This window comes from Mustela nivalis (assembly GCF_964662115.1).
Source record: "Mustela nivalis genome assembly, contig: HAP1_SCAFFOLD_1781, whole genome shotgun sequence".
In the NCBI taxonomy this organism is placed as follows: Eukaryota; Metazoa; Chordata; class Mammalia; order Carnivora; family Mustelidae; genus Mustela; species Mustela nivalis.
The window spans coordinates 5,681-76,741 of record NW_028134883.1 but is presented as its reverse complement, the minus strand read 5'-3'; the positions used below and the strand labels follow the sequence as shown (position 1 = coordinate 76,741).

The following is a 71,061-nucleotide window of genomic DNA, read 5'->3' as shown; positions in this document are numbered from 1 at the left end:
TCTGGACCAACTATGGCTTCCTGATGTGTGCTGGGGCTATTGGAGGCACACTTATCAAGGTATCCTGCCCCAGAGGGTAGGAAAAGAACTATCCAAACAGGCATCATCAGTATAGTACTTTTCAGTAATTCTCCAAGTGTATCTATTCTTTTTTTGTTTTGTTTTAAGATTTTATTTGTTTATTTGACAGACAGAGATCACAAGTAGACAGAGAGGCAGGCAGAGAGAGAGAGAGAGGGAAGCAGGCTCCCTGCTGAGCAGAGAGCCCGATGTGGGACTCGATCCCAGGACCCTGAGATCATGACCTGAGCCGAAGGCAGCGGCTTAGCCCACTGAGCCACCCAGGTGCCCCAAGTGTATCTGTTTTTGATCTTCATTTCAGCCAAGTGTTTGTTGGCTGCCCAGGATCCAGCTATAATTCACATGAATTGCAGGCAAGTCATTTTTGCCCCAGGGGAAATGCAGGCACTCTCCTAGCCCCTACACAAAGAGAAATGGGGAAAGCCTTAAGGCTGTAAAGATTGTCCTTATGGGTGAACAGAGCATATCTTCTCTATCCATCAGTGGCTGTCAGCCTCACAACACCAAATCATTGCTCCCTAGGAGCTGTGTTTCAAATGAGCAGCTCTTGGCTTTCTGGGGCACCGAGGAGCAAGTCTTCAGGCAGTTGGGAGACTAGTGACAGTGTCTCTGGGGTGAGGCATTATGTCAGGCCCAGAGCACCTATGATGTGGTCACCAGCTGCTGCTGGCTCCCTAATCTGCGTATCGATGGAGGTGAGGTCTTCTGCCTGGAATGGGACCGGAACCTCCACCCTTGCTGTGGCCTGGAGCCCGCCAGGAGGCAAACAGTAAGAACCTAAGGCAGCTGGAGTTCCAGGTGCGTTAGGCCATCAGTTGGTCCCTGGTAGCCCAAACCCAGCCAATGCAGGGTGATGACTCTCCACCCTGCTTTTTCACTTGACTTTCTCCTCTAGGCCCTCTTTCTTCTTTCCCGGTTAAGATTCCCCTATCCCCTCTTCCGGAGAAGAAAGTATTGCCATTAACATTTGAAAGCCTCCAAAGGTACTGTATCTTTCTATAAAGTGCCTGGAAAGGGAATGCAGGCTGGTCGTCACCAGAGAAGAGGAACAGATTGGCTGCACTATCAAATAAACTTGTTTCAGGTGTGTGGTTGACTTACAGCCTGGGCAGTTTATAATGGCAGATGTGTTCACCTGCTGGTCCTGCCTAAAGTTTCCTTAGTGCTGCTTTTGTCATCCCTAAAGGGGATTTTCATATACATTTATGGCTGTACACACACACACACACACACACACATATACCCCTATGGTGTTCAAATAATAATAAACCAATCCTGTTTGAATAGTAATAATCTGTATTAATTTCCTATGGCTGCTGTAACAGATTGTCACAATCTTGGTGGTTTACAACACAAATTTATCACCTTGTAGTTCTGGAAGTCAGAAGTCCAAAATCAGCCTCAGTGCACTAAAGTCAATGTGTAGGCAGGGCTATGCTCCTTCTGAAGGCTCTGGGGAGACAGTTTGTTCCTTGCCTTTTGCAGCTTTTGGAAGCCACCTGTATTTCTTGGCTTGTGGCCCCGTTCTCCATCCTCAAAACCAGCTGCAGAGCATCTTCTCTCCTTTCTTTTTCTTTTCTTCTTTCTTTTTTCTTAAGACTTTATTAATTCATTTGACAGACAGAGATTACAAGTAGGTGGAGAGGCAGCCAGAGACAGAGAGAGGGAGAGAGGAGGAAGCAGACTCCCCACTGAGCAAAGAGCCCGATGTGGGGTTTGATCCCAGGACCCTGAGATCATGACCTGAGCTGAAGGCAGAGGCTTATCCCACTGAGCCACCCAGGCACCCCTCTTCTTTCCTTTCTGACCTCTGCTTCTGTTGTCACAACTCTATCCTGTTTCTCTTGAGCTCTGAAGTCCCTTCTATGTCTAACAGTTGATGATTCCATGTTCCTCAACTCAGAGAAAGTGCTTACCACTAGGAGGACAGAGGTGTGCTGAAGTTGCCCAGGGATCCTTCAAGACATGAAGTCATCTCCCAACCATTCTCTGCTGGGCAGTGCATGGACTGCTGAGATCATCCATTCACTCAAAGTTTTATGTGCCCACTGTGTACTGGAAAAAGAGGGAAAAAGATCCCGTCTTTGTCTTCAAGAATTCCAGTGGGATAAAAAGCCAGGCAACTGGACAGTTAATACACAGTAAAAGAGCTGTCATGAGGACGTAAGACCTGGGCATATTGCTGCAAAAGAGGAGCTGCAAGTTGAGTAGAGCGATATGAGTTTGCACTTGAGCTGAGCGGTAAGGGACAAGCATGGTTATAAGACGTTCTAGGAAGTGGGGCCTGCAGAAAAGCACAGGGGTGAAAGCAGTGTGGTGCTGCAGGAGAGCTGCAGGTAGTTCTGCAAGCTGGAGGCCAGAGTAAGGAGGAAGTGTCGGGTGGTGGTTGGGGGGAGGGGCTTCATGCTATGCTAAGGAGGCTGAACTTCCAGTGAGCCAAAAAGAATCATTGATGGAATTAAGCAAGGGGTGACATGATCAGTTTATCTTTTTTTTTTTAAAGATATTATTTATTTATCTATTCATTTTTTTAAAGGTTTTATTTGTCAGAGAGAGAGAGAGAGACAGAGAGCGAGAGCACGCACAAGCGGGGAAGCAGCAGGTAGAAGGAGAAACAGGATCCCCGATAAGAAAGAAGCCTGATGTGGGAGTCTATCCCAGGGCCCTAGGATCATGACCTAAGCTGAAAGTAGATGCTTAGCTGACTGAGCCACCCAGGCATCCCTATTTATTTATTCTGGAGAAAGAGAAAGAGAGTGAGAGAAGGGGCAGAGGGAGAGGGAGAGAGAATCTCAAGCAGACTCTCCTGAGTGAGGCTCCCAGTGAGACTCCCAGTGAGACTCCCAGAGTGAGACTCTGCTGAGTGGGATCTGATCTTATGACCTTGAGATCATGACCTGAGCAACAATCAAGAGTTGAATGCTCAACTAATCAATCAGGCACCCAGGGCCCCCTGTTTAGCCTTTTAAAAAGATAATCCTTGGCTATACTCAACTGATGAATCATTGAACATTATATCAAAAACTAATTGTGTACTATACCTTGGCTAGTTAAACTTAAATAAAAACATTATTTATATAAACCTGAAAAAAAAAAAAGATAATTCTTAGTAGCACAGAGGGATGAATTAGAGGGGGAAGAAAGAGGGCTGGAGAATCAGCTAGGAAATCAGTGGGGAATATCTGAAAGCTGGAGGCTGAACTGTACAGCTGTATGTGCGTGCATGTGTGCGCGCGCGCGCACGCGCTTGTGTGTGTGTGTGTGTGTATGTAGGGATGGAGTGAAGGGTACTTTATCTGTACAGCTGTGTGCATGTGTGTGTGTGTGTGTGTGTGTGTGTGTGTAGGGATGGGGTGGAGGGTACTTTATCAGAATACCTAGAAAGTTCTGCTTTGTTTAGCATCCACCTTCTACTTGTGATTTGCCACTGTAGCTTACTGGATGATGGAGCTGTCCATTTTCTGGGCGGGGTTAAATGAAGGGAGTCTGGAGATACAGTTTCCACAGCTGCCCTGACCTTTCAGGCAGTTTTCTAAAGGCAAGTATCTTCCCTCCCCTCCCAGAGTCCTCTTCTACTGGCTGAAGCTCAGGCGCCCACAGAGGCCGGAGCGGTCAAGAGTGAGAGGCAAACTGTGGACTGGAATTCTGTAGAGCTGGAGGGGGAGCCTCGGCTTCTCCATCTTTGGAAATGTAGCCAGACAATCCCAGCTGTGATTTTGCTTGTGTTTACCCTGTGCCCCTACTACCACTCTCCATTTTTTTTCTCCTTCCCTCACATAATTTTCTGGAAGTGAAAAACCTCACAGATGTCTGTGTGGAGGGTGGGGAGGTGGGTGGGAGGTGGGTGGGGAAGATTTTAGGGTGGACCATGAGTATACCATGAGTTATAACTGAAAGCTCTACTACTTAAAAAGTGTAATTTGAAACAAGGTTTTGAATAGTCTTTTAAAAGGTCTCTTTTAAGATTTACAGGTCACCTTTAGGGGAGGTGATAGGTAATTTGTAAATGCTTTTCAGTATTAATGGTGATAATTACACAGAGAGGAAGCCTTCTCTTTTGGTTGGGGGACATGAGGAGATAGGGCAGAGGTTTAGTTATTTGCTAATTCAGGGGTTGAGAAGGAAGAGAAATGCCTTGTTCCTGAGGTGAGAGGAAAGCTGATCTTAGGGCCCCAAGAATGCTAAGTAACTGGAATCAGTGACCAGTGGAGATGAAGTGAGACTCAAACATTGGATGAGAAGAGTAAAATCACACCTCAGGCCCATCTTCTGCTTGCCCTGCACTCTACCAAGAGATTACCACTGAAAAGATAGTGGTTGGGGTATGTTGAGATCAAGGTAAGCTTTGGGTGAAGTCTCAACTTGGAAAAGTTCTGAACTGGAAAGTCCATCTCCTGTGATCCCATGGTCTTGGAATCTCTTCAGGTCTCAGCTTCTTTCTCTGTAACATGAGAGAGCTTCACTAAAATCAGCAAGTCTGCTTGTAGCTCTAGCACTGCATCACTTCTACTGTGAAAGTGCCATTGTCCTTGCCCACTGTAGACCCTGCAGCATTCTCTGAGGCCTCAGACAAGCTTATGATGATCTGAGCTGGTTCCAGTTCCTGGGTGGAGACTTTCCAGCTAGGTGGCAGGAAAGGAAGAGGGAAGAGAGCCTGTTTCTCCTGTCCCCTGCCATTCTTAACTTTCTGAAACCAAGGAAGGCAGGAGCCTACCCAGAGGTTTGGGTCATGGTGACGGCATGGTCCTGGGCAGAGGAGGGAGTAGAACAAAAGAGCAGAGATTGAACTCATCAAAGACAGAGAAGAAGAGATGTTTCACCAATAGTTTTACCATCATTTGGTGAAAAAGCATCAAAGGTAACCCTCTTACCTCCAGGAAGAAGGACATGTTTTTTTCAGGGAGTTTGAAAATATCCACTAAAACACCCACACCAAGGATTAGCTGGAGATGGCTGGAGAGGAGCATATCTGAGCTATGTGTGTGTGGAGTTCCTGCTCTCTGCTCAATAACTGTAAATGAGATACTAAAGATGCTTTGACACACTAAGACCTAAAATAGGCAGTATTCCTGCTTACAAAGATTAAAAAAAAATCACATACACAAGGCTTATCACAATACCACACACAAAAAAGAATGCTCCAGTATAGGCTCAGGCAGTGGTCCCCATCAGCCCACTCTGTGCTTTAGGGAGGAAGAGGAGTTGGCCTGTTTGGTGGTGGGAAACACTATATGTCACCGGCAGCACCCTGGGCAGGGGGCAGCAGCTGGGTTGGCAGAGACGCATTTCCAGGACTGGTCTACATTTGGACAAGGGAATGGGGAGCATGGCTTTCTCTGAAGAGAAATTTGAGCCAGAATCAGAGAGGACTTCCCAGATTACATCAAGGGGATCTCTAACCTTGCCTGATTACTCTTCCTGTTCATTTTCTTTCTGGTGATAATTATTTATTTGTAGCTTTATTTAATGACTATCTTCCTCTTTAAATAATAAGGTCCACAAGGACAAGGATGACGTGTATTCTTTTTTATTGTGGTAAAAAAAAAAAATCATAAAATGTCCCATCTTCACTATTATAAGCGCGCGTTAAGTATATCTACATTGTTGTGAAATAGATCTCCAGAACCTTTTCATCTGGCAGAACTGAAATTCTATACCCATCAAACAAGAACTCCCCTATTCCTCCCCTTAGCCCCTGGTCACCACTATTCTGCTTTCTGTATGTGTGAGTCTAACTACTTTAGATACCTCATATAAGCAACATCATATAGCCTTTGTCATTTGGTAATTGGCTTATTTCACTTAGCACAATGTCCTCCAGGTTCATCCATGCTAAAGCATGTGACAGGATTTCCTTCCTTTTAACAGACCACATACTGTTTATTCACCCATTGATGGACATTTACTTCGCTCCAACCTCTTCGCTACAGTGAAAAACAGACCTAAGCCTCACCACCGTGGTCTCTCTTGGCTAAAGCCTGATTGTAATTATTCGAAGCCCGGATCCAGAGGCTTGTCCACCTTTGCTATGGGACTGAGACAGAATGAAACATATGGAAAAAACCTAAAACATTACCTGCTTTCAAATCAAGATCTTTTTATTGAAATCCCAATTCTTTCCTTCTTATTTACCTTTTTAATCTACCTCTTCCCTTCATTATAATTTTTAAATTTCTTCTAAAAGAAAAAGGAGGAGAAAAAAGAAGCAAGAATTCAAGTCCCAATGGAGAACGCTTCCCAAAGTCCTGAGTACCTGGGTATGGCAGAAGCCATGGTCTGTGGGTCTCCTTCCCAGCCCAAGTGGCCTAGAGATGACCTTAGGAGGGCTCCTTTCTTATGGACACCTTCCTGGTGCTAGGTGTGACCCTCTCCAGCCAGCTGGACCAGGGCTGCTCTGTGGGCATTGTACTATTTGAGCTGTGAAGCTGATTCCTAGGCCACTTCTCTGACCAGGCACCTCCCATTTCAGCTACAACTGTGGCACCAACAGTCTGATGGCACCTGAGGGTCCTGGCTGTGCTGGAGCTTGTGTACTTGGCCCACCTGTGCTCCAGGATATACTGAAGATACTCCTGGGATATTTGGGGCTGCTGATGGAGGCTTTCTGGGAGGCTGGCTTCTGTCTGGAGACTCTGGCCTCCTCTGGAGTTCTGCTGGAGAAAGAGAGATTAGAGCTGCTCTCCTCATCCCATTCTTTCCTGGACCCAGCTTTAAGACTGTAAAAGATTGCCATCATGACCAATTATCAACTACATTTAAGGCAAGAGCCAGTTAAAAGCCAGTGGAGGATCACTGGGCTTGACTTCTAGTGTCAGCCTTAACATTGACTGGCAGTGGCACCTTCTGCAAATTACTTTCCTCTGGCTAGGTGTTCTCATCTGTAAAATGGTGGGGTGGAAGACAGTCTCCAGCCATCCCTTACAGCTTTAATAACGCAAACTCCGTCACCTGTAGTAACACCACACTTCCTTCCATTTTTATGCGCTCCTTTGAGGGGATCCCAACTTGTATCATTTATGACTTCCTTCCCCACCCAGTCTCATGTCATGGGGGCAGTAGGCTGGAATGAATCCTTTTCCTTTCTTTACAACCCCCAGTGGGTGATGGGATAATCCGGGTGGCCTGCACTGAGGCCAGCTAACGTGAAAGGCCCTGTACTCTGTTTCTACCTCTATTGCAGAGAGTGGCTGGAATGGCAATAGGCAAGGGACAATGTTATTGAGGAGAGAACTCCCAGAGAAGCTCCCACTGCTGTAGAATTTGCTATGGCTTCTGCTTTTTGTGATCCTTTAGCTGATACTCTCCTGGGAGATTATCAGGGAAGTGCCCAGTACAACAGATGACACTGTGGAGGTTTCAAGGTAGGAGAGCTTGCTAATATTGTAGGGCCTTGTACTCTGCCTGCTTTGCTTAGGTTAGGGCCTATGGCAGAACCTACAGAGAGGATTTCCTCACCCAGGTGAACAAGAGACCCCAAACCTGCCCAGGACCCAACAAGACTGGATGTGAGGTGAGGAGCTTCCTTAACCAGACCACCCCAATCTGTTGAAGGGGAAAGGTAAGTAAGCAACTGCTGTCTTGGGCCCTCTTGAAGCAAACAGCAGGCTTCGCCTAAATAAGGCAAGGGTGTGCTGCCCAGTGTTTGTCTCGCTGCTGCGTGCAATGATATGGGCTACACTTAGCCTTCTTGCTTATTTGCTTCCCCTTCAACCTGGGTCCTGAACGATTCACTGCTGAAAGACACTGACTGGTCAATAAGCAAGCAGGCCCAAGGCAGGGCCAGTTACCCTCCAACGGACTGTTTGCACAAACATCTTTGTAGGAAAATGCCTTCGATGGCAACCAAGCAGAACAGACCTATTCCCACAGCACAGACTGCTGCTTCTGTTAAGACAGTACCACCCACAGCTGTAAGGAACATCTGATTTGTCTTGAAAAGAGGGGATTGTTATCATGAACACCAGGGCTGGCTTTGGGAAGCCAGGGCTGGGAATGAGAAGGTGGTTGTGGGACCCACGCTTCTGCCTGGGACACCGGGGAGGAAGGACATGAGCGCTAGGTGTCAGGAACTGCCACATCCCTCTCCTTTATCGTCTCTACTGTGGCTCCCTGTCCCGGTTCCCACAAAGGAAAAAAGTCAGGTTTGGGACTCTTTGTCACTCCTGGGACACCCTTGGAACACCTGCATTTTGACATTACCCCCAGTCTATCTCCCTTGTCTTCCTGAAAAAGTGCTCTTTGGGCCACCTAGAAGTTGTTTTGAGTGTCCCAGCTTAGAGCTGGACAGAGGCTTAAAGGTTTCAAATTCTGAGAGCCTGAAGGAGGACCCTAGAAGGCTGTAAAGCAAAAGAGAAAGGCTTAGAAGGCTTAAACAAGAAGCCAGGAAATCACTTACGATCTGAAGTTGTGTATTCACCATAAATTCAATAGACATTAAGACCTATTCTGTCAGACATGTGCTAAGCACTCAAAGTAAGAAGAGGAGTAGGACATGGTCCAGTGGGGGAGACAGCTATGTAAACCATAACTGCAATCAATACAATGAAAGGAGCACTAACAGAAAAATGCCAAAGCAATGAGAGGAAGTCATTCCATCCTGCTTTCTTATCTCTTTCTTTCTTTCTTTTTTTTTTTTTTTTAAAGATCTTATTTATTTATTTGAGAGAGACAGAGAGAGAGTATGAGCAGAGGGAGGGAGAAGCAGAATCCCCGCTGAGCAGGGACCTCAACCCATGACTTAATCCTAGGACCCTGGGATCATAACCTAAGCCAAGGTCAGACACTTACCTTGACTGAGCCACCCAGGTGCCCCCATCCTGCTTTCATCTACAGGGATATGTGGGGAGGTGGCTCCCATGTGAGCAAAGTGGATTGGTAGCCCTCTACCAGAACTCTTTTTCCTCCTCTACTCCCTCCCCCATTCTTTTCCTTTTCTTCTGTCTCCTTTCCTCCTACCCCACAGCATCCAATGGCACCCAAGAATACTCACTCCTCCCTCTAATACAAACAGTTTTAAATAAGTTGCTGACCCCTGCCTAAAGGAAACAGAACTTTCCAATGGAATTGGGTTATCTAGCTCCTTAGTTCTCTGATGTGAGGAGGGCTCATTATGTTAAACTATTATTTTGGGGATGGAAGTTTTCTTCGTGACCAAAAAGTCAAGTTCAAATCCTAAGATCTGAACCAGTCAGACAAAAACAATCTAATACAGACAAAAGTGCAAAGTATTTGTATGGATATATTTCTTTTGAACTTGAGTTTTTATTTTTGAAAAAATAAGAGTTTGAAACTAATAATAGTTTCAAACAATATAGTCTGAAATCCAGGTACTTACTACCCACATTTTACAGGTGGACACTATCATGCTTGTTTCAGATCTTTTCTTAAAAATATTTAGATTCAACTAAAGATCTACTCACCTTCCTTTGCCTCTCCTCCAGAAGAAATCACTCTCCTGAAGTTGGGTTGTGTCATTCATTCCCATGCATATTGTTATAACTGACATATTTATGTGTTAAAAAAATAAATACTAATAGTTTATATGTTTTGAAACTTTACATAGAAGGTTTAATACTGTACATATATTTTGTTACCCCCCTTTTTTTTTTAACTCAATACGGCCTTGATATATCAGGTTCCATTAAAATCCTATATTTCATTGTAAGAAGAAACTGGTATATTTCTTATTTATTTCTATCATATTCGTTATACTTTCTATTTATCATACGTTTTTAAAATTTCTTTTTTCTATCTCTTTTTCTACCTGCTGTGTGTCAACGCTGTTTCTTTATTCCTCTTTCCTTCTACTACTTTGGAAATGATATGTTCTATTTCAATTTTTGTAGCCTCTATAAAAAATTTTTTTAAAGATTTTATTTATTTATTTCTTTAACAGAGAGATACATAGCGAGAGAAGGAACACAAGCAGGGAGAGTGGGAGAGGGAGAAGCAGGCTTCCCGCAGGGCAGGGAGCCCAATGTGGGGCTCGATATCAGGACCCTGGGATCATGACCTGAGCTGAAGGCAGACGCTTAAGGACTGAGCCACCCAGGTGCCCCGCCTCTATCAAATTTTTAATATGAACAACTGCCTCCAAAATGTCCCTTCTCCTTCCAAACAAAGACCTTAGACTATTTAACTTTGATCTGCTCTAGTCACTTGCCATGTTATCATTGTGTAATGCTGTACTGTCTAATGTGGTAGCCATTAACCACATGTAGCTACTTAAGTCAAAATTAATTAATATTAAATATAACTAAAAATTTTTTTGGTTGCATAGCTACATTTTAAGTGCTTCATAGCCACATGTGGCTAATGGCTACCATATTGGACAGCACAGATAGAACATTCCCATCATTATAGAAAGTAGTACTGGACAGTGCTAGTCATTTACATTTAGTTTTGGCCCTCTCCAAATTAGTTGTTATTAGTAGTAATGACTTTTAGAATCAGTATTTCTTTAGATTTACCTTTGTGTTTACCAATTTCTTTGTTTACCTTTGTTTCTTTCCTTACTTTTGTATTCAATCTCCTTCCTTCTGAAATTATCCTATAGGAGTCTGCTGTGGACTGAATTGTGCTGGCCCCTCCATTCATATGCTAAAGCCCCAACCCCTAATGTGATTATTTGTGGAGATAAGGTCTTTAGGAGATAATTAAGGTTAAATGAAGTCATAGGGTGGGGCCCAAACCCAACAGGACTGGTAGCCTTATTAGAAGTTACTCTGTAGGGATAGATGTTTTTGAGACTTGACCTGCATATACACAGGCAGGCTAAGAAATGTGGTTTGTGAGACTCGTGCTGTGTGAATAACCTTAGGAGCCTATTGTTTGAAATATATTGTCTGGCCTCCAGGTCAGAACTGCCCCTTCTCTTCTGGATACTAAGAGCTACAAATCTTGTCTCAGATCCCCCCGATGCTCCAGACTAGGCTGGCCCCCCAGATTGGCATCCAGGAGGGGAGGCAGATACACAAAGCCAGGTTCCTTGAAAATATAGAAACACGATAACATAGAAATGCAGCTCGCTCCAAACTGCACGTGGGGGAACAAATGTTTAATTTCAAACCCTGTTATTTGCCATATAAATATGGCCCTTACGAGTAAAGATCAGTTGGAAGTCTCACCTGAGGGGAGGATGCTCTGTCCTGGCCTCTCAATCAGGACTCCTGCCTGGCTGTTTGCATGGGGCTTCGCAGGCTAATGAGGCTGGATGCTTGAAGTATCCGATTTGATATAACTTTGCCTTATTCTCATTTCTTGCCTGCTATTACCTTCATCTATGTGTAGATTCCTTTCCTCTTCTGTTTCGACTAGGTTTCTATAATAAGAACAAAGTTTTCTTTCCTTTTTGAAACCAAAACATGGCTGTTGTGAATCTTTTGTTTAGAAAAGAAGAGGAAGACTCTTCTTTCCTTCTCTCTCACAATCGATGGCTCTCTCTCTGCATATGCTCACAGTCAAGGTCGTGTCAGGACTCAGCAAGAAGGTGGATGTCTGCAAACCAGAAAGAGCGCTCTCACCAGAAACTAAACCCTGCCAGACCTCGCTCTGGGACTTCTAGCCTCCAGAACTGTGGAAAAGAAGTTTCTATTGTTTCAGCCATCTAGCCTGTGGTATTTTGTTATGGCAGCCCTAACAGACAAATATAAAGTCTCAAGTGTTATTCTGGAAATCTTTGTTTTGCCCTAACTCTTTAAAAATAGTTTAGCAAGGTACAGGATTCTAGGCTGTCAGTTATTTTCTTTGGGAATTAAAAATATTATTCCATTGTTTTTTAGCCTTTGTTGTTGTAATTGAGAAATTTGTAGCCACCCTAAAATGTTGTTCTTTTTTTGGATTGCTTTTAATATTTCCCCCATATTTCTGGGTTTCATGACAGTGTGTCTAAGGGAAGGTGTGATTTCATATTCCTTGCTTTGGGTTCGTTGTGATTCTTTAATCTGAGAAGTCTTGTCTTTGACCAATTCTGGAAAATGTTTACTTATTATTTATTTTCTTAATTCTTCTCCATCTAGAATTTCCATTACATATATTGAAACTATTCATTCTAGCATTCATTTCCCATAACTCCTCTTTGTATTTTTCATTTCCTCTACTCTGCTGCATTATGGCAATTTTCTCAGCTCCACCTTCTAGTTAACTAATTCTCTTTTCAAATGTGTCTATTCTGCTTTTAACTAGTCCATTAATTTATTCCTTCAACAACTATATTTTGCAATTCTAAGAGTTTGATTTGCTCAAACCCACCTTTCTTTCAGAGTCTTGTGTACTGAGTGTTTCTCTACCTATTTATTTTAAATATATTGGTTTTAGAATCTAATTGAATTTCCCTGGACTTCAGTTGTCTAGATTATGAACTGTGGCTTTAAATTCAATGGCCTCTACAGTGATTTTCACCTCTGAAATTCTAGTGTGTATCCCAATATTCATTTATTTATTTATTTTTAAAAATAAACACTGCAGGCATACTTTGCATTTCCAATCAATGAGGGTGGCATTGGAGCCTGGCAGTGAGTAAAGAATGATTATTTTAGAAGCCACCTTCCCCAGACCTCTAGGGCTCTGAGCCAACATCTGCCATTTTCTCATCTCCCCTTCCTGTATTAGCACAGAGAGAAACAGGTGGCTAACCAGATGAAAATAAGCCAGGAAAAATATCCATCTGGGTTTGGTTTCAGATCAGAGATATTTTTTGGAGGCTCATCAAAGAATCCAGTTGAAAGGCTGTGGAACAGAGGTAAACACTAAACCTCTCAGCTTTTCAGAGATTTTTGGATTGATTGTTGTAGCACTTAAAATATAAAATTAGAGTGTTAATAGTTTCCCTGCACTCTCTGGACTATCAGAGGGCTGGAAGAAGGATAATGAAGGCCTGTATTTCTTTTTATCTAAAGATTACTACAGTTGAGCTAGAAGAACATAAGAAGGTGCTGGACGTGAGCTGTGGGTTATAAGCTGGGTTTGAAGACATGATCTTGACATATTTCTATAAAGGGAAAGTGAGTGATCAATACAACCATCTCTGCAGCTTGTTTCCCAAAGTGCCTCATAAGCATCTTTCGAATTCTGCTCCTATGATGTCAAATATTCATTGAGTAAAGGATGCAGTGAGACTCAGTCTTCCCAAACCCTGCTGTGGATAGGGCCTGTGGGCTCTTCAGCAAATGGCATGGAGTCAGTTAAAAGATATTTAGCTTACTTCAAAGGGCATTGGCTTTCGCCAACATCCTCCCCCACCGACCAGAAGCAATTATGCTGCTTTCATGGTTTATTTCCTTTGCTTAGATTTTTAGAATAAAGTTGATTGAGACATAATTTATGTACAATTTATCAAGGTATAGTTTATATACAATTAGTTATAAAATTTAACAAAATATAATTTTCCTTCCTTTTCCATGTTCTCCTAGACAAAGTTTTGGAACGAAATGTCGAAACTGTATTCCTCTCCTGACTACTGGTGTTTTGAAAGATGTGGTTGCTTCTTAAATTTCTCTTCCTCTGTGTCGTAACTGCAAAACAACCTTTCATTCTAAACAGAGATCTAAATAAAGATCATTAGCAACTAGATGCTTTTTGTAAACCCTTGAGGCATCGTGTGTGTGGCACGTGTGTTTATTCATAATTTTTATGTCTCCCTCCTTCATTCCTACTTCCATCTAAATAGCTTTTTAAAATTTTTAAAAAAGTTCTTATTTATTTATTTGACACACAGAGAGAGATCACAAGTAGGCAGAGAGGCAGGAAGGGGGGGGGGAAGCAGGCTCCCCGCAGAACAGAGAGCCCAATGCGAGGCTCAATCCCAGGATCCTGAGATCATGACCTGAACTGAAGGCAGAGGTTTAACCCACTGAGCCATCCAGGAACTCCCATCTAAATAGCTTTTAGATCTGTCCATTTTTTTCTCTGAAAAGTTTCATTCTCATCCTTTCCTTTTTTTTCCTTCTTTAAACACCCTTTCCATGCCTCATTTCTTTTATCTGATGAAAACAATCTATTCTACATATTCTCTAGCCAGAATAATCTTCCTAAAGCATGTCATACTCTCTCCTTTGCTCAAAGGCTATCAATGGCTTCCTTCTGCCTACTAAATCAAACACAGCCTTACTCTGCAGGTCAGTGTCCTTTACAGGAAGGCCCAGTGCACTCCTACTTCTGGTCCTACTGTGTACTCACTTGCCTTTATATTTTGCTGAGAATGTCATTACTGTCACATCTCCCTGCAAATACTTAGGTTTTTGATTTGAGGATCAACATGTGGGCAATATTTCCTGCAGGATATATTGTGACAGGAAAAAAAAAAGCCTTAGCTTTCTATCATCACTCCCATGCAAATTTATATCTGCCATTTTTAAACTCCTAAGTCACTTTGTACCATGCCTAGAACATGATGCCTTTTTCTCATGGAAATTTATGTTTGTGCCTTATTTTCCTCACTAGATTGTAAACTTTTCATCTTATTCATCTTGGTATCCTCCTAAATACCTTGCATATAATATAACAAAATACTGGTAGTATTTTTTGTAGTATGAATAAATATTCACATTTCAAAGCTCTGTTGGCTGAATAAAAACAAGCACTTAAATGATTTTTGAAACTTCAAAATTATGATCCACAGTTTATTTGAAGGATAAGAGAATAAAAACTAATGACAAATAATATCTAATCTACTGTACCATACAAAATTCACACATAACTGATTAAATGAATGAATAAACAAATGTTTATTTGTACATGTACAGGACATGTACAGACATGTACAGACACTGACCTATTTGTAAACTAGCAGAAGTTATTTATCACATCCAGAGAAAAGTCTCTTTATACTTTAAACAGTAAAATGAATAAAAAAAACTTTAATGCACTAAGGTAAAAATACGATATGCTGTCTTTTTAACTCACGTAAAGTATTTTAGAATATAAAATACCTACTTGTTTAATATTTAAGTAAATTCTACTGAGTCTGATGGGTCAGATTCTGCATGTGGATCTTAACATATTCATTCATTCTTAAATGAGTATTCAATATAGCCATACAGACCTGGGTTCATATCCTGTCTCTATCTATTACCGGTATGTGATTTTCGGATCTTTAAAGTTGTAGTCTTCTCACCTGCAAAACAAGGATTAAACATAACCACATCACAAAGTATTTTGAAGATTAAATGAGATTATATGGTAAAGTGCTAGGCACAGTGACAAATACTACACATTCAATAAATGGTTGCTATTTTTTCAAGTTAAATCATAACTTATTTCAAGAGAGATTTTTGTATTCTAAGGTTGTGCTGTCTAATATGGTAGACATTACTCACATGTGGTAACTGAGTATTTGAAATGTGGCTAGTCTGAACTGTAATATGGGTAAAGATAAAAATCACATTGGATTTTTTCTTTCAGTATAGAGAAATAAAATATCTTATAAATATTTCTTTTATATTAATTACATATTGGACTGATATTTTAGATAAATTGGGTTAAATAAAATGTATTGCCAAATTAATTTTCAGCTCTCAAAAGTGAAAACTGTTTTTGCTTTTTGAAATGTAGGTACTAGGGGCACCTGGGTGGCTCAGTCATTAAGTATCTGCCTTCGGCTCAGGGCATGGTCCCAGGGTTCTGGGATTGAGCCCTGCTGCATGGGTCTCCCTGCTCAGGGGGAAGCCTGTTTCTCCCTCTCTCACTCCCCCTGCTGTTCCCTCTCTCGCTGTATCTCTCTCTGCAAATAAATAAATAAAATCTTTAAAAAAAAGTTAAAAAAAATTAAATGTAGGTATTAGAAAACTACATTATATATGAGTCTTGCATTGTATTTCTGTTGGGCAGCACTGAGATCAAGTCTCTGGTCAAGGACAGAATGAGGTATACAGATGTTCCACTAATATTTGACTGGTTGGTTGATATGGCTAAATTTCTTCATCATTTCATTATATTGACACAATTAAAAGCACAAGAGACTTTTTTTTAAGTGCCCACAAGTCAAAACAAATGTACAGAGTGGTTATTATTAGAGAATCTCATGTGTAAATGAGTTATTTACTCAGTAACTTTTTGGTGATTTTTTCCTGCAGATCTTTAAGGACTGAAGCAAAACTCTTCAAACAGAGCTTTAGTGAAACCTGTGTGGTTAAGAATGGGAATGACCTTTTATTTGTCAATAATACTTTAGTAAAACTGGGGAAAAAAAAACCACCCAAGAAAAGAACGGAGATGACCTTTCCAGGACTAAGAAATCCAATTGCTGAAATTAACTTTGGCAAATGACAATGAATCACAAATTGTCTGCAGGCCAGCTATGTTGACAAATCTAATGGGCAAATCAGGATCACTGATGCCCTCTGGTTCCTGCATTTTCCTGATCCTTATAGCATATCTAACTGGAAGGAGTCTAGGATGCAAAGGATGGGGGTAGATGCTATGACTCTCTCCTGTCAGTATTAGACATGTTGGTTAAATCAAGAGACCATTTGGTCTTCCTCCATAATGGTCCTTAAGCATGGAGCAAATGCCTCTGACGGTTTTCAACATAGGCAGAACTGGAGCCGGATAATACTCTCTGAATGCATTACTCCTTTAGCCAATTGGATTTGTAGCCAACAAGGTATCACTGAAAGAAATGTCTGGATTGGTTCTATTCTAATCTTTTGATGGGAGTGGGAAGGTGGCTTAAATATGATCATTTGAATTGTTCCAGAATGCACCAGGGTGCTTCCTCTCCTTCTCCCCCACATCTGTTGACTCTTCTCTAACCACTAATACCTTCACCACCATCTCACCATCACCACCAGTGGTTAACATTTATTTAGTGCTTACTACATGCCAGGCACTTTTCTCAATATCTTTTCTATCTGAATACTCAAACCTCACTGAATACTCAAACTATTCTTTAAACTACATACCACTCTTAATTTTCAAGATGAGGAAACTGAGGTACAGAGTAAGTAAGTTGCCCATAGTTGCACAACTAATAATTAGAGCAGCCAGAAGAAGAGGGGAGCCTGCTGATCTTGGTGCTTAAGACCACAGACTACGGCATCTGGAGAAGATTCTGTAGTCTAGAGAAAATAAGAAAACAGATTGGCTTGGCCAGGGCAATCCTGGTCCTGTAAGTTATTCCTTAGGCTGCTCCAGAACCTAGAGGTGTAGAGTTTTGACCTCCAATCTTTTGCGGCCTCTGCGTGAGTGCCAAAGGTCTATAATGGCCTATGGCATTTTCCCAAGTGCCTAAAGCTCGTTCTTAATCACAGAGTATTGTTTCAAGTTTTGCAACTCATAGTATTGTTCATTGGTTTGAGGAAAGAAATGTATCATTTAGTGAGAATAAATTATTTTTATTTATACATATAAATATTATGTATATTTATTTCAATATAATATATTTGTTACCTTAAGTGCCTTTGGGTACTTTTTGCTCCCTAAGGACGTGGAAAATGGAATTACCACATATACTTTGCAATCTTTGTTTTCCACCATATTCCTGCATGCTTCTGCTCTCCAGGGAGCCCCCTAGTGTTTTTCTTTAGCCTTGGCGACTAGCTTAGGTCCATGAAGGCATAGGGTGCAGAAAATGGATACAGAGCGAAAGCAAGAATGTGAGCAATAGAAACCACTGATCGACTACTTCATCAGGTTACATGTGCTGCTTCATTCGGAGCAAGAGGTAGAGGAAGGTCATTGGCCAAACTCAGGTAGGGTCTATATAGACTCTATATGAGATGTAACAAATACCCCAACATCGTGTGTATGTGTGTATGCGTTTATTTTATTTTTAAAAAAGATTTTATTTATTTATTTATTTGACAGACAGAGATCACAAGTAGGCAGAGAGGCAGGCAGAGAGAGAGGAGGAAGCAGGATCCCTGCTGAGCAGATAGCCCGATGTGTGGCCTGATCCAAGGACCCTGGGATCATGACCTGAGCAGAAGGCAGAGGCTTTAACCCACTGAGCCACCCAGGCTCCCCTGTGTGTGTAACAACCTGATAGATTTTTCTTTCTGAGTGGTTTGGAGGAGTAGGGAAATAACAAATGAAATCCTTTCTTTGCTCAAAGACTTCATGTCCTAATGAAAGGGAGAAACACCCAATTAAATATCCACATGTCCTTCATGACTGAAGATTATGACATTAAGGTAAATTAAGTCTTTACTGAGAACTAGAACATGATAAGTTTTAAGTGGAATTGTCTTTACACAATTGCCAAACTTGCTATGGGCTCATGGAATATTAGAATGGGATAAATTATTAGGAATTTTCTAATTTCCTCATTTTTCATATGAGGAAACTAAAATGTTAGAGTCAAGGATTCGGTTTTCACATTCCCATATTCCCAAAAGTCCTTTTCCTTTGCAAATGAAATTATTTGCTTAATTTGCTTGTTTGAACTAAGCATCCTGGTTCTTTTAACATGAATTTCAACTTGTTTTCAGAGCTGAGAATGTCAGTACTGCCTTCAATATATTCACAAAATGATAGTTATGGTCAAGGGATAAAGGTACTCTTACATTAATAAGTAATTATCTCTTACTGTATAATTGCAAGCAGGATCCTCATCTAGAATTTTCCGTTTTTATAAAAAAAATTCCTGTTAATATAAACCAAAGCAAGCAGTTGGATGACCACCTTTTTTTCCTTGAGTAAGGATCAATGTATCTACCCACAAAGATGACGCCAAGTATGTAGAAACTATAAACTGTATAATAACTAAAAATACTTACATACAAATACATGGCATATATATTTTGTTTAGGCAGGTTATACTTAGAATACTTATTAGGGCACAGTGAGTCCTGGGGATCTTCGAACATAAACTAATTACAAATTAATTGGCTGAACTTACAGATACAGAATTCGCAGGTGTCTGTCTAGTCCTGTTCAGTAAAATTAAAAACACATGCTGAGGCAATAGGACTGTTCTTGATTGCACTGGGTGGTTACATGGGTATACACATAATAAAAATTCATTGAGCTGTACACTTAGGATTTGTGCATTTTACTGTATATAAATTATACCTCAAGAATAAAACTAAAAAAAAAAAAAAACCAGAAAAGACTAAAAACCTTTTTGCAAAGGTTGCAAACAAGCAATTGGTCTTTTAGTTATTTGTAATTTCAGATTTGCTACATCTTAATTATGACTAATAGAGTGGCCTGAAACTTTTTTGTTTCTTTCTTCTGTTTAATTATCTTTCAATAAACTAAGTTAATTTAAAAGATCTTGTGATCTCCCTTTAAAACGAGAAAGACTTACCTATTTGCAAGTAATATGGTGTAGTGATTATGTGCTGAATTTTGTAGAATAAAACACGAGGCCATCTCAAGGGGGCAGGACACAATACTGAAAATGTTTCTTTGACTTCGCCCTCCTCCGCCGCCTATTTTTACGTGTTACTTCAGGCAGTGGTATTCAGAGAGCATATGGGTCGCTTGACTAAAGAAACTTTTCCAAAGATGCTATTATTCTATTTCCATCCCACAGATCTCAAAATTCACTTTTTTCTCGGAATGCCACTTGAGGGCAGTTTGCTTCAGAAACATACCCAGCACGCCTTATTTTAGTACATTTAAAAAACAGGTTGCTATTATGTTTTTATGTCCCTGCGTAAAAACTCCCATTCTCTGACGTTTAGGCTACTTTTATTACAACCGCCAGACAGTCTTATTTAGAGTAGGTCAAGGAACGGCAGCTTGAAAACAAAAACAAAAACAACCTACAAAACATCCGGTAAAAGGGGGAAGACTACGACTCCCAGAATGCAGCGCGTCCTCCTTCTCTTGCCCGCCTGTCCAATGATCAGACCCCGCGAGCCTCCTCTCGGCCCCATTGGTCAGCTTTCCTGTCAGTGAGGGGAGAAACCGAGGGCTCCGGGTGTCATATTTCCCGCCACCTAGAGGTGCGTCTCGGGAAAGCCGAAGTGGAACAAGTTCTCGATTGGATCTTCGGTCTTCTTGCGTAAGAGGAATCAGCCAATCAGAATGTGAAAATCGTCCCGGAAAACCCCTCCTCTTCCTGACGTAGCCTTTGGTGGCGGGAAAAGTTCGGAAATTTTCGCGCCGGGGCGGGGTCATCGGAAGACCGCCGGCGCGGTTCTGGGGGAAGCGGCTCCCTGGCAGCGAGCATGGCCGGGACAGTGGTACTGGACGACGTAGAGCTGCGAGAGGCGCAGAGAGATTACCTGGATTTCTTGGATGACGAGGTGAGGGAGGCGCGGGGGCGCGAGACTCTGGCGCTTGAAGGTCCTGGGGACGCTGACGGGCCGAGGGAGGCCACGGCGGATGCTGCTCCACGCCGGGCCGGGGTGGGGCGGGGGACTCCCGGGAGGTCCGTCGGGCCTCCCGACTCTTGCGGCGGGGCCGGCGCCCTCCGGAGTCTTCCGTCCAGGGTCGCGTAGCGTTTCTGGCGTGGAGTCCGCTGCTGGTGTCCTGTAGGTGCAGCCTTGAGAGAGCGATCCTGAAACTCCTGCGTGCTGATGGGGCGGGGTCCCGCGAAAGGCCGCGGGGTTTCTTTCAAGTGCGCACAAAATGGCAAAGCTCAGTCCGAATGCTGTCGGACTGATGTGGGACAGAAGGCTGGCTGGGGACAAAGCAAAAGCGGACACCCAGCAACCTTCTCCGACCCCCCTCCTGAGTGGGACCTGTGTGACTTTCTTTGGGAATCTCCCACCTATCTTAATGTTAATACCTTGTTAGAGGGGAAAATGACCTTGACGGTGGCAAGGCTTCGGCATCTTGTAGGTCCTCTTTAGCGTATGAAAGTTCTATTGAAAACCTCCCTTTGCTTCCTTCCCCCACCCCCCTTGGTACTGAACCTGCCACCCTTCACAATCCCGGGGCAGCAGCTCTTTCCGCCCACGGGTCCTGTCCCCGTGCTTTAATAAACCACCATTTTGCACCAAAAATGCCTCAAGAATTCTTTCTTGGTCATCGGCTTTGGACCTCACCCCACTGAACCTCACCTAGGTTCTAGAACTTCATCAGAACGGTAGGGATCCGCTAACTTAAAGACCTGCAGGGGCGTCTGGGTGGCTCAGTGGGTTAAGCCGCTGCCTTCGGCTCAGATCATGATCTCAGGGTCCTGGGATCGAGTCCCGCATCGGGCTCTCTGCTCTGTGGGGAGCCTGCTTCCTCCTCTCTCTCTCTGCCTGCCTCTCTGTCTACTTGTGATTTCTCTCTGTCAAATAAATAAATAAAATCTTAAAAAAAAAAAAAAAAAAAAGACCTGCAGGTACCCGCGGAAAAGACTACCTTACTTGGCTGCATTGGATTTCACTGCCAGAGAAGATGCAGAAAACTGTTTGCTATGCTGGCAAAAGGGGCTTTGTATGCTGTCCAGGATTGGAAGCCATAGAATATTGTAAAGCATCTTAAAAGGGTGGATAATGCTGGGTCTATAAACAAATAGGGAGGCTTCCTATTCTTTTAGGTCTAGCTAGAGAACTCTTTTCCCTATTATACAGCTAATGGGGGAATAGAATATTTAATTCCCCTGTAATTCTTCAGTGAAAAGTCATTTTAATCTGCTAATTTACATTTTGATAAGCCTTTAAAAATTTTTTAAGTTTTTTTTTTCCCCAAAGATTTTTTTAATGTATTTATTTGACAGAGAGAAATCACAAGTAGATGGAGAGGCAGGCAGAGAGAGAGAGAGGGAAGCAGGCTCCCTGCTGAGCAGAGATCCCAATGCGGGACTCGATCCCAGGACCCTGAGATCATGACCTGAGCTGAAGGCAGCGGCTTAACCCACTGAGCCACCCAGGTGCCCCAAGTTTTTTTTTTTTTAATTTGACAGAGATCATTCGTAGGCAGAGAGGCAGGCAGAGAGAGAGGGGGAAGCAGATTTCCTGCTGAGCAGAGAGCCCGATGTGGGCCTCCATCCCAGGACCCTGAGATCATGACCTGAGCAGAAGGCAGAGGCTTAACCCCCTGAGCCACCCAGGCGCCCCTTGATAAACTTTTATTTGTCCTTTTTGACTTATTATGACCTTGTTTTAATTCTCCTTTAGAAGTTGAGAAATGACTGCATACAGAAAAGCTGCAGATGATAATAGAAATCATAACATGGACGTTGAGATTATTATACATCCTGCAACTGCCTCTTAGGGTGTATTTGGAATCTCAGGCTAGTGAGTGAAAATGTGGAGAAATGGGAGGTCCCTTCTGCTGCAGAGATTGATGGATTGATCTTTCTGTGAGAACTGCCTCTGTTTAAATATTGTCTTATTTTTGAATTTGTGCCTCTTGTGATATGTGGTGGTTATTTTGCAGGAAGACCAGGGAATTTATCAGAGCAAAGTTCGGGAGCTGATCAGTGACAACCAATACCGGTTGATTGTCAATGTGAATGACCTGCGCAGGAAGAATGAGAAGAGGGCTAACCGGTAAGTGGTAAGGGGTTTCTTCCAAGAGGCTATCCTGGCTCTGAGTGACAGTGGCCCCCTTTCTCTTCCCCGGATTGGAACAGGCTTCCCACGAGAAGGCCTGGATGGAATGTTTTTGGTTTTGTTTTTTTTTGGGGGGGGGGATGGAATGTTTTTGACCCTCATTGTCTCACCTGCTTCTGTGTTTTTTTTTCTTCCTTCCAAAGTAGGTGGTGGGCATTTTCCTCTCTGGAGCTCCTCTTTCCATGTTTAACTGAGTATCATTTCTGTACCTTTGAGAAGTTGAATTAAAGTTAGCGCTCAGTTCTGATACATTTTACTGAGTCATCCAGGATGGTAGGAGAAAGTAGAAGCTAAATTTTTACATCACTTTTATTTTTGAAGGTCAGTTTTTTTTTTTGTTTGTTTGTTTTTTTTAGTTTTTCTCTCTCTGCTTAATTATCCTCTCTCTTGCCCATATGCAGCCTCCTGAGCAATGCCTTTGAGGAGCTGGTTGCCTTCCAGCGGGCTTTAAAGGATTTTGTGGCCTCCATTGATGCTACCTATGCCAAGCAGTATGAGGAGTTCTACATAGGATTGGAGGGCAGCTTTGGCTCCAAGCATGTCTCTCCCCGGACTCTTACCTCCTGCTTCCTCAGCTGTGTAGTCTGCGTGGAGGGCATTGTCACCAAGTGTGAGTGGCTTCAAATCAGGGCTAAGGGAATGGAAGTGGGATAGTCTTAAGAAGGCCCAGGGAAGCAGGAGAGGCCGAGTAGAGCTGGGTAGCATAGCCCTGAACTTACAGGGTGAAGCTGGGAGGAGCTGTGGTATGTACATTGATGAAGGGGTCTAGAATGATGAATTCTACTGAGTGTGGGAGTGTCTTGGCTCTTGTAATCTCCTCATTTTAACTGTGAACTCCTATCATTTCTGGGTCAGGAAGATTCATTTTTATATTTAGAACATCAACATTATGTAGGTATGTTGATGTTCTAAATATAAAAATGAATAAATGGCTAGTATTATTGAAGTAGCTTAAACTAGTCAGAAGAAAACAGTATTTAGAGTCATGATAGACTTGCCTGCATCAGCTTCTACCTTTGTCAATGCTAGTTGAATGACTTATGCATGTTTTCCATTGCTAGGCTCTCTAGTTCGTCCCAAAGTTGTCCGCAGTGTCCACTACTGCCCTGCTACCAAGAAGACTATAGAACGACGTTACTCTGATCTCACTACCCTGGTGGCCTTCCCTTCCAGCTCTGTCTATCCCACCAAGGTGAAGGGAATGAATTAATTGGGCTTCTTGGGAGGTGGGAATCAAGTATGTCTGTTTTCATGCAAATAATTGAGTGATATCTGAAGTCTTCTAAAGTACATCAGATGAAAAGTAAGGATTAATCTCAAAGAAAGATTGATTGCTAGCCAGAGTTTAATATGAAAGTCTTCAATTCTAATTAAAAAAAAAAAAGAATAAATACTCTAGAAAATTTGACAAATTGTAGAAGGATTGAAAAAAGTCATTAAGCTACGTAGATCTTTGAGCAAAGTTATATATAACTTTATAATCTCTTTAAAGTAATATGGGACAATACTTACGCTATAGTGTTAACCATGATATCTTTGCAAATATTTAACTTTGGGTTGGGAGAGGAATGGCATTGGAAATGACTTTGTACTTAATGTTCTGACTGATCTGAACTGAAGACAATTTGAGGCTTTCTTAATGAGACAGAAGAAGATTAGTGTTGGTTACTTGATGTCTGAATTCATTCTATTGAAGAATAACTGTCCCTGCTATCAAATTTTAATTGAGAGCCACTGTACCCAAAGAATTGTTAAGCACTGTGGAGGATACAGACATGAGTATAACCAGTTCTTATTTTCAACTCAATTAGTGCAGGAATCTTAATGTAAAATAAGAATGAGTACCTTAGAATTATAACTGAAGCATACTTTAGAATCATTGAGTCTGTCTTCAGGTGAAATGCTGAGATTCAGAAAGATTAAGTGACTTGCACATGGTACCAGTTAGTGATGACTCTAAGGACTAGAACCCATGTCCTTCTACTTTCAGGCCAGTTGCATTTTCTGTCACCCTGCTCTCTTCTTCAGTAAGATACTTCCTTCTAGACTATCTTCAGTAACTACTCAGGGAGTATTCTTCTGCTGATTATGGGGGCCATGCTTCTTTGCTTAAGATCTGAAATACGTTGGACTCCTGGAGGTCATCTAGTGTGGTACCGAAGAATATGGCTTGGGAGTTATACTTGCCTGAAGTCCTGGCTCTGCAATTTCCTGTGTGACTTGGGGAACTTACTTAACCTCTCCAGTCTCGGTTTCCTTATTTGTTACATGTGAAAAATACCTACTTTACCGAGGTGTTTGGATGATTACACGAGATCATCTCATGAGATAATAGCACAATGCCTTGTACATAGTAAGCACTCAATAAATGGCTGCTGTTGCGTTTTTAGAAAATTGAAATGGCAAGGGAGTAAAAGTTTAAAATGTCTTTACTCAAGTTTAATATACATACAGGAAAGTTTATATTAAAGTATGCAGGTCACTGAAATTTCACAAGCTGAAAATACCTGGAAAATCATCGTCCAAACCAGGAAACAGAGCGTTCCTAGCACTCAGAAGTGTTTGAGGGCCCATACTCCCCAAGGTTAACCCTATCCTGATGTCATCAGCAACACAGAGTACTTTTGCCTGTTTTTATGTTTTATCTAAATATTCCTGCGTTGGGCTTCCTTTGTTCATCAGGTGTATTTGAGATTCATTCATGTTGTGTATAGGTGTATTTTATACATTTTTATTCACCCATTCCATTGGGTGAATATACTACATTTATTTAACAATTCTGTTGATGGCATTAGGATATTTTCTAATTTTTGCCTATTGGGAATAATGCTGCTGTGAACATTGTACTATGTGGCTTTGGGTCAGTGTTTCTGTCGGGTATTACCTAGGAGTGGAAATACTGTGTCATAGTACAGGGGAAATAAGAATCTTAATGTAGATTTTAATGTAACCATGGCTCCTTTAGACTATAGTTGTCCCTTCCATTAGATGATTTGTTACTAGATCAGATGGGAATGGAGAAAACTGGAGTACACATTTGGCTTTTTTTTTGTTCCTAGATACTAAAAATCTCATGAGGTTATTTCCAAATTATATTTGTTTCCTACCAAAAAAAAATGAGTGTGGCATTACTAAGACCAGGACAAGATAACAGTGCTTTTCTGTATGTCTTTTTCAGGATGAGGAAAATAATCCCCTCGAGACCGAATATGGCCTTTCTGTCTACAAGGACCACCAGACCATCACGATCCAGGAGATGCCGGAGAAGGCCCCAGCTGGCCAACTTCCCCGCTCAGTGGATGTCATTCTGGATGATGACTTGGTAGATAAAGTGAAGCCTGGTGACCGAGTCCAGGTGGTGGGGACCTATCGTTGTCTCCCTGGAAAGAAGGGAGGCTACACCTCAGGGACCTTCAGGTAATGGTGCAGCTCTGAGGCATTTGGCACGCTCCTGGCAGCTTGCATATCTGGTAGTATTCACGCTCTAGTTTGCCATATTGTGGGGCATACATCAGACAGGTGGAGCAGTCTAGCTATGTGGGAGATGGGATAGCTCTTTTCCATCAGATAAAACTGGTAATACTATTATGCTGAAAGTGGGAGTTGTTGGTAACATGGTTATGTCCTCATGGCTTATGTGAATTTCTCACGTATTCCCACCTCCTTCTGATCCACATTTCTGTCTGAAGGAGGATCTGTGGGACAGCCGAGGATAAATTCCTGAGGTGAAGAATCATCAGCATATTTGTGTCACAGATTAAAAGAATCAGCTGTTGAATTCAGAACAACCTGTTTTTTTTACTTTATTATTTTCTGATTTGCTGTTGTCTCTGATGTTACGAATTAAAAATCGCAGGCTTCTTCTTCTTCTTCTTCTTATTTTTCCTTCTTTGTCTCAGGACTATCCTGATTGCCTGTAATGTGAAGCAAATGAGCAAGGACGTTCAGCCTTCATTCTCTGCTGAGGATATAGCCAAGATCAAGAAGTTCAGTAAAACTCGTTCCAAGGTCTGAGCATCTTATAGGGATTTGAGGGTGGGGATGGATTTGTTAGGGTTGTGTTTGGCATGGGACACCTTTCTTCTTTGTAGAGGATCGGGAGGAGGGTCAAGGTTTTTTCTCTAAAGGATGTGGTGTTAGCTTTTAGTTTTGATCCAGTCAGCAAGTAAAAAGATGTTTTTGCTGTCAGTATTTCTGTTTTGTTACCTGCTAGGCTGCTAAGTGAACCTAATATAATAAGAGAATATCAGGGTACCAGTAAGTCCATGTGGACGACAGTAGTGATACATTGTTACTTAAGTTTTTTTTTTTTAAAGATTTTATTTATTTATTTGACAGAGAGAGATCACAAGCAGACAGAGAGGCAGGCAGAGAGAGAGAGAGAGAGGGAAGCAGGCTCCCTGCTGAGCAGAGATCCCGATGTGGACTCGTCCCAGGACCCTGAGATCATGACCTGAGCTGAAGGCAGCGGCTTAACCCACTGAGCCACCCAGGCGCCCTGTTACTTAAGTTTTAAATAGGTTATTTTTGTTTCAGTTCTCTACTTTGTTTTGCTTTTTGAAGACAGAATGTCCACAGGTAGAATTGAAGAAAGGGTGGTTGACCTTGGAACAACATGTGTTTGAACTGTGGGTTTGCTTGCTTGTGGGTTTTTTCTGATAAATCCAGTACAGTACTATAAATGTATTTTTCTTATGATTTTCTTAATGATATTTTCCTTTCTATAGCTTATTGTAAGAATGCATCATATAGTACATATCATACACAAATGTGTTACGTTTTTAAAACACAGATATTTTTATGTTATTGGTAAGATGAGGTCATTGGTAGGGTATTAGTAAAGTCTTTAGGGGGTCAAAAGTTATACATGGATTTTTGACTGTATGGGGTGTTGACACCCCTCACTTCTACATTGTTCAAGGGTCATCTGTATGTGCCTGTGTGATCAAGGTTACTGAAGAAACATACCTGTACCAAACCAAAACAAAAGGTTACTGGAACTACAATACACATTCTTATTAAACGTAAAGTGTTTTGAACTGGAAATACTTTTTTATTAAAGATAACTCTCTAAGCAGATTTTGAAATACAGGCTTTCCCTTTATCTGTTCTGACAATAGTCTCATCAGTGTAATTTGTCTTAAGAAAAGCTTTTACAGTTAGAAATGGTGTCTACAAATGTGGAGTTCTTCAAGCATTTTTATAGGCTGAACTATGAAGCAGAGCTTAGCAAAACCATATTGAATCTCAACAGGCTTTTCATGCCTTTGGTTATTCCTCCTGTAGGATATCTTTGACCAGCTGGCCAGGTCGCTGGCCCCTAGCATCCACGGGCATGACTATGTTAAGAAGGCGATTCTCTGCTTGCTCTTGGGAGGGGTGGAACGAGACCTTGAAAATGGCAGTCACATCCGTGGGGACATCAATATTCTCCTGATCGGTATGGCATTGGGGATTTGCATCAGACTCTCGGTCTGTGGAGTGTGCTTGTGGGAATCTATAATCTAAAAGAATGTGTATTCTCTACCTGGTATATTTCAGTTCCATCAAAGGGCAGAAGGCTAAAATGAATCTTTTCTTACTGTTGTCATTTTTGTGTTTCCTGATTTATGTCTAAAATATATTCTTCCGTGAATGGTAAGGGAATATTATTTATAACCCATTAATGTAAATTTCTGTTATGCCAAGAGCTATGCTAGAAAAATAGAACTTGCTGCAGTGTGGTGTGGGAGTGGAGGAGTTTCCTAGCAAGTCACCACTGTCCCACTGAATTATAGGGGACCCATCGGTTGCCAAGTCTCAGCTTCTACGCTATGTGCTGTGCACTGCTCCACGGGCTATCCCCACCACTGGACGGGGCTCTTCTGGAGTGGGTCTGACGGCTGCTGTCACCACAGACCAGGAAACGGGTAAGGGTATAAGGGTCTTTGGCAAACGTCCCGTGGTGAGATCAAGTGTAATTTCTTGTAGTTTGCTCTTGGGAAGCTTGTATTGGGAACATACGAGCTTATCTTGTTACCCTGAAAGGTTAGTTTGACCCAGACTATAGAGGCCAGGGTGTCCTCTGGCAATAGGGGGTGAATTAATTAAGTCTTTGGGTGGCCGGTCTGGATAAGAATGTCTCCTAAAATACAGCTTTTGAAGAAGGCTTTGTATATTGGAAGGGAAAGAAGAAATAAAAATGAAGATAGTATTATTTTATAAATTAGAGGAAGGGATTTGAAGACTAGTGAAAAGAGAGCAGAGATCTTGTTGGGGAATTACTTGAGGATGAAGATAAAGAGAATCCGTGAAAGAAGTTTGTTGGAGGCTGGCTGCTTAGGGATAGTTCAGATTGGAACTAAAAAGATTGACCCACCAGGGTTTTTCTCTAAGTCTCTAGGAACTGACTGTTCCTCACTATTTTCTCATGAGAGACATTGAGTGCTTAGGAAGGAGGCTGAAATCTCTCCCCTTGTCCTCTATAACCTGGATGGTAACACCTATCTTGACCTGCTCATTTCCTAGGGGAGCGCCGCCTGGAAGCAGGGGCCATGGTCCTTGCTGACCGAGGTGTGGTTTGCATCGATGAATTTGACAAGATGTCCGACATGGACCGCACGGCCATCCATGAAGTGATGGAGCAGGGTCGAGTCACCATCGCCAAGGCTGGCATCCATGCTCGGCTGAATGCCCGCTGCAGTGTTTTGGCAGCTGCCAACCCCGTCTATGGCAGGGTAAGTGCAGTTAGGCACTTTACCATTGTTCTCACCCTTGGTTGGTTTTGCTGAATAGCTGGGCCATGAAGTTGATTCTTGGAGTCCCAGAGAAATAAAAGGCCAGACTAAAGTTAAGCTTGTCCACCGTTTTGTTCTTGTCCTTAACTTAGAGCAGTGCTTCCTCACGTTTTCAGCCACATCAGAATCCCCTGGCAAGTTAATCATTTAAATAACTTGGAAAATATAAAGAAGAAAACAAAAGTAACCTTCAGTCCCACAACCCAGTAACCAGTATTCTTGCCATTACAACGAAAGTACCACATGCAGATGGTAGGATGTATAAACAGAACAGAGAGTTTAGTATGGACATTGAAAACCTTCCCTTTTCTCTCCTAGCCCTTCTCCAAGAGATAACCACTAAACTCTTTGAGTGTCTGGGTAAACAGAAACTTAAGTGTATACAACAACTATACTGGCTTCTTGTAACCAAATTAGTCTGTTTATCTTTGTTTTTTACGATGATGATGATGATACTTATTTATTTACAAGGTACCCCTGCCTGATATTTGATACTATGATGATTATATTTATCCAGCTTGGGGTTTGCCGAATTTTGCCTCTATTTTTTCTTTATTTTTGGGGGGCAGCTGTCTTACATTCCATTGATTTATAGTAATTTGTTTAGTTTCCATTTGGTGGGCATTTGGTGTTTTCCCTTGCTATTGTGAAATGAAGTTGCAGTGAATATTCCTTTATGTGTATTCTGTTACGCATGTCCATATGATAAATACCTAGTAACAGAATCACTGAAGAGTTAAATGCATTTTTATTTTGGTAGAGATTGCCAAATTGCCCTCTTTAAAGATTGTACCATAATAATGCTATTAACTAAGACTTACAAATAGTTTGTATTTATCAGCTGCTTTTATCCTCACAGTAACCTTGTAGGTAGGTAGTTATTATCCTTATTTTACAGGTGAGAAAATGGAGGCATAAAAAGTTAAGTAACTTATTTAAGAGTCACAAGCTAGAAAATGGCAATCAAAATTTGAATGCAGAGCCTATTCTGTGCTCTGGCAGTTATGATTCCATAATGTGTGGGGTTACCTGTTTGGGTGGAGTTTTTTAAACATGCAGGTACCTGGTCCCCAGTCGGTTTCTGAATTCAAATCTTTGGGTTGGGGCTCTTGGTAACTCTGGTTTAGAAAGGCTTCATAGGTTGGTGATAATGCATAGCATGGGCTGAGAACCTTGGTTTTTAAATTAATGGTAACAGTATTTATGTCATCCTAAAGAATTATATTGGGAAATGCAGGGAGAAAATAGCAGGTCCTAAAATGGGAACATGTTCAGAATCATTATTAAGGTTACCCTCAAGGCGTATTAGACCGTCTAACTGTGAAGTGTTTGCAGGTAGATAGTCTCGTAGGCCCTGAACTGAAAGATAAAAAAGTATACAGGTTTTTGAGTCCCAGGGAAGATCAAGATGTTATGATTTATAGATTATTGACCTTTTTTTTTTTTTTTTTTTTTGTGGTTCTACTCATTACCTTCTAAGTAAGGGACTCCGGAGTTTCCAAGTGCTTTTGGTTTAGACAGCTTGTCAACTTTATAACTGGTAGGGGAAAAGGAATCATCTTTCAGGGTTGGTCCTACCCTTGGAATGGCAGGAGCAGAATAGGGCTTGGGAACGAGGGGACTGGTCTTGAGACCTATGATAAGCCTGTTAGAGGCACCTCAGCTAGGAGGTGTGGTTCTGAGTTTGCTCAGGTCTCCTGAGCTTCATTGAAAGAGGGGTTGCACGTAGAGGAACTGAATTAAGTATTTCAGTAGCTTTAAGTAGTCTCTTGTCCTTTCTTCCCTTTGATGTCACCTCCACTTTGCTTTTAACTTCTGTTGCACAGTATGATCAGTATAAGACCCCCATGGAGAACATTGGGCTACAGGACTCACTGCTATCCCGATTTGACTTACTCTTCATCATGCTGGATCAGATGGACCCTGAGCAGGATCGGGAGATCTCGGACCATGTTCTTAGGATGCACCGTTACAGGGCACCCGGGGAACAGGATGGCGATGGTGAGACCATGGGAAGAGTCAGAGTGACTAATGGAGGGGAAGCTAAACAGACACGGTTATCTCAGACCTGGCCCAGGTCATGATGGGTGTTTGTTTTTGGGTTGATGTTGAAGGTGCCCTTGTCTTTGTGACCACTCCCTTCTTGCTCAGTGAGAGTCATCCTAAGGTGTGTCTTTTGTTCATTTCTGGGTCTAGGAACACCTTTGCCATGTCATTCCACTTTTCTTATTTGTGGGCTCCACATGTCTGTGTGTCTTGGCTTTGTTAAGTTTTTCCTCTCTTCAGAAGAACCAATTTCTTACTCTGCTTTCTCCCAACTTGGGTTTTCCAGCTATGCCTTTGGGTAGTGCTGTGGATATCCTGGCCACAGATGATCCCAGTTTTAACCAGGAAGACCAGCAGGACACCCAGATTTATGAGAAGCATGACAATCTTCTGCATGGGACCAAGAAGAAAAAGTGAGCATTCTTCATACTTCTTGAAGGAACCTGAGATTTCTGTCATATTAGCATGTTTTTATGTGCTCCCCAGGCAAGATCATGCTTGGATTCATAGCCATGTGGGCGTGTTTTCTTTTCTGGATCTCACACTATATACCCCTTCTCCTGGCCAGTATCCTTGTGTTTATGGTGATTAGGCTTAGGTTCTAACCTTCCTAAAATGGAAGACTTTGACAACATGCTCAGCTGATGGTGGGTATATCATGTGATCTTCGTACCTTAAGTACTGCACAAGTCCTGTAGCTGTGACAAGCTAATGTTGACAGGACGGTAGACTGCAAGCCCTGGGTGCTGTGCAGGTAGATTTGGATAAAGGAGACTAGGGTGGAAGTGTTCAAAGTGTGAAATGTGAGATCTTTTACTTCTGTTTAGGGCTGTGGTGCAGTAGGAAGCATATAGATTCAAACCTGTCATTTCAGAACAGAATTTAGAGTCAGAAGACTGAATTTAAGTCTTCCCTAAGCCACAGTTTTTACGTATTAAATAGGGCAAATAATACCTAAACTTCTGCCTGTACTGCTTACCTCACATACATTAAGTAATAGTTACAGAATTCAATAAATGTAGATGAGAGGGTCTCATTCATTCACATTCTATATAAATGGGATTTATGATAATGGATTCTAGAATACATCTCTGCCACTTGACCTTGACTTCTCTGAGGAGAGGCCAAGCCCCCACCCCAGTCATGTGCCAAGGTTTGGCAGAGAAGATTTCCCTGTGTGTGCATCCAGGGAGAAGATGGTGAGTGCAGCGTTCATGAGGAAGTACATCCACGTGGCCAAAATCATCAAGCCTATCCTAACTCAGGAGTCAGGTGCCTACATTGCAGAAGAGTACTCACGCCTGCGCAGCCAAGACAGCATGAGCTCGGACACTGCCCGGGTAAGTCCCCACAGCCAAGATGGGCCTGGGAATTCTTAAGTACAAGACTGGGGAGTCCCTGTTACCTGGGAGTTCTGAAAGCATTTTACCTTAGGGATTCCTTATCTTTTTCTTTCTGGTCTGAAGGACTTCCTGTTCTATAATTCTAATAATTTCCTTTTATAAAGGAAAATGAAGTGAGAATAACCAGAAATACCTGTATCTCATTAGTTCAGATGATATTGGCCTCCAGAAGCTATGATACATTCAGCAAACCAAAGGAGCCACTTTTGGGTTCTTACATGCAGTTAAAATAGGAAGAGCTATCCTCAGAGAGTTCAGATCTGCAACTTAGGAGGTAGGAAGGTAGATGGAAAAATCATATATGCATATTTATAAATTTCTAACCACAGTGTGGTGCCTAGGAGGGAATGAATGGGAAAGATGATTGGAGAGTAGATGAAGAAGCTGTTAGTTTTTCCTTTAGACTTTATAGAACCGGTATGAATTTGATGGAAGAGAGTGTGCTATTTGAGCTGGACTTTGATAAATGATTAGTTGGATAATCATAATGGTTGTCCAAAGCCATTTCTAGAAATCTGCCTGTGAATTTATCTAAACTGTGGGGCATGGAGTTCACACAGGATTTCACAGCAGAAAGACCCAAGTCCAAGACCGTTATTATGTGCTATAGATATAGACTCTTGGATTTAGGCTTGATCCCAGGTCACTTGTTCTAGCCTCACACCCAGATAGGCACTTTGTCTTCTGGAATTTCGGCTAAGACTTTCTTGACACCTCTAGAAGCAGCATGTCTGGCACATCACTACTTTGAAATGTTAGAAACTTCTTGTGTTTATTGGGCTTAAACTTGCTTCCCCATGACTTAGACCCATGGGTCTTAATTTTGTTTTGTGGGGATTATGTATGACTTGTCTTCTTCAGATTAAGAAGCCCCCTTTCTTTTTTAATTGTTTCTCTCACTGTGTAAACATGTTTCAGTGTGTCAGAAGCCTTCTCATTGAACAAAACACTGTTTGAGCTCGGGTCTTAGTGGGTCTGGTAAATCTCTCAGTTTGGATTCTGTAGTTCTGCTAATGCAGCCTAAAATTTCACAGGCTAAGAATTGGAGCTTATAAGGAGTGTGTAACCTCCACACTCTGGTAGCTTTTAAATCATTAAAAGATTTGGTGACTTTACTTAAAAGTGAATATATATTTGGGGCACTTGGGTAGTGTAGCTCTAGTGGCTCTAGTGGCTCAGTGGTTTAAGCCTCTGCATTCAGCTCTGGTCATGATCTCAGGGTCTTGGGATCGAGCCCTGCATTGGGCTGTCTGCTCATTGGGGAGCCTGCTTTCCCCTCTCTCTCTGCCTGCCTCTCTGCCTACTTGGGATCTCCTCTTTCTGTCAAATAAATAAATTTTTTATAAAAAGTGAATATATTTGTTTTTGAATATGGAATAGGGTTTTATTTATACTATCCCATGATAATTTGCAAAACTTCGAAGTGGAAGTGACCAGATCAAGGATCATACAATGGGAGAGGTAGGAGTGTGACAGAAAAAACTAGCCCTCTGTTCTGGTCCCAGGTCCGGCTAATTTTTGGGCCTTGCACAAATCTCTTCACTTCTCAGGTCATAGTTTTTTAATCCATAAACTGAGAAGGTTGGATAATATCAGGGATGCTTAACTAGATGGGCACATCATAATCACCTGAAACTTAAAAAGTATACATGTCCAGTCCTAAACATAGACATTCTGACTCATTAGGTCAGAGATGCCATTCAGCCAAAAGCATTTAAAAAAGATAGAAGTTGTGCTTGCTTCGGCAGCGCATATACTAAAAAAGATAGAAGCACACTGGTTTAGTATACACCCCCCTCCCCCATGAGAACCACTTGATGAGAACATGCCAGAATCCTGTTCTCTGGACTTGAATTTACCCAACTTGAAAAATTTGTCCTCACATGACCTCTTTCGCACCCCTCCCTTAGTGTAACCTTGTTCAAGTTACCTGAAGCCGTAAGTCCCATTTTCCTCATCTGTAAAACTTGGAAAAGTTATCAGGAGTGTTAAATGATGCAGTTGATATAAAAGCAAAGTTCCTAGAGCGTTGCAGACTGGCAGTACAGGATTGTTTTTCCTCCTTCACTATTGTAGTCTTTCTAGCCTTTTTTCTTTCCAGCTGTAAGATGCCTCATTTTCTTCTTCCCTGTTCACCTACCCCTTTCTCCCTCAACACTCCTGTTTTCTTGGCTGCTTTTATTTATTTATTTTTTATTTTTTAAAAAGATTTTACTTATTCATTTGTAAGAGAGCGTGTACAGAAGCGGGGGAGCGGCAGGCAGAGGGAGAGGGAGAAGCAGGCTCCCCGCTGAGCAGGGAGCCCAACGTGGGGGGCTCGATCCCAGGACCTTGGGATCATGACCTGAGCCGAAGGCAGCCACTTAACCAACTGAGCCACCCAGGCGAACTGATTGGCTGCTTTTATCTTTGTGAATTTTATATAGTGTTTATACAGAATATATAGCTGTGAATCCTTTGCTTATGCTTCCTAGAGTCAGTCTGGTAGTATCTTTATCCTTTTCTGTAAAGTGGGAGTGATGGGAATTCTGACAAGTAATCGTCCCTTGTTCTCTTCCTCAGACATCACCAGTTACAGCCCGGACACTGGAAACTCTGATTCGATTGGCCACAGCCCATGCCAAGGCCCGCATGAGCAAGACCGTGGACTTGCAGGATGCAGAGGAAGCTGTGGAGTTGGTTCAGTATGCTTACTTCAAGAAGGTGAGGGCTGGGCGCCTGGGTGGCTCAGTGGGTTAAATCGCTGCCTTCGGCTCAGGTCATGATCTCAGGGTCCTGGGATCGAGTCCCGCATCGGGCTCTCTGCTCAGCAGGGAGCCTGCTTCCCTCTCTCTTTCTCTCTGCCTGCCTCTCCATCTACTTGTGATTTCTCTGTCAAATGAATAAATAAAATCTTAAAAAAAAAAAAGAAGGTGAGGGCTCCCGTGCTTGGGCCCGAGAGCTCCCCCTGATTAAATGCTGGTGCTTGGGTTGCCTAGCCCTCCACAGTTAGACCTGCCTTTAGGTCATCTGTGGAAAGTAGCATCTAACTGGGAAGCTTTAAAATACTGATGCCAGAGTCCCTAGAGGCCCCAGAGATTTTGGTTTTATTGGCGTGCTGCACCATCAACAGATTGCTTCTCTACCTACTCATACTTCATCTCTTAAAAAAGTAGGTTTCCAAAGGATTCACATTGGTGATCTTCCTCTTCCTTCTACAACGTTTTCCTTGCCAGTCTCTTCAGGGTTCCCATTGGCATCTCAAAATCTCACATCGAAAGTTGAATTTTCAAGCTTGGGCCTGTCATTCTGTTTTTGTTTCTGCTCATGACATTGTATTTCTGTCATTCATTCATTATTTATTTATTTATACAAGATTTTATTTATTTATTTGGCAGAGAGAGATCGAGAAATATCAAGAGAGGGAATACAAGCTGGCATAGTGGGAGAGGGGGAAGAAGGCTCTCCGCTGAGCAGGGAGCCTGTTGCAGGGCTTGATCCCAGGGCCCTGGGATCATGACCTGAGCTGAAGGCAGACACTCAGGCGCCCCTGTATTTTTGAAGCCTTCACTGTCTTTTCCTGTTGCCCACCCCCTCTCCAGTTCAGTGAACTGTAGTCATCTGGGGTTTAGTTATGGGTTTGATAGGCTTTTCCTGGGTTACTCTTTTTGCTAGGATGGGAGTTTTAAATTTAAATTAGTCACTTGATCTATAAAGAAATGAATTGTTTTCCACTTAACCGTTGTGGGCTGGATTTTTTTTTCATTCATTTCTTTGTTCCTTAAATACTCATTTAGTATCTACTATGGTCAAAGGAATTGAACATACCTCTCAGCATTTTTTTCTTTTTTACAGACTTATTTATTTTAGAGTGTGGCAGGGGGGCAGAAGGACAGGGAGAAAGAATCTCAATCTCAAGACTCTCTGCTGAATGAGGAGCTTGATGTGGGGCTCAATCCAGTGACCCTGAGATCATGACCTGAGCTGACACTAAGAGTTGGACACTTAACTGACTGAGCCACCCAGGCGTTCTACACCCGCCCCCCCCCCCCGCCCTGCATTTTTAAAGATAGGTAGCAGCCTGTTCCTCTGTCCCTGGTTCTGGGACTCAGGGATAGAAGCTCAGTCATTAGACCCACAGAAGTTATTTCTGCTGGTGGTGTAGATGGATTCTTACTCAGAGTTCTTCATTCAGTTTCCTGGCATTGGTGACCCTTCCCACCCACCCATGCTTGGCTTGGTCTCAGGTTCTAGAGAAGGAGAAGAAACGAAAGAAGCGAAATGAAGATGAATCAGAGACAGAGGATGAAGAGGAGAAAAGCCAGGAGGACCAAGAGCAGAAGAGTAAGAGGTAAGGCAAAGCAAAGACATGCATTGGGGAGAGGAGTGGATCAGTACTGCTGGGGTTGACATTAACTTTTTCTTGGGAAGGGTACCTAGATCTATGGGGTTGGAGGCCAAAGACAACCTAGGCAAAGTAGAGAGCTTAACTAGCCCCTTTGTTTTTTTGTATGATGCATTTTTAAAGATTTGTTTATTTATTTTAGAGAAAGAAAGACCGTGCACGTGCATGGCAGGGCTGGGGCAGAGAGAGAAGGAGAGAGAAAATTTAGTAGACTTCCACAATGAGCAGGCATTGGGCTCAATCCTCTAACCCTGAGATCATGACCTGAGCGGAAACTAATAGTCAGATACCTAACCCACTGTGCCACCCAGGTGCCCCTGGTAGGATGCTTTTGACCTCCTTCCTGCTAAAGAAATGCTAAGTAGCAGGAGCACACTAACTCAAATAGGTTTTTGAGTATATCTTTCGGAATCCTTTCTCATGGTAACTTTTCCCCTTTCATGCCTGTGATTGAATTTCTAAGGTGGTTGGTAGAAAAAAAGAGCATTGGGTAGCATGGCCTGTTTGTGTTCTAGTTCAGAGACTTTCAGTGTCTTTTGCAAGAAAAAGTAACAGTTTATACAAATCAATTGTAATCCCTCTTTCTGAGAAACCACTGTTATGCTAGACCTGGGCCTAGCATTTTGCTTTGATTGTAGATCGTTCTAGTAATTTTTCTCTGGTCAGAGGCACAGGATGGGTTTCTTTTAATTGCTATGGGTATTTTAGGAGGAGAACTCGTCACTCTGATGCCAAGGATGGGGGCTCCTATGACCCATATGACTTTAGTGACACAGAGGAGGAAATGCCTCAAGGTGAGTGAATGTCTCCTATTGATAAAGGGGTGGTTCCTTTGCTGACTTCAGTCACTCTGTGTACTGCATTTTTTGGTGGGTTGCCATTTGGTTCCCTGCTTAGGACCCTGTATCCAAAAGGTTTGTCCCAAGAGAACCTCAGGAAACCCAGTCAAAACTTTGGAAACTGGGCTTTGCTCAGTTGTTGCTTCCTTCCCAAGGAACTGTGCTCTTTGCCAAGCCTGGCGTAAGCATCTCAGATAATGTATTTAAGGGTCTCTTGCCTGACTCAATTTCTTTCTTTTTTTTTTTTTTTAATAAATCTTTTCTTTTTTTTTTTTTAATATTTTATTTATCTATCAGAGAGAGAGGGGGAGAGAGCGAGCACAGGCAGACAGAATGGCAGGCAGAGGCAGAGGGAGAAGCAGGCTCCCTGCCGAGCAAGGAGCCCGATGTGGGACTCGATCCCAGGACGCTGGGATCACGACCCGAGCCGAAGGCAGCTGCTTAACCAACTGAGCCACCCAGGCGTCCCCTGACTCAATTTCTTAACCCTGGCTGGTTCCATAAAAACCCTAGGAAGTGGGTGCTCAGTAGGCTCAGTGAGGTGTGGGGAGTGGAGAATATTACTTTTCTGGTGTCTGTGGAAATGGCTTCACCATGTTGTCTTTCCATTATCTGTAACCATTTATCCTCTAAAGTGCACACTCCAAAGACTGCAGATTCACAGGAGACCAAGGAGTCCCAGAAGGTGGAATTGAGTGAATCCAGGTGAGTAGAAAGTTGAATGCCACATGCTACTGAGGCAAGGACTTTCTGGGGAGAGGGTATGAAAACACACTGATTATCAGTGGAGCTCAAACTTGTAGGCTCAGTAAGTTTTAGAACAGCTTATATTCTGATTTTAATTTCAAACCTAAAAAAAATTGCAAAAAAAAAGTTGCAAAAGTAGTATACAGAATTCTTTTATACCTTTACCCAGAATCCCCAGTTGTTTACATTTTACCATTTGCTTTATAAATGGTTCTTTGTGGGGGTTTTAAATATAATGTACTCAGGAGGTCACAAAGGAAGATAGTCTTGAATTGAAGCAAGGACAAAATTTTTATCTTACTATTTGGGTTCTTCTCAGTAGGGTATACACACACACACACACACACACACACACACACACACACATTTTTCTTCATTGAATTGTTCTTTGTTTTGGGATGAGAAGTTTTTACCTCTAGAGGTTCAGGAATAGTTTTACTTATATATTTTATAAAGAAGATTATTTATTTTAGAATGTGTGTATGTGTGTTTGTGTGTGCATGCATGTGCATGCATACTTGTGCACATGGGTGGGGAAAGGGGCAGAGGGAGGGAATCTTCATGCAGACTCCTGACTCTGAGCAGGGAGCCAGACTTGGGGCCGGATCTCCCCTCCCTGAGATCATGACATGAGCTGAAACCAAGAGTCGGATGCTTAACTGACTGAGTCATCCAGGCGTCCCTTATATATACATTTTTATGTTTACTGGACACCGCAGAAAACCTATGACTAAGGTTTGCTTTTTACTTTTAATACTTTGAGCATAGAATGCAGTATGTTTACTGAAGAAAATAGGAAAACATTGAAAAGTATTTAGAAAAATACTTAAAATCAATTGTAATCCCTCTTTCTGAGAAACCACTGAAATATATTTTATGTATTTATTTTTAAAAATTTTATTTATTTGAGGGCACCTGGGTGGCTCAGTGGGTTAAGACTCTGCCTTCAGCTCAGGTCATGATCTCAGGGTCCTGGAATCGAGATTGGACCTCTGCTCGGCGGGGAGCCTGCTTCCTCCTCTCTCTCTCTCTCTCTGCTTGCCTCTCTGCCTACTTGTGATCTCTGTCTGTCAAATAAATAAATAGAATCTTAAAAAAAATTTTATTTACTTGAGAGAAATAGAGAGTATACAAGCAGAGGGGAGGAGCAGAGGAAAAGGAGAAGCAGACTCCCTGCTGAGCAGGGAGCCCAACGTGGGGCTTGATCCCAGGACCCGGAGATCATGACCTGAGCTGAAGGCAGAGGCTTAACCCACTGAGCCACCCAGGCGTCCCTTATTTGCATTTTCTAATGATGGACACTTAGGTTCTATAAAACTGGTGTTTACAGTAAAACATTTTTAATATTTATCCCTGTGTACTCAGGCAAATGTATAGCTGTAAGGTTAATTTCTTGAAATGGACTCATCGGATCAAAGGATATGTACTTAAAAATTTCAGTATATATGCTGAATTGCCTTTCAAAGATGCTGTTACAATTTATATATTTTTTTTAAGATTTTATTTTAGAGAGAGTGCACATGCAAATGTGCTCAGGGTTGGGGGTAGGGAGCAGAGGGAGAAGGAGAGAGAATCTCAAGCAGATTCCTCCCTTAGCCTGACAGGGGCTCAGTCTCGTGATCCTGAGATCATGACCTGGGCAGAAACCAAGAGTAAGATGCTTACCCAACTAAGCTGCCTAGTTGCCGCCCCCCAAGTTTACATTTCTATGGAAACACCAGTTTCCCACATCTTCATACGCCTCTGATTTTTAAAATGGTATTATTTCTCAGTGTGTAGGAAGCTCTATAATAGAATGTTGGGGGATGCCTCTACTATATTAACACTTGACATAGGTCTTGCGTGAGAGTTTTTGGGTTTGTTTACTTCTCCTTCACCCATCTTTTCCTGACTTGGGCAGGTTGAAGGAATTCAAGGTGGCCCTCTTGGATGTGTTCCGGGAAGCTCATGCACAGTCGGTGGGCATGAATCGCCTCACAGAATCCATCAACCAGGACAGAGAAGAGCCCTTCTCTTCAGCAGAGATCCAGGCTGCGCTGAGCAAGATGCAGGACGACAACCAGGTCATGGTCTCCGAGGGCATCATCTTCCTCATCTGAGGAGAACTCATCTCTGAACGTTGGGGGCTCTGCCCAGAGTGTTTCTTCTGTATTTCCTCTCCCTGCTCGCATCAGTCTTTGTCTTCATTTCCTAAATAACGGTGTTAATTGAACCGAAGTTGAGAGACATGTGACAAAGCTGACCTTTGGGAATGAGTATGTGGGGTAAAGGAGAAAGAAGAAAGTGGGGGGCGCCTGGGTGGCTCAGTGGGTTAAGCCGCTGCCTTCGGCTCAGGTCATGATCTCAGGGTCCTGGGATCGAGTCCCGCGTCGGGCTCTCTGCGCGGTGGGGAGCCTGTTTCCTTTTCTCTCTCTCTCTCTCTGCCTGCCTCTCTGCCTACTTGTGATCTCTCTCTGTCAAATAAATAAATAAAATCTTTAAAAAAATAAAAAATAAAAAAAAATAAAAAAAAAAAAAGAAGAAAGTGGGCAAGGACTAGACTCTTGTATCTTCATTCGTTCATTCATTCTCCTTATTTCCCACCAGAACAAACCAAACCATTGTTCATGGTAAATAACATATAACTTCTGAGAATATGGGGGGAGCACAGCTGGTTTTTGTTTATCCTTTCCTTGTTTGTTGGCTGTTTTTTCTCTCCTGAGCACATTGGTCTGGAACAGGCTTTGGGTGGTTCTGTGTTGGTGGAGTGAAGCTCTGAAGCAAGTCATGAAGGCCAAGAAAGCTTTCTTTTCTGTAGTACCAGTTATACTTCTGAGCTAAATATCTGAGACTTTGAATAAACTTTACCTATTTTTATATTACACACATGGCCTTAATAATGTGTTTTTGTAGACATGTTTAATTTTGTTTTCCTTTAGAGCTCTGCCCTACAGGAGCTGCACCAAGTCACCACACGGTGGCAGCAGGCTGCTGTTCTGTCCTTGGGGCTTAGGTCACTCGGCAGTTTTCTTCTTCAGTGATACCAGCATTTATCAGTTAGTTGTGCAAGCCAAACTTTACTAATTTGGAATAGCTAAATGGCCGCAGAAGGCCAGTGAATGAAAATCCAAGAGAGGTGACTCTTTGGTTGCCTTTTTTGAGCTCGAATCAAAGCCCGTTCATGGAGAAGTAATACCTGGTATATCAGATGCCTCAATATTGTGAGTTCTGGCCCCTTTCAGGATCCTTGTGAAACCACTTGCACCTGGATGTTCAGCTCTTGGTCTTTTTGTGCAGAAGTGTGTAGAGGGACTTGGGTTTCATCTTTTCTGCTGTAATGCTCTCAGTAGCTTCCAAAGAACTTTTACGTTTACTTGAATTAAAAAGAAAAGTGTCCTTTATGGGGGCCTGCATCACATGAACTGGAAGCCGCTCTGTAAAGGTGGTTGTGTTGGTTTTCTGCTCTAAGATTGGTGAAGTACTTTCTTCTCCCTTTTTGATGATAGGAACACCTTACCCTGAAACCAGGGCGGGCAGAAGATGGGGAGTTCTGTTTCATCTTGATTTTTTTGCCCCCCCCCCCCAAGATGTGAAATCCAAGTCCTATTGGAAGTAATCTGGAGAGTCAGGAGAGGGCAGTGGCATCAGGAGTGGAGCAGGGAGCCTGATGCGGGGCTCGATCCCAGGACCCTGAGATCATGACCTGAGCCAAAGGCAGCGGCTTAACCCACTGAGCCACCCAGGCACCCCACCTTTCCACTTCTTGATGTTTCCCGTTCTCTGATCAGTGTGGCTCTGACTCAGGTGCTTCTTACAGGGATAACCCTTTAGCTCATGGTACTGGGTTCATCAGCCTCCTCCCAGGGACCAGGATCCGCCTGGTGTGGGCAGTGTTACCTCAGTCCTCGCAACAGCCCTGTGAGGTATGGTCATTAGGAAAATAGAGGATGAAGGTAATGAGGAGAAAGGCTCACAGAAACCAGATAGGTTATGCCCTTCTCATTTTTCCCAAGTTTTCAATGCCCAGTGATCCTAATGATTCCAGACTTCCTGAGGTCAGGTTTCCCCAAAGGCTTTGGTTAGTGGAATAAGGCAGGTGCTAGAGACCTGTGTACTGGCTGCCTCCGTACACCATTCTGGCGAGAGCTCTTTGGGAGCTGTTTGCCTCCCCTGCCAGGTCGCTCCCCTCTCCTAGGAGTCAGGTGTCACCACTTGAGCTTCAGAGTAGGGAAGAGGGGAGGTGGAGTGCTGTGCATGGGTTGCACAGGAAATCTCTTCAGAGAGCCGAGTTGGCTGAGGAAATGAGCCCTGCACTGGGAATCAAGGGCACTGCCTTTGAGTTCCTTTTCTGACATACTATGACTGAGTTATCGAGCCAAACTGGGCAAGCCACTTCCTTAGAGGGAAGTGCTTGGTTTCTTTATCTGGGAAGGGAGGTGGTTGAAATAGGTGCTCTGAGGTCCCTTCTGGTAATGTGTATGACTCTCAGCACCCAGTGTCAGGTCTACCCACAAGACACGTTCTTGGCCTTGGCACCCCTTGCATGTAATTGGCCTTGGCACCACTTGGAGGCAGGTCAGAACGAGTCTCCTAGCATCTTGTTAAATATCCTTTTTGAGGGGCGCCTGCCTTTGGCTCAGGTCATGATCCCAGGGTCCTGGGATTGAGCCCTGCATTGGGCTCTCTGTTCCACGGGGAGCTTGCTTCCTCCTCTCTCTCTGCCTGCCTCTCTGCCTTGTTGTGATTTCTGTCTGTCAAATAAATAAAATATATTAAAAAAAAATCCTTTTTGAGGGTTGTGATTTGGGGGCTTCTCTATTTTGTAATTAGAACTCTGGGATGTTTCCATTTATCTCAAGGGGTTTCATTTAATTCCTAGAAATTTTTTCAGTAAAATTTGTTTTTGTTTGACTTCATTTTAATTTGCTGAAATGTAAACCTAGTTCACTTTCTTTGTTGGGTCTGGTGCCTCAGTGATGAGTGCTGGTTTCTATCTGTCCCAATATATATATTTTAAAGATTTTATTTATTTATTTGACAAACAGAGACCATGACCCAAGCCGAAGACAGAGGCTTTAACCCACTGAGCCACCCGGGTGCCCCTATCTGGCCCAATATTAACCAGCATGTAACCCTAGCTCATTCTCTTTAGTCTTTCCTCAAGGGAGAAAATGAAGATTCTGAATTCTTTTCTGAAATATTCTTACTCTTAAGCCCTGAGTGTGTTTCCATAGCTTATAGGAGGATATTAGCCTCTGCTGAGATCTTCCATTCTAATAATTGTTCTCACAGTGTGAACTTTTGGTGGCAAGCTAAGCCTTCCTACCTTCAAGTACCAACATTTAACCTTGACAGAAAGGTCGGCTCATGCCATCTTACATATGTGTGCTACTATTCTCTTAATTTAAGTGGATGGAGTCCTGAATGAGAGCTGTAAGAAAGTTGGATAAAATATCCAAAAATATAGCCTAAAGTTGGAGTTGAACTGTGTGCATAGTTCTTTTTTTTAAAGATTTTATTTATTTGACAGAGACACAGAGAGAGAGAACACAAGCAGGGGGAATGGGAGAAGCAGGCTTCTGGCTGAGCAGGGAGCCCGATGTGGGGCTCAATCCCAGGACCCTGGGATTGTGACCTAAACTGAAGGCAGATGATTAACAACTGAGCCACCCAGGTGCCCCCATAGTTCTATTTGTTAAAATGTTACTGTGACTGGGATGCCTGATAGCTCAGTTGGTTAAGCGTCTGTCTTCAACTCAGGTCATGATCCCAGGGTCCTGGGATCGAGTCCCGCAACGGGCTCCCTGCTTGGTGGGGAGCCTGCTTCTCTTTCTGCCTGCCATTCTCCCTGCTTGTGCTCTCTCTCTTTCTGGCAAATAAATAAAATCTTTTAAAAAATGTTACTGTGATTAATAAAACATAATGGGCAAAATAGAGAACAAAAATTATTTTACTACCTTACTATAGCTATTATAATTTATTCTTGACGAACTTTAAAACCAGTTTTGAAAGTGACACCTCACAATATACCCAGCGATACCAGCAAGTTACACATGAGGCATTTAAGATTGAGATTAACAAATGATTGTAGGGATTTAAGGAGTAAGAATGTTTTGAAACTTTGAATTGAAAGTCAGAGTTCTGAAAATCCTGCAGAGGAAGTGAAAGTACATGTGACATTTAACTTGAATGGATAATAAAACACTTAGCAAACTAGAATTATCAGAGGGATGCTGTATACAGGTTCCAAGCTCCCCAACAAACTAACTCCCAGAGACAGCTACTCCATCCCCATACTTAGTGAGTGGGGCAGCCGAGAAGGGCTGGCTCTGCTGATAGCAATCATTTGTTAAGAGCTTGCTGTATATACAAAGTTCTGGCCATGTAAATCATTTCATTAAATCTTCCCTACCATCCTCTGAAATTCATTTTACTCTCTGAATTTCTCTGAAGAGGCAGTAGGCTTAGAGTGGTCAGAGAATTAGCCTAGGGCCTTCTAACTAGTAGCTGGTTAAGTCCAGGTTCAAAATCAGGGCTATCTTGGTTTTTAACTACTGTAGTTTAACCATGATATCGTGCTGCTGCCCTCAAAGGGATGAGACTACTTTAAGGAGCTGGAGGTAGTCCCAACTATGTCTGTGAGTAGAGCTGGTGTGACAGCCCAGGGACCAGTGTGCAGAGAGGAAATCGAGGACCTTCTACCATCAGTGATGCTCTTGGTAATTTGCCCTTGGAAGCCTATATAGCAATAACTGAAATTTGCTATTTCATGCCATCTCACAAAGTTTGTGCTAGGGTGGGCGCTACAGATACTGGGAAACTACGATTCTGGACCTGTTTACAATTTTTTTAAAACTAAAATAAGTATAATTTTTTTTATAAAAACAGAATCTTAGGGTACCTGGGTAGCTCAGTGGGTTAATGCCTCTACCTTCAGCCTGGGTCATGATCCCAGGGTCCTGAGATCAAGCCCCAAATTGGGCTCTCTGCTTCGCGGGGAGCCTGCTTCTTCTTCTCTCTCGCCTGCCTCTCTGCTTGCCTCTCTCTCTCTCTCTGTCAAATAAATAAATAAATAAATAAAATCTTAAAAAAAACCCACCCAGAATATTTTCATTAGAGAAACCCTAGAAAATAACCATAAGAAGTCAATAGGAGCACCTGTAATCTAGTCACCCATAGAAAATACACCTTGGGTTTTTTCCCCCAATGTATATATATACCTGTATAGTTGGGCATTTGTTGCTATTAATTTTTCATGTATTTTAATAAATATTTAATATGAAATGTAATATTTCATGTATCAGTATTAAATAATACTGTGTTGAACAGCCTGTTGCCCAATTTTTATGTACATACTTATTTACTTCCTTAGGATGATTTCCTAGAAGTATAATTGTTGGATCAAAAATATGAACATTACTAAAGTTTCAGATATGTTTCACTAAATTACTCATTTGTATCCCCACGTGTATGTATGAGGGATGCCCTTTGTCTGATACCCTCGCTGACTTTGGGTATCTTGCTCATCCCCACCAACACCTTTTTAAATTCCCCAGTTTACTCTGGTTAGGATTTAAAATTAATTTTTAAGATCTCACACTATGTACTTCTCATGTAATACCTTCCGTAGTACTTGCAATTCACTAATGGAATTGCTTTAAAAATTCTATCATTACAAACATCAAGTGCAGAGAAGGCAACTTCCCACAGCTATGTCACTGGGAACTGCACATGAAAAGTCAGCAGAGCAAGGTATCTTAAGAGCTGTCCCCGAAACCATCCGGCCTGCTCTTGTTTCCATTTATCTTGTTCACACCCAGATAAATGTGTGTAAGACAATGTGCAAAGGCTAAAAATGTTCAGAATCAAACGAGTCAAAGGCTGGTTTTATTTTTCCTCATCTTCAGAGAACAGGTAGAGTCACTCAGGTGTCCTGACTCCAGTCCAAACATCACTTAGAAGATGCGACTCACTGCAAGTCTGATCTGACAGCTGCTCTCCCACTGTGCCCTGGGCATCTTTGTTGTAAATTTCTCTCCAGCCTGTATCTGCATTACCTCTCTGGGCTTGGGGTCAGAAGCTCTGTTTTGAACTGTAAACTCTCTATTTGATAGCTGCATCGCTTTGGACAGCTGCCATGTGTTTTTTAGTCTCAATTTCTTAACTTGTGAAATGGAGACATTTATCTTATCCTCGTGCAGTTGTCTTGAGAGGCAAATAAAATCAAGTATATGAAAATGCTTCATGAGCTCTAGGGCTTTCCCCACCATCTAAGGCTATTAATATTAGAATCACTCTCCTTCCTTCCTTTTTTTAAAAAAAATTTTTTTTAAGATTATTTATTTATTTATTTGACAGAGAACACAAGCAGGCAGAGAGAGAGAAAGGGAAGAAGGCTCCCTGCTGAGCAGAGAACCTGATGCTGGGCTTGATCCCAGGACCCTGGGATCATGACCTGAGCCGAAGGCAGAGGCTTAACCCACTGAGCCATCCAGGCGCCCCACTCTCCTTCTTGACAGCACTTTGTTAAAGAGAAAAACAGCCCTGGAAGCATTGGAGAGAAGGGCCCCTTTGTTTGAAGATGGGTACTGGAGGGAATCAGGAGGCATCAGTCTGTGAGGTGGTAGTCTGTGGGAAAGCCCGCCAACCTCCATCATCAGCTGAGGGGGTTACCTCCTGAAATCTGCAATGGAAGCCAACAGCAAAGGTAAAGAGGTGCCTCCCTGCCTTAATGGCTACTGTGAGTTGAGGGCCAGGTGAAGGGGGGTACTCTGGACACATGGATTTGTAGGGCATGAGAGGTGTCATAGAATAAGAAAGTCAGCAGTGGTGTTCTCTGGGTTATTTGCTTATCATAAAACCTGGGTCGTGGACGTAAACATGCAATCTACAGGAAGCTCTCTCTCCAGCTTACATAAGTACACATGTCTGCATGTCCAAGGACCTTCTCAGCATCTATGTTTTCTCCCTGTATTTCTGCCCTTCACCTTCTTCTGATGGCCTCTTGGGTCAAATGCAGCAGAGGGAGTGGCAGAGCGAGCCTGCTAACGGGGTGCACTTGCTCTCTGCTCCATGGGCTCCGCTTTTCCTTCCCACGTCCCTTCCCCTCTCCATTCCTCCTCCTCCATCCTCCTCCCACGTGTCCTGCAGTCCCTCACCTCTGCAGCGAGGAGGCGCCCCTTGCAGGAAACCCATATCATCCCGCCACCCTACAGTGTTGCTACTCAGATGAGGGGAGCCCCGAGAGTCATCATTGTGAGTCAATCCCATGCAGGAGTGAAAGTAATACATTTCTCAGAAGGGTGGTTGTTTCGGTGCTCTTTCTCTGGTCTTCCCCCCACCCCCAAGTTATTCTCTTCTTAACCTGGATCTCTGTGGGAAACATACTTAGAATTTTTAGCATGTGGAGTCATGTGATTGTTTTCCATAGAAAGGAAAAAACTGAAGAAAAGGGCAGAAGATACATAACTGTATCCACCCACGTGTGCACACTCATAAACACCCCTACTCTCAAGACTGAGATTGCGGGTATGTTTAACTAAAATATCAATTTTTGGGGGGGGTTCACTTTTCATAGGATCCCAGATTTGAAGAGACCTTGAAGGAGGTCCAGTCTAAAAGCCCCCTGATATATGATTGCCCTCTGGAATGTCACTACCTGATATTCCCCATCATCTTGCTGTGACCTTCTGGTGACAGTCTAATTTCTCTCCATTTGAAAACTTCCAAATACTTGAAAACAATATTATGTGTCTGTAAGTTTTCTTTTGTTCAAAATAACCCTCTTTAATAATTTTTGGGGCAGCCCATCTGATCTATTAGGAATTGAGAGCAATGTGGGAAGAAAATCTTTCTTGTATACCCTCTTAGGTCCTGCACTCAGGCTCTGTAAATTAAGCTGACAAAAGACAAATTAATAGGAAAAAGGGTTTATTATTTATGTGTATGGAGGGCTTCATATGAAGAAGAGATATGAAGGACCAAAGAAGTGGGTAGATGTCAGGTCTCATTTTTTTTTTTTTAAGATTTTATTTATCTATTTGACAGAGAGAGAAATCACAGGTAGGCAGAGAGGCAGGCAGAGAGAGAGAGGGAGAAGCAGGGGTCCCACTGAGCACAGAGCCCGATGTGGGGCTTGATCCTAGGACCCTAAGATCACGACCTGAACCAAAAGCAGAGGCTCGATCCTAGGACCCTAAGATCATGACCTGAGCCACCCAGGGGCCCCTCATATTTGGTTTTAACAAAGAGTGATAAACTGTGGAGAAGTAACTAGACAAAAGATTGGATTTCTAGGGGAAGTAAATTATGGGAAGGTAGGTATATGCGGGAAACTAATAAAAGATAGAAATATTTAGAAGAATTTGTTATTCAGACTCCAGTTGGGACTTCACCGTTGAAAGGAGTTTCCTCCCATGATTAAGAGTTATCCTCCTCTTCCTCATAATGGGAGAGGGAGACGCATTTATAAAGAGAAATGTATGCCTTGCATTTAGATGGAAAGACCGGGGTGTGGGCCAGAGAGGTTTTTCTGCACATTTTATGGTGGCATACTCGGATCCCTTTCATTAGCAAGAAACTAGGTGGAAGAAACAAGGAAGAGAGCAAGGGCTCAGCAATAACAGAACATTTTGTGGAGCAGATGCTAAAAAATGAGTTTCCCTCATGTGGCAAGTTAGGGGGACTTTCTTTAATGAACTGGGCTGGGGCCACTCATTAGACTTGGGTCAGTGTTTAAGGAATTGGCAATTTAACCTAGAGCCAAGAATGGAGTGCAAGGTCATCTTTCTGGGGCTAGATTTGCCATCCCAAGTCACTGCCCCAGAACTTTGCTGGTTGTCTGTATGACAGCAGCGGGGAAGTCCAGGAGCAAATGCTGCTGATCCCTGGTTCCTGTATGACCCCGGTAGAAACAAGCTGAGGAGAAATTTTAGTGGGAGGAAGCCAGGAAAATTCGACAGCATTTGACAGACACTCACTCGGGCTTTCCCCAGGCATCGGCGTTCGGGTCTTACGTTGACTAATTCCATCCACCTCATTGCAGGAAATCAGCTTGGCTGCTGAGTAAGTGAAAGTCTGCACGAAACCTGAGTTGCTTGCAGCTAGCCTGTGGGTAGCTTGGTTAGGCCAAGCCTAAAGCAGCTGTTGCTGAATTATGACATGGAACAACCCCACTATCCTATTATTCCCTTCATCCTGCCCTCATCAAGGAACCTTATGGTTCTTAGCTATGAGGGCAGACAAGTTTGAGATTTAGGGCTCAGGTTTTCTTGTCCCAGTCACTTTTCCAGGGCACTTGACTCCGTTTCCATTTCAGAGAATGTAATGCATTAAGTGAGCCCCACTGTGATTTTACGGGAAGTCTCGTACTTCTTAAATGTTCCGTAAAGCAGTGCATCATCCCAGCCTTTCATGTAATGGGACGCTCATGTAAATGCAGAGTCAAGTTCAATAGGTTTGGGGTGGGGGCCAGAGATACTACATTTTTCTTTTTTTGTATATATTTTCAGACACTTTTCTGTGAGTGTACATTTACATGTACACTTACACATGCATTGCGTATACATCGTATGTATATGTCTCTATATACAGAGTAAAATCCTGTATCATATGAACAGTGTCTTGGTATTTTCAACAAATGTTATACAACAGAGGTATTTTTAAAGTTATTGAATTTTCTTAGAAAACAATGTCAATTCTATAAAAATTCTATCATTCTGCATGCTGACATTTACTTAACCACTACTCTACTGTTGGAAATCTAGGGCATTTTCAATTTTCCCCACTAAATATCCTTGTATGTGGCTATTTGAGTGCATCTCTATTTCTTTAGAACAGTTCCCAGGGGTGGACCTTTTTTCTTTTAGGTTTTTGCTCCATATTATTAAATGACCTACCCCAAATTATTCAAAAACCAGTCCTAACTGTAATACCTGAAAATGCCCCTTTTCCCTCTTCTCCTATTCATTTGGCATGTTTCAAAATCTATGCCAACTTGATAGGCTATGTTATCTTAGTTTAATTTGCATTACTTTGAATACTTTTGAGGTTAAACTATTTTTTCATATATTTTCTATTTTAATTTCTTTTAGTGTACACTGTTTCCTTTGCTTTTCTTTTTAATTGAGATATAATTGATAGATGACATTACATTCACTTCAAGGGTACAATTTGATATTTGTATACATTGCAAAATGATTACCGCAATAAGTATTTTTTTTAATTTTTAATTTTTTATAAACACATATTTTTATCCCCAGGGGTACAGGTCTGTGAATCGCCAGGTTTGCACACTTCACAGCACTTACCAAAGCACATACCCTCCCCAATGTCCATAATCCCACCCCCTTCTCCCAACTGCCCTCCCCCCAGCAACCCTCAGTTTGTTTTGTGAGATTAAGTCACTTATGGTCTGTCTCCCTCCCAATCCCATCTTGTTTCATTGATTCTTCTCCTACCCACTTAAGCCCCCATGTTGCATCACTACTTCCTTATATCAGGGAGATCATATGATAGTTGTCTTTCTCTACTTGACTTATTTCGCTAAGCATGATGCCACAATAAGTTTAATTAATATTTGTCAACCGAGATTCTACCTTTTTTTTTTTTTAAAGATTTATTTAGTTATTGGTGGATCAGTGGGTTAAAGCCTCTGCTTTTGGCTTGGGTCATGAGCTCAGGGTCCTGGGATCGAGCCCCACATCCAGCTCTCTGCTCAGCGGGGAGCCTGCTTCCCCCTCGTTCTCTCTCTGTCTCTCTGCCCACTTGTGGTCTCTCTCTCTCCCTCTGTCAAATAATTAAATAAAATAATAAGAAAAGGATTTATTTATTTATTATTTAGGAGAGAGAGAACATGCAGGGATGAGAGGGAGAGAATTTCAAGCAGACTCCGGGCTTTGTGCAGAGCCTGATGCAGGGCTCGATCCCGAGATCCCCACCTGAGCCAAAACCAAGGGTGAGAAGCACAGCAAACTGAGCCTGAGCCAACCAGGCGCCCTGAGATTCTGCCTTTTTAATGAGTCCCCAGGACCAAACTGAGCAGCCAGGCCATCCTGGATGATGGGGGCACAGGAGCATGCTTACTTTCTCACTGCAAGTGTTTGCTTGCTCTACTCCTGCTGCCTCTGTTTCTGAGACGGCTGTGTCCTCTCTCCACCTCACTTGGCGGCTATGTCGTCATCATGGGACTCCTTTGTACACACACAATTTTAGATCTAAGATTAATGGGAGAGAAAGCACGATGCAGCACAGAAATACCTCAAAGACTAGGCTCATGACTCTTTAAAGTTGCCCTGCTCTGTCAGCTACTACACTTTCTTGCTGGCATTCCTCATTTCTCATCCCTCCAGGGATAACTCAGATTCCTGTTATTTGTACGCATAGCACCTTCCCTCTTAGTTTCTATCCTGGAAGAATAGCATTTTCCTCTCTCTATTTACCCTGGATAGAGGAAGGCTCTATCCCTGCACCTCCCCAAAGGCCCACGGTAAGTTGTCTCCAGGGCAGAGGTGACATCTGGTCTGATACAAAATTCATGGCACGCCTGCATGAAGGAAACTATCCTGGTAATTTCCTTCTTTTTTTTGGACAGTACTTGTAATTTTCTTCTTACCCATGTTAGTTTAGGTGCCCAGGTCAGTGACTCACACAGAGTGGGCATTTAATAAATGATGTTTTTGTTAACAAGGAGATAAAACTCTGGTGCAAAAAGTTTCCAGAGTCCAGAGAAGAGATTCAGAATTTGGAACTTTCTATAGTGACCTCAACCCTGTTTCATCCAGGATTCTCCCTCGGTACCATGGGGAAACTCCTTTGCCACGTCGTTCCCTTCCCTTTTACTTTCCTTCTTCATCAACTTTGTCTCCAGTCCTCTTCCTTCATCTCTCTGCACTGCAACTCTTCACACAGGTTCATTTTTTCCTCAGAGGATCAGGAATTCTTTTTTTAATTTTTAATTTTTTTAAAAGATTTTATTTATTGCTTTTACAGACAGAGACCACAAGTAGGCAGAGAGGCAGGCGGAGAGAGAGGAGGAAGCAGGCTCCCCACTGAGCAGAGAGCCTGATGCAGGGCTCGATCCCAGGACCCTGAGATCATGACCTGAGCTGAAGGCAGAGGCTTTAACCCACTGAGCCACTCAGGTGCCCCTGTACTTTTTTTTTTTTAGAAAGAACACACACACACACACACATTGAAACACAGAGAAGAATGAAAGGAGGGCTTTTTGTATTTTTTATCCCTGTTGAACTAAGCCCCACATAATTCTTATGCCCACAGACTTAAGCGTGTGAAAATCCTGATACAATATTTTCATTGACACATGATCATTAAAAGAAGCTCTTTCTAGGGGTTCAATCAAAAGTAAAGTTGTTTTGTTCCTGAAAATCTTCACAGTGAAAGGGTGTTCCACTTAAAAAGTGGAGGGGGGGTAGGTTGCTGTGGAGTGTGATTTTCTGGAGATTCTGGAAAGCACATAATGAGTTGAAATTCAGCTTCAAACAAAATAGGTAAAAACCGAATGAAAGAATCCTGGAACTGGAAATAACGTTCTGCAGTAAAAAGAGGTAAAAAGGATTGTGTAGAGTTTGTGCGGTCTGTAGCTGTACACCTGTCACAGACGCAGTCACACTGCCACATGGTTTTCTTCAACAGGGGACGGAGAGGTCAGGTTATAAGAGGGAAGCATGGGATATGGACTCTCTAAATGATCCAGGGCTAAAAATGCAAATAAACCATGTGTGTGATTTGTTTGAATAGCCTAGGCAGAGGAAGAACTTTTATGGTCGAGGAGGAGAAGAGCTGTAAGAAATTTGAAGATGGGCATCAAAAGCCATAACGTTTTGAGGGCATTCTGACCCAATGTTCTTAACCTGTATTCAGAAGGATCTGACTAACATAAATAAGTGCTTCAGGGAAATTAGAAGGCAGTGTTTTAATATCATTCAGAGGTAAGACTGAGGTTAAAGTAAATTATATACTAATAGCTTGTGTTTAGTGAATAAGACAGTAAATGATCCTCTCAGTTTATTTTTTGCATTTAATTCCTTATTCTGTAGACCTAGTATATTGGTACTATCATTTAGTTGGCTATTTTGATAAGGAGTCAGAGCTCCGATTAAAAAAAAAATGAAAATAGGGGCGTCTGGGTGGCTCAGTGGGTTAGGCCTCTGCCTTCGGCTCAGGTCATGATCCCAGGGTCCTGGGATGGAGCCCTGCATGGGGCTCTCTGCTCAGCAGGAAGACTGCTTCTCCCTCTCTTTCTCTCTCTCTCTCTGCCTACCTCTCTATTTGTGATCTCTGTCTGTCAAATAAATAAATAAATAAATAAAATCTTTAAAAAAAAATGAAAAGAAACAGAAACGCCTGTAAAATTACTTGTTTCTATCAGTCAGTTTAGACTGGGGTAGAACACTTTGATTTGGAAAGAGAAAGAATGGGAGGTGCATAATAGTTTTTGTTTATAGCAACCTATAAACCTGCTTGGTTGACATGGTGGGGATCCCATAGCCAGGGCATGTTTGATTAGACCCTGATTCTGTTTTTGGAGAGGGGCCCACCTCCCAAGGGCACCTGTGGTTCCTGGGAGTTTTCTCCCCCCAGTAATCTCTGGCCTCATCTGAAACAGTGTTGGTGAATATACCTTCCTTGGGGCCTTACTTCCTGCTCCTGGTTGGTAACAGGACTGAGAGCTGGTTTGTGACTAACTTTGAGAACTCTCAAAAACTTAGTAAACTTTTATCTAAGTTGGTTCTTTTCATGGTATAATTCCTAGAACTCTGTATTTCTTTGCTTTTTCATTCCTGTAATTCTCTCTCCCTCTCTTGATTTAGTGGTAGATTACTAGAACTATACCCTTAAATTCTTTATTCTGAGTCCTTTTACCCAATTAAAGGCATTCACTAGATGCTTCATTTTGATTCTTGCCTATAGGAAGTTTATTTGGTTGAAAGTTTTATTGGGCATTTCTCCCTTGAAAGGCCTTTTCAGTCTTTTGTTTTTGGAGGATAGAAATAGTTGGGTGTTGTGTGTGTGTGTGTGTGTGTGTGTGTGTGTGTGTGTTTGTTTAAAGATTTTATTTATTTATTTGACAGACAGAGATCACAAGTAGGCAGAGAGGCAGGCAGAGAGAGAAGAAGGCAGAGAGAGAGGAGGAAGCAAGCTCCCTGCAGAGCAGGGAGCCCGATGTGGGGCTCGACCCCAGGACTCTGGGATCATGACCTGAGCCAAAGGCAGAGGCTTTAACTTACTGAGCCACCCAGGCGCCCTGTGTTTTTTTTTTTTAAGGCTCCAAATTTCTGGACTCTCTTCATTCTCTTCCTTCTCGTTTGTAAACTTGCCAACTCTTTCTTGGCAAATAAGCGACAGCATCTTGTCAAATAAAGACAACAGCATCTGATATACACAACTAAACTTCTGTTTTCCAATCTTTTCCTCTACAGCTCTTATTGTACCTTTAGGTTATCGCGGGTAATAATTTTCCTAACTGTTTTGCCATTGCGCAACTTGGGTCCTTGTTAATCTAGCCTACCATTGCCCCATCATTCTGCTATTTTAGCCTTTTGCTGTGGTGCTCCTCTCTTCTAGGGATCAATTTCTATATCCACACATATACTGCCAGATTATGATTGCATAGCTTGATTAGATGTACTTCTCTTTTTTTAAGATTTTATTTATTTATTTGACAGGTAGAGAGAGAGCGCAAGTAAGCAGAGCAGCAGGCAGAGGGAGAGAGAGAAGCAGCCCCTCAGCTAAGCAGGGAGCCTGACGTGGGGCTCAATCCCAGAACTCCAGAATCATGACCTGATCCGAAGGCAGCCGCTTAACCAACTGAGCCACCCAGGAGCCCCTAGATGTACTTTTTTAAAGGACAAAGTCTCTCCAATGTAAGCTAAATGTGTACATTTAACTCTCAATATCCTAGGCCTCTCATGTTATTATCTTATCAGTTAATTTGGCATATCTGATTTCCTTCCCTAACTAGATTTTAAATTCATTAAGGTAGAGACTAAAATTGCACGTCTATTTCCAGTAAGACTAGCCCTCAAAATATGTAGCATGGCTCCCTGGCACATGGTACGGCATAAAAAAATCTTGCTAACTTGAATGTTTGACCAGATATAATATTTTACCACATGTGAGGCTGTGTGTAACTCATTCTTGGAACTACAACATCTTCTTCCATCTCTTTCTGTGGGTTCTTGGACTTGGGTGTAGAGTGTCCTGGTGGTCAGTGAGTTGAGTGACGGCTCCATCTGTATGACTGAAACTCTGAAAGGTAACAGCTTGGGTCATGGGTGGTACATGGGTAGTCATGACGGGCTTCCACCATAACCAATTGTGTATTAATCATATATTCATTATTGTATCCTTAGTATTGGCACATAATTTACAGTGTAACAAGTACTTACTAAATGTTAGCCGAAATGATGATCTGGATCTTTTAATTCAGTTTGAACTTGGTGATAGCTGGTTACTAGTTTGACATCCTGGTGAGTTACTTACTTTTATCTTGATGAGGGAAAACTTTGTGATGGCTCGATATAAAAGGTCAGTTTCCGTCTTACATAAAGGGCCATTTAATTCTCCTCTGCAATGCAGCAAATCGTCTTGTGTTGAATTGGGCACTCTTTAAAGATTGTGTGTACGTATGTATGTATGTATTTGTTTATTTTAGAGAGCAAGATCAAGAGTGTGAGTAGAAGGAGCAGAGGAAGAGGGAGAGAGAATCCAAGCAAACTCCATGCTGAGCGCAGAGCCCCTCACGGGATTCGATCTCACGATCCTGAGATCATGACCTGAGCTGCAGTCAAGAGTCAGATGCTCAACTGCCTGAGCCACCCAGGTGCCCCGAATTATGTACTCTTCGTTCAAAGTGACTTGCTCCTTCTTTCAAGAGAGCTGGTGTAGTCTTCTATGCATTACGATTTGGCTCTAAATGGAGAAGAGACCACTGAAGAAAGAGAGTAACTCAATTTAATATTCTTTGAAGGGTCTATTGAATATATTGCTCTGGTAGCACAATTGATAATTAGCAATTTTGAAAACATGGCTCTTGATTTATGTGCTAGCTTCCCTGAGTTCATGGAAGGACATATCTGGCCTGGCCTTGAAAATTCTCTATATGTCGGGCTCAGGATCTTCAGTCTGGTTGGAAACGGTCAACTAGGGAACTTATCTTGAATCTGTGTATGTATAGAAAATGTACAGTTTTAATTTAGGTCATAGATTTGGGGATGTATATTTAGAGAAGGAGGCTGGTAGAGATCACTGGGGAGAAGGAACCAAAGTTACCCTAAGTCCTCAGAAAACCCTCCTAAAGCATACTCACAAGTATGAAATAGATTAATATGAGCACAGAGGTCAGAAGGAAGGGAAAGATGCCTGAGGGGATGATTCAAGGGAGCCTTCTTATAGGAGTTAAACTCCTCATTGGTCTGGGTAGTGTGTAGAGAAGAATCTGTAGGCATGGGGAGGAGAGATGTGGATGAAAGCTCATGAGCACAGAAGAATTTCAATCCGTCTTGGAGCGCCTTCCAAAGAACCCAAGAGCTGATTTCTTTTCATTTCCTCCACTTAAAGAAAATGGAGGAAAGTTTTTCAAACATGTTGTGATAGAGAAAGATAACTTACCTGCTAGAATATGCCTTGCTTTTTTATTGTACTTTAAAAAAGATTTTATTTATTTATTTGATAGAGATCACAAGTAGGCAGAGAGGCAGGTGGTGGGGCAGGGGGGGGGGGTGTGGGAGGCAGGTAGCAGGCTCCCTGCTGAACAGAGAGCCTGAGGCGGGGCTCGATTCCAGGACCCTGGGATTATGACCTGAGCCTAAAGCAGAGGCTTTAACCCACTGAGCCTGCCTTATTTATTTATTTATTTGAGAGAGATTTATTGAGAGAGATCACAAGCAGGCAGAGAGGCAGGCAGAGAGAGAGGAAGAAGCAGGCTCCCTGCTGAGCAGAGAGCCCGATGCGGGGCTCGATCCCAGGACTCCGAGTTCATGACCTGCGCCGAAGGCAGCAGCTTAACCCGCTGAGCCATCCAGGGAGTCTGCCTTTTTAAAGGAATGTGTAATTTCCCCCTGATCTTACTGGAGACAAATAACCCCCAAAACACAAACAAAAACAAACAAACAAACAAAAAAACCCCCTGTTAATTTAGAAGTATCTGTGTATCCCTAAAATACGTTACCAGACATATAGTATATACTTAATAAAACTTTGTTGACTTAAATGGAACAGAGAAAAATTAACTTTCTGTAGGTCATTAAAAATTATGTTAGAGCATTCAAAGGCTCTACTTGCTAATTCATTTCTGCTAAAAAAAAAAAAAATCCTCAGTCAGCATGGCCAAGACAATGGTCAATTATATGTTTTATGAAAATTATTACTTATTAAGCATAAGTAGGATTTTAAGCATGGGATTAAAATAGAATTTGTTCAGGGAATCTATGAAGCTACCTGAGGATATAATTCTGAATCTCTTCCTGATGTCATTAATTTCTTTGGTTTTGTTTTCCCATTTATAAAATAGAGCTAAAAATAGTCCTCTCATTTAATACCAAGGACCCTCTAAGGATGACATATCTCCCTCTTAAATTGTGGTTCATACCGCATGACTGGAAAGTAGAACATAGGGTGCGTGACAAGAGTCGTTAGCCATTTGGGGAAGAACATAAAAGATCATGGCAGCAATTTGTAATTTGGTTCATCTCTGTAGTAAGTTAAGAATTTTGCTATAATTTGAGGACAAGGAGGGGTGGAAGAAAAGGAAGATTTGGTCCTTTTTCCGTCATCCCCTTTTAGGGTCCCTCTCTGATTCCCCTTCAGGAAGTGGAATAGAAAAAAAAAAAACCTACATTCGTCAGTAACTCTGGGGTAACCACAACTAAGACAGTAAGGAGGTCAATCGAAATAAGGACAGTGATTGGTATAAAACCGACAGGTACTCTCATTGACACAGCACAGGCATATACAGGGTGACACACACACAGGAAGAATTTACTACACAAAGCAGGCAACCAGAGCAAAACGATGATGCCCTTCCTGCGCAACATGGCCATGGTGAGTAAAAATAATTCTTTCTTTTGCAGCTGTCATCCCTAGGGTTTCAGGAGAGCAGATTCCTCGGGAATTAGGCCTGATTGGTGTCTTTATTGGGGACATTTCTTAAAGGCAGAACTGACTTTAATTTTGACCCCTGTCTGGTGGAGAAAAAGAACAAATACCTAGAAGTTATAATGAGGTGCAAAACATAGGTCTTCATAGGGTGGCTTTTGCATGGGTAGCTGGTAACTCACGTCCGGTGTGGCAGAGACAGGTGGACATGGTCTCCCCTGCAGCCACCATGATAGACTTAGATTGGTCTGAAACTCTTAGCTCATCACGGGGACTTCCAGCCTTTTAGGATAGTACATATGTATTTTTGCCGAGGAAAGTGCAGTTCCAAAAGCTTTAGTGATTCCCTTAAGACTACAAGGAGACAGAATGCCCAGGATGAAGGAAGTGAAACCCCTCAGTACTGAACTTTGGAGAGCTCCCAGAGGAGGGAAAGTTGTTATGTCTCAGAGAGCTGATGAATTTTGCATTGTTTCATTCCTCATGGAGGAGGAGATAGAGATGTTAGTATGATGGAAATCTACTTCTCCTGGGTTTAGAATCTCGCCCGGCATTAGTCAGGTACAGACTGGGAAGAATATAATGTAGAGGAGCCTTGAAAACAGGGCTTGAGAAATTATATGCCATATTTTGGGCTTAAATAGTCCTCTTTTTTTCCCTCCATTTACAAGTCCTATAACTTAAAAGAGCTTGGATTTCATAAAAGGTCATGGCATATGGTGATGTTAGCACTATGTTATATTTATGTATTGTAGAGAATATCAGAAATGCAGCAAAGTGCAATAGTTAGGAAACACAGGCTTTGGTCAGACAGACCTGGCCCCTCTACTTAGTAATGTGGGATTTGGGATAAATTACTTAGCTGCTCTGTGCACAATCATTCCCTTAACTATATAGGGGAATAATAATGGCATTTCCCTCAGAGGTTTTCTTGGGAGATTAATTGATATCATTGAAAATGACTAAATCTGATATGTACTCTGAACTGGCTTAGTTTTTAGTTAAATTGTTCATTTTAATATATTAACCAACAAGGATAGAGAAAGCATGCAATGTATTAAATATTATTATTAATAATATTATTTTTTTTTTTCCTCTGAAACTCTTGCCAACCGAGGGAAGTAGATTGGGACTACTTTCTCCATCATACAGATGAAAAACAGCTCAATTAGACCAAGTGATTTAACATCACTGGGTACTGTCCGTAAGAACTGGGATGTGAATCTAGGTTTACCAACATCCAGTACAGTATGCTTCTCTTTGAATGGTTCAGAGACAAGATTCCTGAATTTGAAGACATTGTGTCTAAAAGAATCTGTAGGATAGCTTTTTTAATGGCTTAACCAAAGCCATTTCTGTTTCTGGTTTGTTTGAGGTACTCTGTTGGGCCATCTGCAAGAAACATGACCGTGCAAGGGCATTAGAATAGGATTAGACGGTGAGAGGTGCACGCTGGTTGGACATATTCAATAAGTAGTTGAGGCAAATTCCTACAGGCCTAGAAACTGGCCAGGCTCTGCAGCTCATTCCTACCCAGGGGTCAGCACACAGGACAGAGAAGTTCAGGAGACAAATACTCAGATGGTCTCACGTGAGCTTGCAGTAGAGTCAGGCTGTCAATGTCCTGATAGTGCCCACCTTCACTGGTGTGTTCTCTTGCCTCTGTTTCCTGTTGTACAGATTAGGAGTGATACCTATTTATCTGCCTCATAGGTGACCTATAGGAATTCATATCTATAAGATGCTCTGAACCTTTCAGAGAAGAAGTGCTGTGTATGTCATTCTTAAGAATCAGCAAGAGCCATATCAAAGCCTCTGGTGCATAACCACTAAAATCTACAGTTTCGGATCAAAAGCTTTGTGGAGAAAACTAGAGTGATTTGCAGGCATCATCTGACTTCCTGATAAAGAGCTCTGTGACCTCCAACATTTATGCAATTATGACACAGCTGCCACATTGCTTACAATGCGTGGCTCCTCCTGAGGGATAAAGCTAGGATTAAACATCATGAGTGGCTCTATCTTGATAATAATAATGGACTTCAATAGCAACCGTACTGACACCTAGGTTTGAGTCCCCCAACTGGTACCAACAGGCTAGTGAACCCAACCAAGCTGTTTGTTGCTTACCAGGCATGACTCTCACTGGTCTCATTGGGATAATTAATGCTAGCTCTACCTACCTGGTGAGAGAGTTGTGAGAATCTAGTATTCAAAGATGTGAAGGTGTGTTCTAACACACTCTAAGAACACAAGAAAATATAGTGATTTGTTAGACATATGGAAATGATTGCTGAATCATATCACCTAAAGATACAGTGACTTTAAAGCTTTGATAATGAAAGCTAGAAGTGACTCAGTGCATTTGATACTGAAGAGGAAAGAGGAAACACACAGAAGGAATTTCCTTAAGAAATCAAAGGAAGTGATTGGAAGGCTTGGGAAGCTAAGAACCTCTGGTCTAAGTATGTATCTTTAAACTTTTTGAATTTATTTCTTAGTGCTTTGTCCTAACAGAAGATGCATGCGGGCAAATTCCACATCTTCCCTGTCCATTGTACATCATCAGACAAGGTCGACCTACTAGCCCTCCGTGCTTAATCCTTACACATGCTGGCAGTGCTTTTCCTCCCTTATGTGGATGATATCATTTAATCTTTACATTTTCTGGTGGAGAAAATTGAATCTCAGCTAGTCAGAGTCCTGACTGAGTTACAGACTCAGGACATCTGACTTTATTTATTTTTTTTATTTAAAAATTTTTTAAAAAAGATTTTATTTACTTATTTGACAGAGAGAAACCACAAGTAGGCAGAGAGGCAGGCAGAGAGGGAGGGAAGCAGGCTCCCCGCTGAGCAGAGGGCCAGATGCGGGGCTTGATCCCAGGTCCCTGAGATCATGACCTGAGCCAAAGGCAGAGGCCTAACCTACTGAGCCACTCAGGTACCCCATGGACATCTGACTTTAGAGCATGTGTCCTGAGTTACCACATACAGAGTCAAGAAAAAGTTGAGTGAATGAATGATTGTAGCAGATGAAAATAGATAAGTGCCCATTATCTGAAGGCAAATCAGCTTACTTCAGGCTTATCAGAGTCGATCTTGCTTTCAACTTCTTTTTAGTATCAGCTACCTTCGTACAGGAAATTGACACCGTGACCTTTCTGCATACTCTTGTCATTTTTTACCTCTAACATCTGCAAAATATAAAAAGGAGGTCCTTTAAACAGAGATGTCTAATCACCCCTCCCACCTTAATCTGTGGAAGGTATGAGCCTGAATAACACTGAACCCGGAGAATGAAAGCAACTCAACTTCAGCTCTTATTTATTCTGCATTATTATTATTTTTTAAATATTTTATTTATTTATTTGACAGAGAGAGATCACAAATAGGCAGAGAGGCAGGCAGAGAGAGAGAGAGGAGGAAGCAGGCTCCCTGCTGAGTAGAGAGCCCGATGCGGGACTCGATCCCGGGACCCCGAGATCATGACCCGAGCCAAAGGCAGCGGCTTAACCCTCTGAGCCACCCAGGTGCCCCTCTTCTGCATTATTTTGAGAGATGGTGATGGTCTTTGTCCATCCTCAGTAAGTGGTGATGGTGGGGTGAGCAGAACGTGGTTGCAACAAAGGGGAGCTGGAGAGATTTGTAGCTCTTCTTTTAGCTAGTTCTTCACAGAGCACTTTCTTTCCTTGTGCATTCCCGTAACACCAAAAGACCAATATTTCGATGTAAGTATAAAGAATATATGTTTTAGAGCTAAAGACAAGTAGTTTCCATATTCTCTGTTGTTGTGCATCATTAATGGCCCTGCTTCTTTCAGGGAGTGTAGATAATCAGAACTTGGCTGCAGTTGGTTTTGTGCAGTGTTTTTCTTAATGTTTTGAATTGAACTGTATTGCTTTGTTCATTCATTCACTCACCTGCTCTTCCATTCATCCAGAAAGTATTTGTGGAATACAGGTTCTGTGGTATGTTCTCCTGCAGGAACTTATAATCCAATGGGTGCCTGTCTGACCTGGACAAAAGTAGTACATTTCCAGACAATAAAGACATGGTACTTGAATGCTGTGGCATTCAATGCTAAATGGCAAGTACTTTATGATTTAAGGAAAATGAACATATTTCTAAATGAATGACTTTAGAGAGACAGTTCCTGGAGAAGACCACCTTAGGGTGAGGCCTTGATGGGAGGGTAGGATTTGGATAGGTAGAGGTGGGACTGTGTATTCTAGGTGGAGGGATGGCTGAGAGGAAGGATTTTGTGGAGAATTCATGAAATATTAGTTTGGAAATAAAAACAAGAACTATCAGGCACCTGGGTGGCTCAGTGGGTTAAGCCTCTGCCTTCAGCTCAGGTCATGATCCCAGGGTTCTGGGATCGAGTCCCACATTGGGTTCTTTGCTCAGTGGAGACTGCTTCCTCCTCTCTTTCTGCCTGCCTCTCTGCCTACTTGTGATTTCTCTCGCTGTGTGTCAAATAAATAAATAAAATCTTAAAAAAACCCAACTATCATTTATTAATCCTTTATTAGATAAATTTATAGGTGGTTTATATAGAATATTACATTTAATCTTGTGAACATTATCATAAAGCAATTATTATAATCCAGTTGGAAAGAAGAGAAACCAGAGGTTCAGTAATGAGGCCAGGTCGAGATTTAAACCCAGTCCCAGATCCTGATACCTTTCTGTTCAACTGTTGAAGAGCTCTCAGACTGTGGGAGGCTCAATCACCAGGATAATGAGTTTACTACTCAGTTTGGCACGCTGGTATCTTCATGTGTGACTGTTCCCATTTTCAGGTGAGGACCTGACGTTCAGAAAGAAGCTGTGGGCCCATAAAACACTGGGGATCCTGAGTTCAGATAAAGCATGGGGTGCCCCTTGCCAGCAAATGACACCTGAGTCCCTAACCAACTCAACCTTCTCTATTTTCTAGGTCAAGTCCCTGCTCCTGGTGATGTTGGGGCTCACCTTCCTGAGGGAGGTCGCAGCTTGGAAAAACCCCAAAGCAGGGGATGCCGCCCTGTGCCCTCCTCTGGAGGATAACAGTGTGAGGGTTGACATCCGCATCCTCAGGCAAAACCGGGGTATCTCCATCTCAAATTTCCAGAACCGCTCCATCTCCCCCTGGGACTACAAGTAAGTGTAAATGAGACTGATATTCACATTCTTTTGAAAAATATGTTAATTTATTCTTATGTAGAAAATTTAGAAAATATAGAAAAAAGGTAAAAGCCCTAATATTTACTCTTAAAAACAGAAATCCCACTTTGCTCAGGAGCTGACATTTTTTCCTGCTGTTGTGGGGCTAGGTCCTCCTAGGTGGCCAGAGGTCCTGCTATTTTCTTTCCAACTTCTCATCGGCACTCTGCCTTTTCCTGCCTCATAAAGCCCTATGCTGGAATTGACAAACTTTCTGGGTTGGAAGAGAGGGCTCTTTAAAGCAGCCCACATAATGATCCCTGCATGGGGAGAAGTGGAAACCAGAAATGTCAGTATGGAGTGATTCACTCAGATTAGACATCAGTCTTCAAGGAATGGGGATGAGGGTAGAATGGACAAGAAAGGACAGTTTGGGAAAGGGAAAGCAAGACGGGGATGGGGTGTGCAGGGTACCCTCCCATGGTACTGTCTGATGTGTCAGACCTGAGACTACCAAGCACCCATCTATACGCTCCAAATAGATGTATGAAAACAGATTCCAGGGACAATTACAAGTGCTTTAGGGGCTGCCTGCATGGCTTCCTACAGGAAGGGAGTGGGTGTAGTGGCAAATTGGCTGGCATGACTTTACTGCCTTTGAGCCTAGCAGAGGGGGGACTATGAAGGGAGAAACTGAGAGAATGTGCTGGATTCACAGATGTCTGGGGCTTCGGTTTTCTTTCCAAGCAGCAGGCTTTGTAGATTTCATATTAGATATTTACATTTACGAGTGATCCATATATCTAGGCAAAGGATGAGTAATAATTATCATAATGACAACAGTGTAACGAAAAATAAAAGGTCTGACATTTATTGGATGCCAGGACAGAGCGTTTCCCGTGCATTTGTATCATTGAGGATCCTCAAAAGTCCGAAGAAAACAGACCTGTGAGAATTCCCATTTTAGAGTGGAGGAAACAGGCTTAGGCAGTTAATCACCTGCCAGCGGGTGGTGGATGGATCCAGGTCATCTGGCTGCAGTCCTGGACTGCTCCTTCGGAAATGCCTCCCTGCAGGTGAGCGCCCAGCACCGCGGGGCGCTCACATTCGCCCATTTCCTTCTCCCTCGTCTCACCATCTGCTTTTGTCCGCTCCCCTCCCCGTAGCATCACGCAGGACCCCCACCGGTTCCCCTCGGAGATTGCGGAGGCCCAGTGCCGGTACTCCGGCTGCGTCAATGCCGAGGGGCAGGAAGACAGCTCCCTGAATTCAGTTCCCATCCAGCAGGAGTTCCTGGTCCTGCGGAGGGAGCCCCGGGGCTGCTCTCGCTCCTTCCGGCTGGAGAAAGTGCTGGTGACGGTGGGCTGCACCTGCGTCACCCCCATCGTGCGCTCTCTGAGCGCCTGAACGGCCGCCGGCTGAAGCAGCCCTGAAATGCTAGTCCTTACCCAGCGCTCTGCAGCAAGTCCTCTGTGGTCCCAATCCTCTCCACTTCATCAGCCTCTAGATAAGACCTGCGCGGAGTTCTCAAAGCTCCGTCTTACCTATAGTGTCAACTTTTGGGGGCGCTTCTGAATCAGAATCTGGTCCTGAGCTGTTCTGCGGTCCCAGACCCTTGCAAACGGATGCAGGAGAAGGAAGGATGCTTGTTTGTGCATCCTAGCCCTGCCCTCACTGTGACTCCGTGCGGTTCCCCGGGGAATTCTGTTGGTAAATTCTGTTCTGTGGGGATGAAAATGCAGAAAACGTAACCACGATATGAGCGTGTGGGAGGGGCTGTGCGGGGCGCGGTGGCATGGGAGGGATGGGGTAAGGATCTAGCACACATGTTTATTAAGATTTGCTACATAGAGAGGCTGGCTTCACGCTCCTATTTGTAAGGAAACTGTCCATCTATTTATGATATTATATAAAATTTTAGGAGAAAAAGTAATATATCAAGTATTAATATAATAAAGTATTAATGACTGAAAAACGCTTCAGGTGTTTGTTTCCAATCTTGGCTTGTACTCACAAAGCTTGGGGCCCTCAAGATTTTGAAATTCTAAATACTTGTCATTTGTTTTTCATAATTTCTCATCAGTTCCTCATGAGAGGACTACTGTGTCATTTTATTATTGTTATTTTTATCATTCCTGTGTGTGTACGTGTGTGATCTTGGGGACTTCTTTCCTCAGTTTTACTGACATAAATTGGCAAATAATATTATGTAAATTTATAATGTACAGCATGATGACTGCCTCTCTCTATAGTGAAGTGATTTCCACAATAAGGTAGTTAACTCTTCCATCACCTCACACTGTTACCTGTGTGTGTGTGTGTGTGTGTGTGTGTGCGCGCGCGCGTTCATGTGTGTATAGGGAGAACATTTACGGTCCGCTTTCAGCAAATTTCAAGAATACAATTTAGTACTGATAACTATAGTCACCATGCTACACATTAAATTCCCAGGACTTATTCATCTTATAAATAACTTTGTACCCTTTGACTACCATCCCCCCTCCATTTCTCTGCCCCCAACCCCCAGTGTCTGGCAACTACTCTTCTATGCTCTGTTTCTATGAGATAGTTATTTTAATATTAATGGTGCTTGGGGTTCCATGGAGAATTAAGGGAAATGGTGTAAACAGAACTCAGTTTCTCTGGAAACTCTTTACTGCTCCATGCTCCTGGCTGTAGTATATTACAAAGTGAACATTTATTGGCCACTGTGCTTGTCACCAGAGATACAGAGACAAGTAAGAAATGCATATGGAAGGACCACAGTGTTGCGACTGGCCATCCATAGAGTCCCTAGTCATTGGAGCCATGCAATCCCTTTACATCTGCCTCATTCTGACTTCTGGGACCTTTAGGGTCACTGGTTGTCGTTCATCAATATCTTCTGCCTCTTGGGGGCACAGGAGCTTCCAGAATCTGGTCTTCATGCCACTCAGGAGAAAACTCAGAGGTTCCCTTGTCCCTCACTTGCTTCTATATGGCACAGCACATTTCCCCCTTAATGCTACCTTTGGCTCAGAATACCTCTGCATTGCCAGTACTTTCCAGGTCTGAGGGAGGAAGTGGGACATAAATCCTCATTCGCCCCTGAAACTTGTCTTGAGGATAGGCAGGGGGTTGAAGTCTGACTCCCATTTTTAACTCTAGTGTGGGTAATTTTTTTCTAGTCTAGGTGAAAGGGGGAATGAAGGAGCTCGTAGGCTGACTCTTCATCTCTTGATGAAGAATTCTTTTGCTTATGATATAAATACTGATATTTAAATGTTCAGGCTCTTGAAATCTAGAAAACATTTTTTAAAAAGATTTTATTTATTTATTTGACAGACAGAGATCACAAGTAGGCAGAGAGGCAGGCAGAGAAAGGAGGAAGCAGGCTCCCTGCTGAGTGGAGAGCCTGATGCAGGGCTGGATCCCAGGACCCTGAGATCATGACCTGAGCCGAAGACAGAGGCTTTAACCCACTGAACCACCCAGGCACCCCTAGAAAACATTTTCTGTTGTAGCTATCAGCTTCATAAGTTTGGTATGAATCTCACAAGTCCATTTTGGTGCTCCTATTTGTGCAATGAATTCTCTCTCTGTTGATGTCACCAGTAATTGCCCTATCCTGAGGATAGATAGTACATTAAAAAAAGCCTCTGTGTCAGTGGTAGGAGAAGTATAAAGAGGAAGGGAATTGTAGAGGGAAAAATTACACCTCCAAGGGTATCGAGACATTACCTTGTCACACATGTACAGATGTTATCTCAAAACAATGTGCTAAATACTATGATCATGGTATGAAATGTTAAGAAGTCACAGAGAACGACCGCTATCTAGGAGATTTCAGAAAGGAAAAGACATGCTGAGATGAACACCTGTTGGTCTAGTGGAAAATGGGAGAAGGGCTTCCATACCTCAGGGAACAGTGTAAGCAAACACAGAGACACAAAAAACCCTGGCATGTTAGGGGAACAGCAAGTAGTTCCACATGCCAGGGATAGTGTGGACATGGTGGGGAACACGTAATAAATATTTCTTGAAAGAATGATTGAATGAATGATCGTGGCAGTAGGCAAAGAACAGTAGGCAAATAGCCCACTTATGAATGTTTTTGGGTACTGTATTGCAGATAAGATAAGAGCAGAACTGTATCTTACCATTTTGGTAGTAGGGAATGAAAGGGATGAGAAAGCTGAGGCCGGTTAGAAGACCAGAGAGGTGAGTTTCTCTCCTGTGGTGGGTTCACATTGTTAGAGCTGGATGGGCCCCTGCTGATCACCTGGTGGAACTTTCACATTTGTAGATGAGGCCCGGAGGAATTAGGTGACTTGCTCAAGGTCACCTGAAGTAGTTAGTGGCAGAAAGGGGCTCAATGACTCCAAGTTCATGACTCTTCATGTTGGGTTTGCAGCACTCGATAATGTTTTCAGTAGATCCCTGTTTCAGTCATTTCTCTGTGCAGCCTAGGTAGGACCAGGGACAGAAGTACCTGTACATTCCATACCTCCAACTACGTTGCACATGGTGCCCTCTGGGGTCTAGGGCCTGAATTACAGCATGCTTTGAGGCCTGGCTGTCATTCAGGAAATTGCACATTGTCTCCAGCTCACAAGGTGGCACACAGCACCCGTGCGTAAATGGCTCCCTTAAGGAAGAGTCTGTCTTTGGCTGGCACTGGAGACAGTGCTGAGGTGGAATGAGCAGCCTGTCTTCTTCATTGCTGAGTCTGGCTTCTTGGGACTAGAGGTCCTTTGTTTTGAATGCAGGGGAAAGAGTCCATGTTGAGTCGTCCAGATGTGCTGCATTGCCATCAGAATGTGTAGAGAGACAAACTTCTCTTTCCACTGGAACTTGAAAGCATAGTCTTTTGATATCCAGTTCTTATATATGATAGCTTGGCTGTGGGGAAATACATATTCTCTCTCTTTGTCTTTCCTTTCCTCTCCTTCTCTCCCTCCCCTACTCCCACATCCAGATAAAAATCACCTATGGTTTTAATGCTCCCTGGGAGAAATTTCACTTGTAATTTACAGTGAGAAAAATGGTTACAAAATTGGTTTTCTTTTTCTTTCCTTATTTTTTCCTTTCTAATGGAAGAAGTGGTAGGAAAAAAATGCATTTAATACTTACATAGCTTTTGGCTTTGAATCCTGGTTCCACCATTTTTTAGTTATATGAATTTAGGCAACTTTGTCCTTCTGAGACTCAGCTTCTTCATATGTTAAATGGGGAATAATATCTATTTTAAAGAGTAGAGTGTAAAGTAATTGAAATAAAGAAAGAACGTTAAAGACTTAATACAGTACCCAGAAAATGCTAGGTACATAGTACCTGGTAGTCCTTATCTCAGCAAGTACAGAATTTATGTTTCCCATTTGCTTGGCCCTGAGAAACTCACAGCCAACTTCTCTGCTTAAATACCACAGCTATATTATTCCTCATAGTTATTAAGTTTATGCTCTCCATTTAATCTCTATATACACACATATGTAATTTAAGGTGGTTTAAACAAAATATCTATACATTGTTAATATTATTATATAGATCTTTTGTTCAATCCACATTAAGTTAATTTGACAGGAATAGAGGGAGCTATAGATTTGAGACATTAAAAAAGAAAATTCCCCATTAGCCCCAAGGGTTCATTATAGTCTATTCCCCTGATACAAATTGGAAGAAAAGCATTTTTTGGTTCAATGAGTTCCAGGAGTTGTACATGTTCAGCTGGATTTCCCTCAGGAAGTCAAGGAAGTCAAGAATTAAGTCAGGAAGTCAAGAATTAAGAATGATTACATTTCTTTCATATGTCACTGGAAGTTCTCAGGATTAATCTTGATTTACAAAAAACACTGGAGACCCACTGCTCATTCTCTTGCCAGAAATATATATCTATTTACTAGTACCAGATGCACAACTGTGGTCTTGTGATTTTATAATAGGGACTATGTGAAGTGTTTAAAAACCGTGATGTACTGGGGTGCCTGGGTGGCTCAGTAGGTTAAACATTGGATTCTTGATTTCTGACTCATGATCTCATGGTTCTGAGTTCAAGGCCTGCATGGGGCTCCATGCTGGTCAGGGAGCCTGTTTAAGAGTCTCTCTCTCTCTCTGTCTGGAGGGGAGGAGCAAGATGGTGGAGGAGCAGGAGATCTAAATTTCGTCTGGTCCCAGGAGTTCATCTAGATAGTTATCAAACCATTCTGAACACTTACAAACTCAACAGGAGATCAAAGAGAAGAAGAGCAGCAATTCTAGGAACAGAAAAGCAACCACTTTATGGATGGTAGGATGTCTGGAGAAGTGAATCTGAGGATATATATGGGAAGAGAGACCTCAGCGGGGAAGGGTTGACTCCTGGTAAGTGGTGGAGTAGCTGAGCACAAAATCAGAACTTCTAGAAGTCTTTTCCATTGAGGGACATCACTCCAGAGGCTAAGCGGGGGGTGGAGCCCTCGTGGGGACTGTATGGTCTCAGGACCCACAGGATAACAGAAAGACCGGGGTGTCTGAGTGTGGCAGAGTTCCCATGTATCAGAGCGGGGAATCCAGCTGTAGAGACGGAGCCAAGGAGTGAGCTCTCAGGTCAGGGTGACCTTAAACTGTGATCCAAGGCACAGTCAGACTATTGCTCATTGAGCAGGGACCTCACAAACAACAGATCCAGGGACACCCCCTCCTTCCTTCCATGGGAGGAGTGGCATGGGAGCATGCTGCAGGAATCTGCTGGGTTTGAAGACTCAGTCAGAAACACTCAGTCTCAGACTGGGTGAGCTCAGAGCGTGGCTGGAGACCAGGGAGACAGGAGGGATTGACTGTTTTTCTGGGAGGGTGCACTGAGGAGTGGGTGTGAGCTCTCAGCTCCTCCAGGGTGGATATTGGGAGGCTGCTATTTTCATTATCCTCCTCCAGAACTCTACAGAAAGCATTCAGGGAACAAAAGCTCCCAAGAGTGAACTCCAGATTTCTTAGCCCAGCCCCTGGCAAGTGTGGAACAATTCTGCCTCAGGCAAAGACAATTGAGAATCACTGCAACTTGCCCCTCCCCCCAGAAGATCAGCAAGAACATCCAGCCAAGACCCACTTTACTGATCAATGAGAACTGCAAAACACCTGTGCTAGGAGAATA

At 42.6% G+C, this 71,061-nt stretch overlaps 2 protein-coding genes and 1 long non-coding RNA gene across 4 annotated transcripts; 2 read left to right on the top strand and 1 right to left on the bottom strand.

Moving 5' to 3' along the window:
- Positions 1-14,668: 14,668 nt before the first annotated feature.
- Positions 14,669-19,944, bottom strand: LOC309858040. The gene is made up of 2 exons (XR_014308018.1): positions 19,328-19,944; positions 14,669-15,193 (listed from the first exon to the last, which is right to left on the bottom strand). It is a non-coding gene; the product is annotated as an uncharacterized lncRNA (long non-coding RNA).
- On the top strand, positions 19,919-41,575 carry MCM3 (minichromosome maintenance complex component 3). The gene is made up of 18 exons (XM_082750736.1): positions 19,919-20,273; positions 22,342-22,454; positions 22,919-23,127; positions 23,579-23,709; positions 25,696-25,934; positions 26,417-26,525; positions 27,804-27,957; positions 28,295-28,426; positions 29,025-29,233; positions 31,120-31,294; positions 31,626-31,752; positions 32,529-32,679; positions 35,305-35,445; positions 36,969-37,072; positions 37,835-37,920; positions 38,601-38,670; positions 40,613-40,995; positions 41,238-41,575. Exons 1-17 carry the CDS (start codon positions 20,196-20,198, stop codon positions 40,809-40,811), a joined length of 2,427 nt encoding a protein of 808 aa, XP_082606862.1. The 5' UTR covers positions 19,919-20,195; the 3' UTR covers positions 40,812-40,995; positions 41,238-41,575.
- A 14,845-nt stretch (positions 41,576-56,420) lies between these two features.
- IL17F (interleukin 17F) lies at positions 56,421-65,928 on the top strand. 2 transcript variants are annotated; one of them, XM_082750735.1, is made up of 3 exons: positions 56,421-56,533; positions 63,748-63,950; positions 65,120-65,928. In XM_082750735.1, the coding sequence occupies exons 2-3, from the start codon at positions 63,769-63,771 to the stop codon at positions 65,358-65,360; spliced, it is 423 nt and encodes a 140-aa protein (XP_082606861.1). In that variant the 5' UTR covers positions 56,421-56,533; positions 63,748-63,768; the 3' UTR covers positions 65,361-65,928. The 2 variants fall into 2 exon arrangements, with proteins under 2 accessions (XP_082606861.1, XP_082606860.1); XM_082750734.1 differs by lacking the exon at positions 56,421-56,533 and adding an exon at positions 58,649-58,752.
- Positions 65,929-71,061: the final 5,133 nt, after the last annotated feature.

Bases quoted from the DNA above. Each gene is read 5' to 3' on its own strand.
- MCM3 (XM_082750736.1), top strand. From the start codon at position 20,196: ATGGCCGGGACAGTGGTACTGGACGACGTAGAGCTGCGAGAGGCGCAG. The intron at 23,710-25,695 runs GTGAAGGGAATG...TGTCTTTTTCAG, and splicing joins GCTCTGTCTATCCCACCAAG to GATGAGGAAAATAATCCCCT. The intron at 25,935-26,416 runs GTAATGGTGCAG...TCTTTGTCTCAG, and splicing joins TACACCTCAGGGACCTTCAG to GACTATCCTGATTGCCTGTA.
- IL17F (XM_082750734.1), top strand. From the start codon at position 58,723: ATGATGCCCTTCCTGCGCAACATGGCCATG. The intron at 58,753-63,747 runs GTGAGTAAAAAT...TCTATTTTCTAG, and splicing joins TCCTGCGCAACATGGCCATG to GTCAAGTCCCTGCTCCTGGT. The intron at 63,951-65,119 runs GTAAGTGTAAAT...CCCTCCCCGTAG, and splicing joins ATCTCCCCCTGGGACTACAA to CATCACGCAGGACCCCCACC.